The sequence below is a fragment of the Cannabis sativa genome, chromosome 4, assembly GCF_029168945.1.
Source record: "Cannabis sativa cultivar Pink pepper isolate KNU-18-1 chromosome 4, ASM2916894v1, whole genome shotgun sequence".
Taxonomy (NCBI): Eukaryota; Viridiplantae; Streptophyta; class Magnoliopsida; order Rosales; family Cannabaceae; genus Cannabis; species Cannabis sativa.
This window is the reverse complement of record NC_083604.1, coordinates 2671679-2743767: the sequence shown is the minus strand read 5'-3', so window position 1 is coordinate 2743767 and position 72089 is coordinate 2671679. Positions and strand designations below refer to the sequence as shown.

At 33.4% G+C, this 72089-nt stretch overlaps 4 protein-coding genes across 8 annotated transcripts; 3 read left to right on the top strand and 1 right to left on the bottom strand.

Annotated features, from left to right (window-relative positions):
* The first annotated feature begins 2250 nt into the window (after positions 1-2250).
* Positions 2251-3094, top strand: LOC115714191 (uncharacterized). The gene has a single exon (XM_030642770.2). It carries the CDS (start codon positions 2482-2484, stop codon positions 2869-2871), a length of 390 nt encoding a protein of 129 aa, XP_030498630.1. The 5' UTR covers positions 2251-2481; the 3' UTR covers positions 2872-3094.
* Positions 3095-23970: 20876 nt separating this feature from the next.
* On the top strand, positions 23971-28373 carry LOC115714190 (plant UBX domain-containing protein 2). Of its 2 annotated transcripts, XM_030642769.2 has the most exons (4): positions 24006-24142; positions 24262-25153; positions 27100-27378; positions 27802-28373. In XM_030642769.2, the coding sequence occupies exons 2-4, from the start codon at positions 24263-24265 to the stop codon at positions 28057-28059; spliced, it is 1428 nt and encodes a 475-aa protein (XP_030498629.2). In that variant the 5' UTR covers positions 24006-24142; position 24262; the 3' UTR covers positions 28060-28373. The 2 variants fall into 2 exon arrangements, with proteins under 2 accessions (XP_030498628.2, XP_030498629.2); XM_030642768.2 differs by having other exon boundaries at positions 23971-25153.
* A 10225-nt stretch (positions 28374-38598) lies between these two features.
* Positions 38599-41878, top strand: LOC115714189 (protein TIFY 6B). 4 transcript variants are annotated; one of them, XM_061114791.1, is made up of 8 exons: positions 38599-38736; positions 38902-38995; positions 39334-39533; positions 39910-40202; positions 40290-40383; positions 40479-40803; positions 40886-40943; positions 41105-41878. In XM_061114791.1, exons 2-8 carry the CDS (start codon positions 38902-38904, stop codon positions 41214-41216), a joined length of 1176 nt encoding a protein of 391 aa, XP_060970774.1. In that variant the 5' UTR covers positions 38599-38736; the 3' UTR covers positions 41217-41878. The 4 variants fall into 4 exon arrangements, with proteins under 4 accessions (XP_060970774.1, XP_030498625.2, XP_060970775.1 ...); XM_061114792.1 differs by having other exon boundaries at positions 38631-38814; XM_030642765.2 differs by having other exon boundaries at positions 38600-38736; positions 40479-40943.
* A 9088-nt stretch (positions 41879-50966) lies between these two features.
* On the bottom strand, positions 50967-64815 carry LOC115714188 (mediator of RNA polymerase II transcription subunit 23). Its single transcript, XM_030642764.2, has 21 exons — positions 64628-64815; positions 64503-64546; positions 64061-64160; positions 62922-63893; positions 62275-62509; positions 61676-61896; positions 61207-61414; positions 58931-59211; positions 58283-58366; positions 57779-57873; positions 57408-57570; positions 57081-57326; positions 56351-56521; positions 56045-56158; positions 55829-55954; positions 55107-55255; positions 53785-54025; positions 52934-53693; positions 52261-52442; positions 51507-51610; positions 50967-51412 (listed from the first exon to the last, which is right to left on the bottom strand). The coding sequence occupies exons 1-21, from the start codon at positions 64721-64723 to the stop codon at positions 51196-51198; spliced, it is 4809 nt and encodes a 1602-aa protein (XP_030498624.2). The 5' UTR covers positions 64724-64815; the 3' UTR covers positions 50967-51195.
* Positions 64816-72089: the final 7274 nt, after the last annotated feature.

Here is a 72089-nt window from a genome sequence, read left to right as displayed (position 1 = left end):
TGGTATCCATTTAATCTTTACTAATAACTCCAATGAGTCATAGATAGTCAATAATACCTATTTGGTTACTTTAGGCTAGTTAATACTTAATACCTTATTAAATATAGTGGGAGTGTAACTAAAGTACTACTCCATTTTTTTTTAATATGAATTTATATAGCGGTTACTCCAATGATTTTAAATGTTTTTTTTCACATACAAAAACATAGTATAATGTATTGTGTATTATAAAACAGAGAACTAGAAGAAAATAGTGAATAGATTGTATTGAATTGATCAAAAGAGATTTCAAAAGAGTGAGCCTTATATAGCTCAAGCTCTAGTCCAATATAATATCAAGAGTTTGAAGTTAGTTAGAGAAGGTAATTTAATTAGTGACGTCACATTAATAATAATACGAAAACTTACAAAATTACTAAAATTTGAGAAAACAGTAGTAGAACACAAAACAGAACAACTCAAAATAACAGTAGACTAACTAAAAAAACACGAGTAGAACACCTGTAAAAACTTAACATAGTATACTGCTGTATAAAACTTATAAAAAAAATACAGTAAAAAAGTAAAAAAATACCGCTAATAGTAAAATTAGTATATCATCTTAATTTCCCTAATAGTATTAGGGAAATTTGATTTTCTATACTTAGAAAATCTTAAATTTTTTTCCCTAAATACATACTTAATAATATTGGTCATATATGACCACATTCCTAATATCCCACAAATACCCCTTCCATTTGAAAAAAATCAAAAACTCAAATCATTCATCCATGGCTGCATCATCCCGAACCTCTCTCTCCCTCTCGCTGACCACGGCTTCAGCGCCCGACCACCACGCCCAGCCACCGACGACTACCCACCACCCTGACTACGCACGACCACCGTCCGAACCACGCACGACCCAGCCCCTTCTCTCGGACCCAGCCCCTCTCTCTCTTCCTCTCTCTCAAATTGAAAAAAAAAAAAAAAAAAAAAAACCCGAGGTCCGATGGTCGGACCACATGGTCCGATGGAGTCCGACCCAATCGGACCCCATCGGACCATGTGGTCCGACCATCGGACTAGTGTCTCTTTGTTTTCCTCAAACTGAAAAAAAAAAAAAAAAAAAAAGTGAATATATTATAAGGAGTTGTACTTACGTAAGAGATGAATGATATATATTTACTCCAAAAAAGAAAGCAATAATTTTGAAATGGACAATGGAATGTAGTAATATTCATATATATATATATATATTTATAGGGGATAACATATATATATAAGTATATATAAGCCTGATATAGCTTGCAGCAGTGCATATACAACACGCCAATTCAAACGGACCATCGGACCCCAATTGAAACGGACCATCGGACCATCGTACCAGAGCATTGGACCCATCGGGCCGATTTCAATTTGAACAAACCATGACCATCGGACCCCCTATCGGTCCGACCATCGGACCCATCGGGCCCATTTGTATTTGAAACAAACAGAGACCATCGGACCCCTATCGGTCCGAGCATCGGACCCATCGGGTCTTTCTCTTCCCCAAGCAAAATTATACCCATTTCTTAGATCCGACAAAAATTTCCTTAAATCTAACAAAATCTTAAGTTTTACAAAACACAATCACAAACAAACTCAATCTTTAACACTTTCTCACCATAAAAAATTAAAAATTAAAACATATCTTGGCCTTGGACATTGTGGGTTCGGTTGGGTGTGGGTCTCCGTCGGCGTCTCGCACGGAGTGGGCTGCTTTGGGTTCAGTTGACTCTTCGTCGGCGTCTCGGTCGGAGGTGGCGTTCGCCGTTCAGTTCGTGCAATGGTTGGTTTTGGGTGGAAGGTTGGTGGATCGGCTGTGTTTGTGTTTATTGGTGGGTTTGATTTGAGAGAGAAAGGAGGAAGAGAGAGAGATGGTTGAGAATAATGAGAGGGGTATTTTGGGATTTAGGTAAAAGTAGTCTTATTTTTTTAATAGTCATAAGTATTAGTTTAGATAATTAATTTGGGTATAAAAGATGGATAAAAACTCAAATTTCCCTAGTATTATTATTGTATATAAGATGAAAAGAAAATGTATATTATTATAAACTTCGTTTATAAATTTTGCTTGTGTTCCGGTCTAATGGGCCCAATAAAAGCCCAAATAATTCCTCAAGCCATTATTAACGTCGGCAAGGCCCAGTAAATTTTAGACATCCAATTCCAAAACGATGACAGATTTGATACTACAAATAATAGCCACGTGTTTATGACGGTTACCTAATCGACACGTGTCAGACATTCCAACAATCAAAACGACACCGTATCATCACCGCTCTCTGTTCAAGTCAAGGATCGATCCATTACAAGCGGCTTGTTCTCTTTTTTTCCTTTGTAGCTAAGCAAAGCATCTCAATTTCAGATAATAAATATAAAAAATAAAAATAAAAATAAAATTCAAAGAGAAAGAGAGAAAGAGATCTAGGGTTTTGATTTTGAATCTACAGACCAAAAATGGCGTTGGAATGGGTTGTGTTAGGCTACGCCGCGGCTGCAGAGGCAATCATGGTCCTCCTCCTCACCATCCCCGGTCTCGATGGTCTTCGCAAAGGTCTCGTCGCCGTAACACGTAATCTTCTCAAACCGTTCCTTTCGATTGTTCCCTTTTGTCTTTTCTTACTCATGGATATTTACTGGAAGTACGAGACTCGTCCGAGTTGCGAAGCTGATTCCTGTACTCCATCGGAGTTTCTCCGTCATCAGAAATCAATCATGAAGAGTCAACGTAACGCTCTGTTGATCGCCTCGGCTTTGATCTTTTACTGGCTTCTTTACTCCGTAACTCATCTTGTTGTTAGGATTGAGCAGCTTAATCAGCGCGTTGAGCGGTTGAAGAGAGATTGAGTTTCTGGTGAGAGCTTAAACCGTTGATTTTAATGAAAGGGGTTTATGATTTGATCTTGATCGTAGGGAGTGGGTAAACTTTTGTTTAGTATTTTGTGCTTTTGAATTGCCTTAATGATGATAAGTTGTTTCTTTTTTCTGCGGAGTATTAGTATTTTGTTGTACTGCATTTGCTTTCCCTAATCATTTTGAATTGAATTTGTCACAAGTTTCATTTGAAAAATTGCTTTGGATTGGTGGGATTGGGGTCTTGAATTCGATTTCGATTTATCCAATGCAAGAATTCAAGTGGGTTTGGCCCTTGTATTGTATTCTTTCGAAATGATTTGGCTTTAACTTTATCATAACTTTGATTGATTGTATTACTTGATGAGATGTGCTATATAACTAGTTTAATGCGGATTCTTGATAAAATTTCTTTGATATATATGATTTGGTTTAAGTTGTTTGCTACACTTAGATTAGACATGTTCAAGATTCAAGTTTTGACTGAATTTCATAAATTATTTGGCTTCAACAGATTATGTAAGAAGAGAGTTTAACCATAATATCAAAAACATAATTTGGAATCTGAATGACATATTATTATGGATTTATTTATCTAGTCAGAGTTGATTGGTTAGTTTCAAAGTATATGAACCTTAATTAGGTTAGTCTTGAGGTATGTTTTGTTCAAGTGATTGGTATAATGCCTAATGGTATCAGTTGTTTTGTTTTCATGTATACAATACTTTGTTCTCCTTAGTTTCTGAATTAAGAATTTCTAAGTGACAACATATAAATAATCGAACTGTTTTCATGCATACAATACTTTAAATAAATTACATTTGCATATGCTTGATTAACTAAAGCAACACTTCAAGCTGTTTGTTAGAACAGAACCTGAAATTGGTTTTTCAGGCATAAGATGTGTATATTTATTTGGAGTTTTGAATAATGAAAAATTGGTTGTTAAATAATTGTAGCAAAAAAGAGTGAGGTTGGGGCCTATTCTATTTGACATTCCTATAATGAACATGTGGACTATGAAATTAGGCAGATTAGAAAGGTGAGGCTAGCACTAGAACTAGAGGAGCCTCCTTTCTTTTTTTCAAGAGAAATGCCATTCCGTACAATGGTGCCTAGCATCTGATGATTCAAGGGTTTATAGCTAATAGCAATGAGATAATGTTATGTTGTCATCACTATCAATCTAATTTATATAAACCCTTAAAAGGGCATCTTGGTGTCAAGCACAGTACATTTTAATATTGAATATTACACATTAAGCTTGTCAAAATCTCTACCACTTACAAATAATTATTTTATTTTTTTCTTACATTATTTTTTTCTATACTTTTTGTTTTAAATTGTTTAAATAATAACCACTTCTAAAAATTATTAAAAAACTACTATATTATTTAATATATATTAATTGATTAAATTTTCCTATTATTTTTAATCTAATTTAAAATATCTATTCAAAGATGTAAAAAAAAAAGTGCAGATTAAGCATTCTTTTAAGTATTCTTATTAGTTTTTATATATATATATATAATCTCGTAATGTGTACTAAAAGCTGAAAATATAGGTTAGTAAATCAATTTTTTTTTTCAATTCCTTCAATAATATCGACAATTTTTGGATCACATGATAATTATAGGGGTAATATATTTTATCCTGCCTTAATTGAGTCATCAATATATATTTTGAAAATTTATATCCCATTAAAGATGATTATGCTACAGCAAGACAAATTGTGACTAGCTTGAAGTGGGGTTAAATAAATTACATTGAGTTCAGAACTCATACTAATCTCTTTATTTACTGATGTAGAAAAGATTGTGCAGCCTAATTTTTTTACATCTATATAATTGGTTAGGTTTACACGAAAACAAAAGTCGTGACTATCCACATTATTATGGAGGTAGTAACAAAGAGGAAAGCAATAATATTAACTCATCTCTTTACTTATTGAAGTGGATAATTGAAAATGGAGATTTTAAGACCTAATTCACAATCTATATAATTAATATATAAACTGGTTAACTTTAATGTTTAGAAACAAATTAGATTCAATTTGATGGCATGTTTTTAAAATTTAATATTAAAATCACCATAAATTTTAAAAGAAATAATTTTAACTATGTGTCAGATCACTTGGGTCATTGTTTGGCCTTCAATATAATTCGGTTTTACATGGTTTGATTCTTTGTTCTCGTTGGGTTTTAATAGTATTATTGTGGAATATTAGAGTTCGTTTGGTACGTCATATTATACCGTATTGTATTGTATAGTTTTATATTAAATTGTATTTTATGCAATATTTTTATGTAACACTATATCTGGTATTAACTTTTATGAGCGCTTAAATATATAATATTTTAGTATAAATTAAAATAAATATGATATATAATCCAATTTAATATAATACAATACGATTTAATACGGTGTTCCAAACAAACTAACTCGTGTGTGTGATTCTTTCGAATAAGATCTCTCTTTTGGTTGAGTTTGGTTTGGTTCTTATTGATATTTTAGCTTTTTGTGATAGATTTTTTCACTGTAATCGTCTATCAATTCTTTAGATCATTAGACTAATTAGTTATATCTTTAGACTCTTCTAAGATTTGGTGGACAGATCTCTCCTCTTGTATTGCCAAAGTAAAGTTTTCATTCTCTTGAGAAAAAAAAATCATTATGAGATGGTTTGAGATTATTTATATTAGAAATTTTTTATGTGATAATTATAAATATTTTAAATATAAGTAGATTTAATTATTAAATATTTTAATTTTTTAATTTAATTTTTTGAAAGTAATTGTCAAAATCTCACCTATATAAATAAAAAGCCAGTTTAGAAGAGTGCTAGTGGAATATTTTGTAAAAATAGTATTAAAAATTTTATTAACAAACTTTATATGGTTGTAGAAATAATCATAAATTATATTATGAGACCATAAATGATTATTATAGTCTCATTTTTTTTGAAAATGAAATATCAACTTCATTGAAATTTAGCATTCATCATACATAAGAGCTAGAAGCTCATCAGGAAAATCAATCCTATGAATGCTACGATCAGAGAAAAATCGGGATCGCCTAGCAACAAAGTGGGCAACGCGATTTGCTGATCGTCTTACAAAACGAATACTAACATTATTTAAAGCTGACAATAAACTCTTACAATCTCTAATAACCAAACCAAAAGTAGAGGACATAATTTGATTACTAAAGATTGCTTGCACCGTTACCATACTATCAGTTTCCATGTCAACTTTATTCCATCCTTTGTCCTTCAACCAACTTAGAGCTTCTTTGATGCCAAGAGCTTCAACCACCTCAGCTGGGTAGTTTCCTCCCTGATATGTGGCTCGGAGATCAACAATGTGGCCCGTCGAATCTCGAGCAACAATGCCGAAACCATAAGCACTTTCTCTCTCAAATAACGCTCCATCAACATTTAACTTGACTGTGTCAGAATCGGGTTTAGTCCATCGCTCAATGTTATTATCATGTTGCAAGAGTGACAATGATAATAAACTAATTTTATCTTGAGCAGTACGCCAGTGGTCAAGTGTAGTCCATGCTGAATGAATGACTTGAGTTGGAGCGGAAGTCTTCTTCTCCCAAACAAGCTTGTTTCGAGACTTCCAAAGTGCCCAGCAGATCATGATGGCACGGCAAGCTATATCATCACCATACAATGCGAATGTAGAGTCAAGCCAATAACCAATAGTTGATGAAGTATCGGATTGGATGGTGAACCCACAACGCTCCCAGCAACTGAAAGCAAATGAGCAAGTCAATAGCACATGAGAAGCAGTCTCACCCGCATTATGGCAGACAGGGCACAAGGAGGATAGATCGACATTCCTTGAAGCCAGTTCAAGACATGTGGGGAGGGTATTGGTGATAGCGCGCCACATGAAGTTCTTCACTTTTGGTGGTATTTTAAGATGCCGTAACCCGTGCCAAAATCCGTAGTTTGGTTGATTCGCCGACCATATTTACTAATCTGCGGAAATCATAGGCACTACGGACAGAGAAGGAACCAGATCTTTCACCCCTCCAGGACCAACAGTCTTCAATTGGTGTAGCACTCAACGGGATTCCAAGGATCAAGTGAGTATCTCGAGAATTAAACATATCTTGAACCAGGGGGATATCCCATGAGGTTTCATGAATATCCATAAGAGAGTTGACCATGTGGTTAGTGAGGCCGAGAGCATTGGATGTCACAAAAGGATTGACGGGATCGGGGAGCCAAGGGTGCTTCAAGATACTTGTTGACATTCCATTACCAATGGTTCGTTGACAACCCAATTTAACCAAGCTTTGTGCGCTCCAAATGCTACGCCAAACAAAACTTGGGTTGTTGCCAAGCTCTGCAGAAAGAAAATCAGAGTTGGGATAGTACTTGGCTTGGAACACACGGCTGGCAAGGGATGTGGGGGAGACAAGAAACCGCCACCCTTGTTTGGCCAGCATCGCAAGATTAAAATCATGTAAGTGGCGGAAGCCCATACCACCAGAATGTTTGGGAATTGCCATACGATCCCAAGACATCCATATGATTCCTTGACCTTTAGCACTTGAAGTTTTCCACCAAAAGTTAGCCATAAGCTTCTCAATCTCTTGACAAGTTTCCAATGGAAGAAGGAAGACACTCATAGCATAAGTTGGAAGAGATTGGATAACAGATTTAAGGAGAACTTCTTTGCCTGCACGAGAAAGGAACTTGCCATTCCAACTATTGAGCCGATTTATAATCTTGTTTTTGAGGAAGCCAAGTATCACAGTCTTCTTTCTACCTATAATGTTAGGTAGCCCCAAGTAAAGAGAGCCATCAGTAGCTTCTGTCATGCCAAGAACATTACAAATCTCATTACGGTTTGGTGTTGCATTGTTGGGGCTGAAAAAAATAGAAGACTTAGTCACATTCACCTTTTGCCCAGATGCAATTTCGAAGGAGTGAAGCATTTGCTTGATGTTGATAGCTGTGGTGGGATTTGCTTGACAAAAAAGATAACTATCATCAGCAAACAACATATGAGTTATGGGAGGAGCATTTCTAGCAACACGGCAACCTTGAATAATCTGATCTTCTTCAAACTTTCTGATCAAGGAAGAGAACCCTTCAGCACAAATGATGAACAAATAAGTAGATAAAGGATCTCCTTGGCGGATTCCACGAGAGGGAACAATCGGCCCCATGAGATGGCCATCATGGAAAACAGAATGCGAACAGAAGTAACACGTTTCATAATAAGGCTGACCCATTTACCAGCAAACCCCATACGATGCATGACAACAGACAGATAATCCCATTCAACACGATCATAAGCCTTACTCATATCAAGCTTCATGGCCATGAATCCTTTTTTACCTTTTGTTTTCCTCTTGAGATAGTGCATGATTTCAAAGGCTATCAGGATATTATCAGAGATGAGCCTGCCAGGAATAAATGCACTCTGAGTAGGAGAGATGATATGATCAATTAGCACCCTCATTCTATTGGCAAGGACCTTCGAAAGAATCTTGTAAGAGACATTACAGAGAGCAATAGGACGCAAGTCTCCCATAGAGGAAAAGTTCTTCTTCTTTGGAATCAACACTAGATGAGTGTCATTTAGCCCAGGCGGCATGCATTCATTATTGAAGAACTCTATAACAAGCTTAACAATATCAGCGCCAACTATATCCCAATGTTTCTGATAAAAACCGGGACTCATACCATCAGGACCAGGAGCTTTATCAGGATGCATTTGAAAGAGAGCTTGTTTAACTTCATCAGGTGTGATTGGGCAAAGTAAGGCATCATTTTGTTCAACAGTTACAGTACGCCGAATGCCATTAACAACAGAGCCACATATAGCATGATCAGTAGAATAGAGAGCAGAGAAATAGTCAATAATTACCTGATCAAGGCCAGATTCCCAGCCTTTCCACACGCCATTGCTATCCTGAAGCTGAACTATTTGGTTATTCCGTTTGCGAGAGCTTGCAGTAGCATGAAAATATTTACTGTTCTTGTCTCCTCCATTTAACCAGAATTGCTTAGACCTCTGCTTCCAATAGAGTTCTTGCTGAGCCAAAATCTCAAAATAGTTGCATTGCTCAATCAAGAAGTCTTCATGAGAATCTGGATTGTCACGGAACTTAAGACACGAAAGCTTCTTCTTACTAGTAGCCAACCGCTTCTTAAACTGACCAGTAAGATCACGGCCCCATTCAAGAAGAATATCAAGACAAAGTTTAGTTTTTTCAGCAAGGGGAAGAGTAACATTGAGCTCCCAACAACTTCGAACAATTTCACTACATAGAGGCTCACGGCTCCAAGCATTTTCATATCGAAAAATGACAACAGGTTTACTCATCACACAAGGAGCAGGTTCAAGAAAAATAGGCGTATGATCAGAGGAAGAGAAATCAAAATTTGACAAACGAGCCTCATTAAAAATAGTTAGCCAAGACTGAGTAGCAAAAGCTTTGTCTAACCTTATTTCGATGTGGTTTTGAGTCCCTTTTCCACGCTCCCAAGTGTACTTATGACCACGCAGCTGAAGTTCACACAATCGGCAATCGTGGAGAGCAGTGTTGAAACCGTGGATCAAAGATTGAGGATAAGGACGACCACCCTTCTTATCATCATGCGTGGTGATGTTGTTGAAATCTCCAAGGATACACCATGGTAATGGTGAAGAATCGGCAAGCTCACGAAGGAGATTCCAAGTTGTATGTCTTCTCGAACGGTTTGGCTCACCATAGAACCCAGTAAGACGCCAATGAACAAAGCCAGGAACATGAATCTCTAAATCAATATGGTGGGCCGAAAACTTAAGCAAATGAGCATCAGTTGCAACTTTCCATAAAAAAGCAATACCACCTTTTCTACCTTGGGGCCTACATTTAAAAACTATTCTCAAAGCCCAACCGAACCTCGAGTCTATCCACAAGTTGTCATTGTTGCATAAAGTTTCACAAAGGAAAATAAAGTTGGGCTTCTTTTGTACACAGAGATCAATAAGGAATTGAATAGCCCGCGGGTTCCCAAGCCCACGGCAATTCCAACTAATGGCATTCATAATGATTGGTGGGCCTGAGCATCAGGACCCACCTGTTCCACGTTTTTTGGAAGCCCATTAGCATCACTATCATGAAAACTAGTTGCTTCAGAAATACACACCACCCCTTCATCAATCATCTTGGTCGAATGTGTAGGGAGAGAATCAATTCTCTTTCTCTTCAATTCATAAAGATCCATATTATCCTCTGACATAAATGTTGATTCATTTGCATGAATATGGAAAGTTGCCTCATTTGTATTTTCCATAATTGGATGACCCAAATGCCTAGTATCGAGGAGAGGATTTTGGAAGGAAACATTAGTGACAGGGAGTTGATTACTCTGACTTGTTGGACTCGCAATCATAGGCTGCGATTGAGGCTGTGATTGAGTCTTCATGTTGAATGCAGTTGATTGTGGTGATTTGCTACCGTCGGCCATGGAAGGTTCGGGCTTGCCGGTCCTAAGCCAAGGAGAGGCCGTGAGGAAGTTCTGACGCCGTGACGGAGCTCTCATCTCTTTACTATATGGCTTCTTGATCAATTCCGGTGGTGTATCATAGAGTTGGCTACAAAAATTCTCCAAATGGCCCAAGATGCCACAGATAAAACAAAAGGTGGGAACATACTCATACTTGAAATTTGCATAGAACACATCACCATTCTTCTTCTTGAACTTCATACGCCTTTTGAGAGGTTTTTCAATATTCAGACGAACACGAACCCGTAAATATTCACGCCAAATACCTTGAAAGTTGTTAGGATCCGATTCAAGGTACAACCCAATGTAGTTCCCGGCTTGACAAATGGCCCTCTCGGTTTTGAACCCGGGTTGTAGATCATGGACTTGCACCCAAATATCAAGGTTGTTTAGAGGAATAGTTCTCGGATTTTCACCTTGTTTGAGTTGTTATATAAATTAACAATTAACCCAAGATCTATTTGTATATAACATAGAACACAATAGTAGTATATGATAATATAGTATGTGTACCTGATTGATCCATAGCAATTATCTCTGATTGATCCACAGCAGTTACTCCAATTTGATAGTGCAATACTATCAACTAAGTCTTCCTCCCTAGATCTCTAAATCAGAAGCAGTTTATTTTCTCTGATTATCAAAAGGTATACAATTGTGATGAGACAATATGTATTTATAGAGTTAGGGAGGGGACTTAGCTACAAAACCCTAGTTGGGCCGGGCTCGCTCATCAAAGGCTTCACCAACTAGAAAAGCCCACACTTCTGCTTCACCTAGACTTTACTCACAGATGCTAAGCCCATTAACAATTGATCACCAACAACATGGGCTAACACAGCAAAGAACTATCCAATCAACCCAAGTTTTAATAAAACCAATAAAACTTAATGTAAGCCCAAATAAAAGTCTAACATTCTCCCACTTGGGCTACATTGATTTTAATACATATATATTATATATCAAAATAATTTTGTTTGAAAACGACTCATGGGTTGAACAACAAGAAAACATTTGTGGCCACTTTAAAAACTGATAGTTCTCTGATAGCATCTCAACATACCGGTCCAATTTAACCTTTGATAATGAACTATGACAGTCATATTGTTTTTAGCTCAACAAAAGACATTCATAATCACAAATACCAAAGTATTAAATCGACATGGTCAATAAGTCTAGTAGTGTGGTAAGGAATTATGTTCAACATGTGATCAATTTAAAATAACATAATATCCTTATCAGTCCTCAATTTCACTGATACCGTGATGCTTAATAAATAAGCCAGTGAAATTAAACATACACCACTTAAAATAAGTAAGTGTCACTAAACTTGCTTAAAGAATTAAGCCAACAACATATCATTGTCAATAAGCAAATAAATTTAATAGACAATGATCACAACAATATGAACCACATGCTTTCAATTCAATCATTCTCGAGAATATAACAAAACATAATTGAAAACATATCCATTCAATAATAAAAAATATTGAAACATAAAATGTAGTTCATAACTTTATTCGTAAAATTATAAATAATAATTTCGAAAACAAACGAAAAACAAAACTCCCACTAACCCAAAAGATCAAAAGATTCTAAAATGCCCATATTAACAACATGTTTATTAAACAAAGACGGCACTTAACCCTTTGGTTAGAGGATCGGCCTAACATCGACTCGGTCTTGCAATTTTCAATAACAATGTCTCCTTTCTTGACCAAGTCTCTCGACGGTGAGATACTTTATTTCCATATGTTTAAGCACTACTAATCTTGTTATTCTTTGAAAAGAAAACAAGAAGATCATTATCACAATAGATTAGCATAGGTGTGGAAATAGAATCAACCACTCGTATCTCCGAAATAAAATTCTTCACCACAAAGCTTGCAAAGATGCCCCATAACATGCAACAAACTCGCATACATAGTAGATGATGTGATCAAAGTCTCGCTTGACACTCTTCCAAGAAATAGCGACTCGCCAAGGTGAAAATATAGCCAGAAGTTGACTTTAAATCATCTACACAACCACCAAAATCCGAATCTGAATAACCAACAACTCGAAGATTGTCAACATGCTTATACACAAGCATAAAACTCTTCGTTCTTTGCAAATATCTCAAAACTTTCTTGGCCGCAACCCAATGATCAAGACCAGATCGATAAATATCTCCCAAGAACATTGACTACGAAAGCTATGTCGTGTCGAGTGCAAACTCGAGCATACATCAAACTCCCTACTACACTTGCATAAGGGATGTTCTTCATTGCTCCTCTTTCCAAGTCGTTCTTAGGACATTGTCGCTTAGTGAACTTGTCCCCTTTCGTAATAGGAACGAACCAGCTTTACACAAATCCATGTTGAACCTTTTGAGCACACGATTAATGTAAGCTTCTTGAGATAAGCCAAGAACTTTTCGATTCCCCGTCACGATGGATCTCAATCCCCAAAACATAGGATGCCTCTCCAAGATCTTTCATATCAAAATTGGAAGACAGAAAATTTTTGGTCTCATTTAGTAGTGACAAATCACTGCTGGCAAGTAAAATGTCATCTACGTAAAGAACAAGAAAAATATAACGACTCCCACTGATCTTCATATAAATACACTGATCAAACTTGTTCTCTACGAAACCAAACGATGTCACAACCTTGTCAAACTTCAAGTACCACTGGCGAGATGCCTGTTTGAGACCATAAATGGATCGTTTCAACTTGCAAACTAAGTTGTTCTTTTCCATTCTCCTTGTAGCCTTCAAAGTTGAGACATATAGACTTCCTCATTCAATTCTCCATTCGAAAAGCAGCTTTTAACATCCATTTGATGCAACTCTAAATCAAAATGCGCAACTAAGGCCATAATAATTCGAATGAATCTTTAGTGGAAACAGTGAGAAAGTTTCAGGTAATCAATACCTTCTCTTTGAGTAAAGCCTTTAGCCACTAAACGCGCTTTAAACCTTTCAATCATCCCTTTTTATCCCTTTTAGCCTTTAAAATCCACTTACAACCTATTGGTTTAAAACCATCGAGTAATAAAACTAGCTCCCATACACCATTTTTCTTCATGGAGTCGATCTCATCATCCGTAGCCGCTAACCATTTTGAAGATTGTGGACTATTAAGTGCTTCACTAAAAGTGACAGGATCCACAAAATGATCAATATCATATTCTCCTTCTCCAAGATAAACAAAATTATCATGACACTTTGTTGACTTCTTTTGTCTCTGAGATCTTCTGTAGAGGAGGTACTTCGGAATAACTTCTCTTTGTTGATCATTGTTTTGAATAACATCTTCCACAACTGGAATTTCTTCAATAACAGGATTCTCATTAACAATAGGAGCTTCATCATTAATAGGCCCTTCATCAATAATAGGACCTTCATCATCTTCGATATCGGGAGCAATATATTCATCAACAATGGGAGCATTACCAACTGGAGTAGGATGGAGACTACTATTATCATCTCTTGAAAATGACATAGGAATACAAATTCCTTTAGAGGACTCCCCCATTTCAAGAGATGTTGAAGGAATTTTCTCAAAGAACATCAAATTCCGTAAATTTAGCACCGAGATTCAACAATTCGCGTACCACGAGTGGGACAGTAAAAGCGATAGCCTTTTGAGCGCATTGGATAACCAATGAAATAACAGCGATTTGTTCTCGGATCTAACTTTTTCAAATTAGGATCATAAATCTTTACTTCAGCTGGACAACCCCATACTCGAAGATGATTAAGACTAGGCTTCCGCCCAGTCCATAACTCAAAAGGGGTCTTGGGAACAGATTTACTGGGAACACGATTTAAAATATAAGTTGCGGTCATAAGTTGCTTCACCCCATAAAAACTCTGGAAGATTTGTTCTACTCATCATACTTCTAACCATATCCATGAGAGTGCGATTTCTCCTTTCAGCAACGCCATTTTGCTCAGGTGAACCAGGCATAGTGTATTGAGCAACTATACCATTTTCTTGTAAGTACTCTGCAAAAAGCCCCATGTGTTGTCCCGATTCTGTATAACGACCATAATATTCTCCTCCACGATCAGAATGAACAACTTTGATGACTCTTCCTAATTGTTTCTCAATTTCATTTCGAAAAATTTTGAGTTTATCAAGGGCGTCAGATTTTTCTTTAATTAAATAGGTGAATCCATAACGAGAAAATGTTAGGTTATTTTTAGCCTAAGTTTTGGATCACATTTTATAGTTATTTTTCTTCTTTATTATTGTTTTTGGAATAGAATTACGCTTGTTTTCTTTGGTTTCAGGTTTCAACACTTGGAATGTATAAATTGGACAAATTTCGGAAAACAGTGATCTATAAAATAGAGAAAATTTTGAAAGAGAATAAAGCTAAAACTTCAAGCCTAAATTCGACTATGTTCTGATCATATTTTGGAAAAAGTCAAAACATAAAAGTTTTAGATCTCTTTCTTATCTTTCCAACGCATCTTGAATCAGCCCATTTGGAGTTTGTATGAGAAAGTTATGCCCATTTTACTAAAAGATGTCGAAGCTGAAAATTCCATCTCGCCGCGGCGAGAATTCCATGGCCGCGGCTAGAAAGTCTGGGCAGAAACGTAGTTTTTTGATGCACTTTTGGCCGCGGCGAGACCACTTTTGGCCGCGGCGAGCGTCCGTACGGTCAGGGGTATTTTTGTCCGACGAACCCTAAAAATTAGATATAAATAGAAAACTGCGATTGGAAGTCAAAGGAGAGCGATTTGGAACCCTAAAACACAGCTGAGAGCGGCAGGAAGAGCATAGAGATTCAAGTGAAGATCCAGAATTCATCCTCAAACAGTTCTTTTCTTTATTCCTCTTTAATTTATTTATGTTGAATATTGCTATAGGAATGGTTATGGATTTATTTCTGAACTAAATTTCCCATTTAGGGAGGATGATGATTGTTGTTTAATGTTTTGCCTAGTTAATGTTTAATTGCCATTCCTTCATTCTTGTTGTGAAATTATCTTAATTTGTGTTTAATTTCATGTTTAAGATTGATCACCTTATGCATGCTTTATGATCTCAATTCAAAATCTGAAAAGTGAGAATTGAGAATGCTAAAATTAAGATAATCGATGTTCTATGTGAAACGAAAGTATTTACATGACTTATGTGACGAGTAGATTATTGCTTAATGCTGATTTCATGTTAGTTTAATTAAGGAATTAATTAGATAACATGTGATTTAGAATCTAGAAGATCTGAAAGGAGCTAGGTTATTTTATAATCTGTCATTCACCCCAAGAATAGGATAGTAATTAATCATTAACAATTTGGGTAAACAACAACAGGATTCTCCTCCCTATTGTCTCATCTTGCTCAACTTTAAACTGTGTTATTAAGTTTTCTGAATTTCTTTCAAATTTTACTGCTTTTAATTCATAATTGCTTTTGATTTACCGAATAGAATCATAAGTATAATTTAGTAGTACTTAATCCAATTCCCTGTGGGATCGACCTCACCTGTGTGAGATTTACTACTTGATTGCGTATACTTGCGTAGTGTTTAAAATTATAGCAACAAGTTTTTGGCGCCGTTGCCGGGGAATTGTATAAAGATTGATATTACATAAAATTATACTAACTTCTACTTTGGTTCTTTTTGCTTATTTCTAATCTGTTTCTTTTAGATTAATTTTTGTAATATTATTAAAAATTAAATTTTGTTCTAATTTGGTTTTACTTTTTAGTTTTAGTATTAATTTTGTTGTTTCAATTTTTATCTTTTTAGTATTAATTTAGTTTTATTTTTCTTTTAATTTTACTAATGTGTTACTTATGAGTTTGACCTGCAAGATAAATCCAGATGTTATATCTTGAGGATTTTGCCCAACAACACAATGAACCATTCTATTCTGCTTGGAGGAGATTTAAAGAGCTTGGAGAGAGATGTTATCCCACTTTCTCAAGTGGATGTTTTACATGGCTCTTTTATAACGGACTTAATGATGAAACAAGAAACTGGGTTGATTATGGAGCAGAGGTCACTGGAGCGCCTCTATTAATGAGAGGTTATGACGTAATAAATCTGTTGAATGATATGGCAGATTTTGATTACGACTGGCATTGGGATCCATCACTTCAGGGTTGGAGTCACCAATATCCACCTTATTGCCCAAATTCATCCCAACAAACTGAAAAAGAGGAGCAACTTCTATCACTTCTACAATCACTTCCAGGAGAGATTAACCGCTTAACTGACATGGTGAGATCCTTATGTGATAATTCAATGACTCATGATTCAGAATGTAATAACTCCAATGATGAAAGTTATGAGAGTTGTTGGTACAATGAAGAAGGGTCATTATTTGAATACAAGGAAGATAATGAGCCTACAATTGAAGATCAAGATCCTTGTGAAGAGGAAATCATTGAATATGAAATCACAAGTGAGGGTATGGATAGCCAAGTGGAGAGTGAGCAACAAGAAGAAGGGTTGTTAGATGAAAGTGTAGAAACTGTGACATTGGAGGATGAAGAAGAACATGGCATCATTGTTTCGACTTCATCAATGATATTGACTGATAAACCACCAATGAATCCATATATTTCATCTAAATCATATCATATCCTCTACGAGCTACGAAAGGCTTCTCCCCAAGCTCATCATCCAAAGTCTTATGTTGTTGGTGCTGATTTTGGTTCAAACTCATCACTTGCCAAGCTTGAAGGCAAGTACAACAACAATTTTCAAGTTGTCTTGCATGACGCTTATTACGGGCGTCAACCGCTTGTTGATGTGGCGCTCAGGTAAGTCTCTCTCAACCACAATTTTATAATAACACATTGGGGACAATGTGCATCTTTAGTTTGGGGGGAGAGATTTAATTTTTTTCAGTTTTTTTCAGTTTTTTTTTTCGTTTAGTTAGTTTTTTTGTTAGTGTCATGTATTGATATCTGAGCTGGAATATTGATTGAACTACTGTTATTCACTTGTGCAATGGATTAAAATCTTAATTGTGTGCTTGACTCATAACTTTTTGAATTAAATTGGATGTGTATTAGAAGGTTGCTCATGTAGATGTAAAACATTTATTTTTGACGCATATCACTTTTGTTCTACTTGGATTGTGGAATGATTGGTTTAACATGGAATAGAATTTGTTTGACATACTCTCTTGAAGCGAAATTCTTGTTGATTTTTGTTTGGAAAGTGATTTAGGCAAATTTTCTTTGGATCGATTGAGCCTTTCAAGCCTACCTGAAAAGTTTTATCCTTAGTTTACCCAAAGTTGAGCCTTAGCCTATTTCAAAAAAAAAAAAAATATATATATATATATATATTCACCACTTAACTAAGCTTAATTCGTTATCTTTAACTACTTTCATTCTCAACGTACCTTATTATGCCATAAGCTTTTAATCAAGTTTGGGGGGAATGAAGTGTGTAAGTGGGGAACAATTTTGAAAGTAAGGGATTGAAAAAAAATAGTTGTTATGTGATGTGCCTCTAGTGTAGAAAAAAGAAAAGAAGAAAGAAAAAAACAAAAGAAAAATAAAATGTGATAATTTCTTCTTGAGAATCAATTGTGACAATGAGGTAGGCACATAGGAAAAAAATATGCAATCTCTTAATATCTTCTTTGGGATGAAAAAATGGATAAGTGTGGGTGCTTGCTTGGTTAATTGTGCTTATGGTATAACGTAGCTTAAATGACTTGTCACCTACCCATGTACCTAAGCCACGTTGTGATAACCGAAAAAGACCTATTGATTCCAAAGAAAAATTTGTCAACATTAGTGGAGAGAGGTATGTCATCCAAACTTATTGATCATGTGTTAGTGGAATGTCGGGAAGTGTAGAATGGTTGTGATATGAACGTCAAATACTTCTAAATTGTACATCCAAGTTAGTTCTTAGAGTTATTGAGTTGAAATTCTGGTTATTGATTTGCTTGAAGTTGTGCAGGTGGTAGTGGTAGTTCAATCATTGGAAGGTTTAGTTATCTATTGCATTGTTTTTTTTTTCTTTAGTTTAGTTGAGTTTTAGCTTTACTCGGGGGCGAGTAAAGATTCAGTTTGGGGGAATTTGTTAGGCTATTTTTAGCCTAAGTTTTGGATCACATTTTATAGTTATTTTTCTTCTTTATTATTGTTTTTGGAATAGAATTACGCTTGTTTTCTTTGGTTTCAGGTTTCAACACTTGGAATGTATAAATTGGACAAATTTCGGAAAACAGTGATCTATAAAATAGAGAAAATTTTGAAAGAGAATAAAGCTGAAACTTCAAGCCTAAATTCGACTATGTTCTGATCATATTTTGGAAAAAGTCAAAACATAAAAGTTTTAGATCTCTTTCTTATCTTTCCAACGCATCTTGAATCAGCCCATTTGGAGTTTGTATGAGAAAGTTATGCCCATTTTACTAAAAGATGTCGAAGCTGAAAATTCCATCTCGCCGCGGCGAGAATTCCATGGCCGCGGCTAGAAAGTCTGGGCAGAAACGTAGTTTTTTGATGCACTTTTGGCCGCGGCGAGACCACTTTTGGCCGCGGCGAGCGTCCGTACGGTCAGGGGTATTTTTGTCCGACGAACCCTAAAAATTAGATATAAATAGAAAACTGCGATTGGAAGTCAAAGGAGAGCGATTTGGAACCCTAAAACACAGCTGAGAGCGGCAGGAAGAGCATAGAGATTCAAGTGAAGATCCAGAATTCATCCTCAAACAGTTCTTTTCTTTATTCCTCTTTAATTTATTTATGTTGAATATTGCTATAGGAATGGTTATGGATTTATTTCTGAACTAAATTTCCCATTTAGGGAGGATGATGATTGTTGTTTAATGTTTTGCCTAGTTAATGTTTAATTGCCATTCCTTCATTCTTGTTGTGAAATTATCTTAATTTGTGTTTAATTTCATGTTTAAGATTGATCACCTTATGCATGCTTTATGATCTCAATTCAAAATCTGAAAAGTGAGAATTGAGAATGCTAAAATTAAGATAATCGATGTTCTATGTGAAACGAAAGTATTTACATGACTTATGTGACGAGTAGATTATTGCTTAATGCTGATTTCATGTTAGTTTAATTAAGGAATTAATTAGATAACATGTGATTTAGAATCTAGAAGATCTGAAAGGAGCTAGGTTATTTTATAATCTGTCATTCACCCCAAGAATAGGATAGTAATTAATCATTAACAATTTGGGTAAACAACAACAGGATTCTCCTCCCTATTGTCTCATCTTGCTCAACTTTAAACTGTGTTATTAAGTTTTCTGAATTTCTTTCAAATTTTACTGCTTTTAATTCATAATTGCTTTTGATTTACCGAATAGAATCATAAGTATAATTTAGTAGTACTTAATCCAATTCCCTGTGGGATCGACCTCACCTGTGTGAGATTTACTACTTGATTGCGTATACTTGCGTAGTGTTTAAAATTATAGCAACAGAAAAATCATCAATAAAAGTGATAAAATACTTATTTCTGCACAACGTGGTGGAATAAGGACCACTAATGTCTGTGTGGATAATTTCCAATAAAGATTGACTGCGGTTTGCAGTCTTCTTTCTTGTTTTAGTCAATTTTCCACGAGTACAATCAACACAAGTATCCCAATCAGAAGCATCAAGAGGAGGAAGTATTTCAGATTTAATTAAACGATCAACCCTTTCTCTGGAAATATGACCCAATCTTTTGTGCCATAACAATAAGGATGTTTCCTTAATATGAGGTCTTTTACCCACAGTATTCACAACATTAAAAGAGGAATCTAAAGGAGCCAATGACAACTTGTAAAGACCATCAGAATAAAAGCAATTTCCAATAATTCGAGAGTCAAGCATAATGTCAACATTATCATTTGCAAAATGAAAAGAATATCCTTGTTTAACCAAAAGCGGAAGCGAAACTAAATTCCTTTTAAAAGTAGGAACATAAAAAGTATTGTTCAGAATAATCTTATCACGAGACTGTAATTCAAGAATAAATGTTCCAACATAGATAACGTCAACTCCAACATCATTGCCCACTTTAAGCTTGGACTCCCTCTCACTTGGCTTCCTGAGATCCCTTAGCCCCTGTAAGGAAGCAGAAACATGAACAGTAGCACCACTGTCTAACCACCAAGAATCAATAGGAACATCAACTAGATTAGATTCAAAACAAACACATGCCAATGGATTACCTGATTGTGCTTGTTTCTTTTCTAACCAAGTCTTAAATTTGTGACAGTCTGTTCTCCGATGCCCCAATTTTTCACAAAAGTAACACTTCACATTAGAGTATTTGGACTTTCCATTGTTATTCTTCTGTTTATTCTTATGCTCCTTACCATTACCATTCTGTTTAGTAGCACCATCATTTTTATTCTTGAATTTTCCTTTTCCTTTGTTGGGCTTGAGGTGAGAAACATAGTTAGCAGATTCATTCTTCTCCCTTTTAAGCTTGCTTTCTTCAGCTACACACTGAGAAATTAGATCGCTGATAGTCCATGTTTGATTGTAAGTGTTGTAGGCTGTCTTGATAAGGCTGAAAGAGGCAGGAAGAGCATGAAGAGCTCGATGAATAATGAAAGAGTCAGGAAGAGGAATATTATGATCTTTTAACTTGGACTGAACATTCACCAATTTCAGAATAAAATCTCGCACTCCTTTTAATTCATCATACTTAATGGTTGTCATTTCATCCATAAGATGTCCAGCTTCAGCGTTTTCACCAGTGTCGTATAATTTTTCTACAGCATTGAAAAACTCTTTGGCATTTGTAGTGTCTGGCAAACCACTCAATAGATGTTCAGGAATGGATCTTTTCATAGTAAGAAGACTAAGTCGACTTGACTTTTCCCATTGTGCATGATGAGTTCTCTCGGCAGCTGTACTGGAGTCAGTAAGATCAGCAGGTTTTTCTTCTCGTAGGCACAAGTCCATATCCATTATGCCTAAAGTAAATTCCACATCTCGTTTCCATGTCTTGTAGTTGGAAGCATTCAAAATATGGATGGAAGCATTATTGTTGTTCACAGAAAAGGAGACTGAAAAATTCAAAATTAAAACTTGAATAAGCAATATGAGCAATGTATTAGAAAATATTGTAGAATCAACTGGTCATTATAAACTCCCCTTTGGGGTGAGAATATAACACACACATGATTTACCTTCATGAAGTTAACAACAAAGAAAAAATACATATCATTTAAGAATTTTATTACCTTTGGGCAAATAAATTTCTTAAAAATATGTATTAATTCAAACAAAAAAATAATAATAAATTTATATATTTAAATTATTACCTTTGGGCAAATAATTAAAATATATACATTTAATATTAACTCACTTCATGGAATGTGAACTAATATATGTAAATACTACCTTTGGGCAAGTAATTACACATATAGTCAACCAAAAATATAATATTTTCTTCAACATGTGAAATTTGGTGATAAAACAATCATTGAAAATTAATAATTTTCAACCAAATTTCCAAAAGAGATATATAATTGCTTTTATTATATTGATAAGCAAAAAATAAAGTGTCCACCATAACACATTATTTTTGTATCAAACAACCAAGTTTTATAACTTTAGAACAACAAATAATTAAAAGATGTGAATATAAGAAAATTGGTGGAGACTACATAGTCAAAACAAATTAAATAAGAGAGTGACTATGTTTTATGGAACGAGAAGAAACTCAAAAAATTTTCTATGATTGACAAATTTCGAAAAATCATCAAAAATTATTTTTAATAATTTTTTAACTGCATAATTATCATTAAAATAATAATAATTATTAAACGGAGTCAAAAAATTAATTAAAAATCATAGAAAAATCAGAAATTGAATTTTAAGCACGCTGGAAAAAAGAACGTCGAAAACCGATGCCCCACGACGCCGCACGCGCCCCCACGCGCCACCTGCGCGAGTGGGCGTCGCGGCTGGCCGGGTCTTCTTCTTCCCGGGCGGTTCCACGGTCACGCGACCCGGTTCGGACTCCGGTCGGGTCTCGCTTGTTTTTCCGCCAAAACCGACGAAAAGATGGGGATTTTGGATGGGTTTCGATTGGGAATCAATTTCTAGTTGATTTACACTATTAATTTCGTGTATTAAAAAATAAATGGGTAGATTTATGGCTAAAATCAATCCCAAAATTGAAGAACACAAAAGAAAAAAAATTGTAATGCTAATCTTAGTTTAAATCCGAAATTAATTATGTAGGAACAATCTTAAACAATTGATAATGACAAATCTATCATCAATTTTAGATCAAAAACCATAAAATCAAAACACACAAATTATAATTTCATATTATAATTATATAAACCCTAAAACTTTAAATTAAAATTCTCTTAATATAGACTATGAATTCAAACATATAATATATCAATTGAAAGAGAATTTAACGATCAATAAAATCCCTAAAGTTTTAAGATTTATAAACAAAAAAATACACATAAAATAATAACGAAATTAATATGAAATTATGGATAATTAATATATACAAATTAATTATACTAATTATAGGTTCTAAATCATATACAATAGGCAATCTGATACCACATGTTATATAAATTAACAATTAACCCAAGATCTATTTGTATATAACATAGAACACAATAGTAGTATATGATAATATAGTATGTGTACCTGATTGATCCATAGCAATTATCTCTGATTGATCCACAAGAAGCTTACTCCAATTTGATAGTGCAATACTATCAACTAAGTCTTCCTCCCTATCTCTAAATCGAAGCGCTTATTTTCTCTCGATTATCAAAAGGTATACAATTGTGATGAGACAATATGTATTTATAGAGTTAGGGAGGGGACTTAGCTACAAAACCCTAGTTGGGCTGGGCCTGCTCATCAAAGGCTTCAGTCAACTAGAAAAGCCCACACTTCTGCTTCACCTAGACTTTACTCACAGATGCTAAGCCCATTAACAATTGATCACCAACAACATGGGCTAACACAGCAAAGAACTATCCAATCAACCCAAGTTTTAATAAAACCAATAAAACTTAATGTAAGCCCAAATAAAAGTCTAACATGAGTCGCTCGATGATGAGTTGTTTACGGTCGTATGTCCACGGACTGCCCGCCAAAACACGTTTGATATCTATTTCATGGTAGAACTGAAATAGAAATCGGTTTTGCTCAAGAATCTTGATATACATGCCTTTCCCGGGTTTCCATAAATCCGCTATCATATTTTGAAATATCTGAAAATCAGATATTTTCCCAGTCAATAAGCGCCCAACAAGACACCAACGATCATCAAATTCAATCTCTTCCTCTTCCTCTTCTTCGAAAGCCACCTCGTTTTCCTCTTCCTCTTCCAAACAAATATCCTTCCATTGTTGTTCCAAACCGGTGGTAGATCGGCTACTAGACGCCATGATGAGAATCAAACAAAAACACTTTGACACAAAATAACAAAACTCTATAAGAATAGAGACAAATCACATGTCAGATGACATGACTTTAGTATATATTGTTTCAAACCGAAAACCATAAGGAAAAGAATGCTAATTGCTACGTCAACATTAATTTTGACACAATTAGGTTTGTAATTGAATAATAAGTCTTACACACTCATTATTATTATAGTCTCATAGAATAAGGATATTGATCTAATTTAAATCTCACTATTTTTCTTACAATACATTGAGTTTCATATTTTAAGTCTAATTTAATTTATATATTCGCAATTTACGAATTAAATTGAATTAAATTTAATTAAATTGGATAATTCATAAACTTGTAAATTAAATTATGTAAGATTATTTTACAAATTCTAATATTTCAAATTAAGTTACATATATTCGATCCTTTTACACATACCTTCATTCTATACTCATTAAGTATTCTTCTTCTTCTTGATTTTCCTTTGCAGAATGGACGACGTTAAAGACAAGGTCAAAGGCTTCATGAAAAAAGTCAACAGCTCTATTTCTTCTTCATCTTCTGGTAAATTCAAGGGCCAAGGTAGGGTTCTTGGATCATCCTCTACTTCTTCTTCTTCAACTCCTTCCAATCCCATTCCTTCTCGCCTTTTGAACACTCCTCAATCGGGTTCTGGTTCTAATTCCAATTCCAATTCCAAGCCTTTACCTCCCAAAACTCAGATTTCCAATCCAAAACCAGACCCTTCACCTCAAAAACCCAAGACTTCCAATGGGTTCGACCCTTTCGAGTCTTTGGTCACTTCTGGGAAGAGATGTAGAAATGGGTTTTCTCCACAGGTATTCAAATGCCCGATTTGTGATCAAGTTTATGGGTCTGAGGAAGAGGTTTCCGAACACGTTGATACCTGTGTTAATGGCGGTGAGAGTGGTAATACTGCTTTGGAATCGGGATCGGTCGATATTGGGATTGATTCATCGAGAAATGAATTGGAGGCTCGCGTTGGAGGGTTTCTTTCGGCGAAGCCTTCAGCTGGGTCGATTGAAATTATTCTAAAGTTGTTGAAGAACATAGTTAAAGAACCGGAGAACGCAAAGTTCAGGAAGATTCGAATGGGTAATCCTAAGATAAGGGAAGCGATTGGGGATGTTGTTGGAGGGGTTGAATTGTTGGAGGCTGTGGGATTTTCTTTGAAGGAAGAAGATGGGGAGATGTGGGCATCAATGGAGGTTGTTCCTTTGGAGGATGGAATTGGTTTGATTAAGTATGCTGTGAATTTACTTGAACCGCCAAAAGAAGAACAGCAGAAGATGACCAGTTCTTCATCTGTTGATTCTGGTAATTTGGAGGAAAAAGTTGAGCCAAAGAAGATTGATAGACAGGTATGTTCATATTTGATAATCTCTGCATTACTGTTCTCTGTTTTTGAATTACTTTGTATTTTAGAAATTCTTTGTTTGGTAAAATTTTGATAGTGCATAGGGATGTTATGATCAGCTTACAGAAAATTTCTGCATGAATCTAATAAGTGAAATTCGACAACTAACAATGTAAAATACTAAATTTGTAAAATAATCTCACTTAATTTACTCTTTATGACCATGATGGTCAGTGTAAATCTATGGTTGTTTTGCCACTATAATGGTTGTTTATAGTTGTACAGTAATTCATAATCGTTTCTGTGATCAAGATTATTTTGTTAATAAAATTTGTTTTAAAGTTATTTTGTTAATAAAAAATTTCATAAAGCCTATTTTTACAAAACACTCATCTAATAAGGTGTTTGTCTTTTTTTTGGATGAGATTTGCTATTAGGCACCCTAGTACCACCACGAGGTTGCACCTTGCAGATTGTTAGCGGTTTTTTCATAATAATTATTTAATTAAAATATGTAAACTTTGATACTTAATTATACTAATAATGGTATGACACGATGAAATTATGTTCGAGGAGTTGTTTCTCTTGTTTGGCAAAAGCCCTGTAACTTGTTTTTTCTAACTTGACATGTAATGAATGAAATTGTTCTGCAAAAAGCCAACTAGATTTTTATCTTAATTTCTTTATTGTAAGTGTCACCGGCCCTGTTCAATTCATTGTTGTGTTTATTCAAAAACCGAAGCTTACTTCTAATCACTTGAAATTATACTTTTCGAAACCAAAAATTTGTATGGGAGTTTTGATTTTTCTTAGCAAGGAAGGCATGATGATCATAAGCTCTTAACCTCTAGTTTGTATAGGGCATGTAGATGTAGGGACAATACTGCAATTTATTTCGCGAAAACTAATTAGATGTGAAACGAGATTGTTTAGACAGGACTAATTATTTGCAATATTAGCTGTTCATATACATTAAATTACAAAGAAAATAGATATGTAATTTGAAAAACAGAAAAAGAAATGTACTGAAAGAAAGTTGGCTGCTATTATTTGGTCTAGACTAGTGTTGTATAAGAAGCTAGGCATTTGAATATTTTAGGGTACTTTTAACATATGCAAGCTTAGGTTAGTTGATTAGATTTAGAAAATTGGCTGCTATTATTTGGTGTAGATTATTGCTTTATAAGAAGCTATGTATTTGAATATTTTAGGGTACTTTTAACATATGCAAGCTTAGGTTAGTTGATTAGATTTAGAAAATTGGCTGCTATTATTTGGTGTAGATTATTGCTTTATAAGAAGCTATGTATTTGAATATTTTAGGGTACTACTTTTAACATATGAAAGCTTAGGTTAGTTGATTAATTTGCTTGGTTGGAAAATTGCAAAAGTTGTCTAAAGGTCTTTCCGTGATGGTTAGGTCAATTTGGATATAGGTTTAGTAGCCAAACATTGGCAAGTGCCACAAATAAGCAACGTCATCGTTGTGGACGTCGTAATTCTGACACTGTTGCAAAGCAGTAGGAGAGGAAAACATCAATGAATAACAGGTGTGATTACAGTAATTGTGATAATTAAAGTATTGCAAGGTTTCTGCCTGTGGTAGGGGCTTTTTAGTTTCGATATGGTGCGGACAAGCTGCACCAATGCTTATGAATGTAATGATGAGAATAGCTAATTAGTAGAAGAAGCGGTTTTGATAAAATGATGAGAATAGCTTTGTTTGTACAGTATTGGGATCGTTAACCAATGTTTCTACGGTTACTTTTATCTTGCCGGCTTATCACAGGAAAAGCTCAACTTCTTATATAGTTTTTTTTTCGTCTTAAATGTATTTGATGTTTTTCTGTAAAGGGTCTTTACTGGCTATTGTACTCTATCATGATTTTACCTCCATTAGTATCAATGAAGTATCATCTTTGACCTACAACTAATTCTTGTTTTGTGTAGACCAAGGTGTTCTTTTCTGTCTCCGAGAACTTAGCAGCTAAAATAGAGCTACCGGATTCTTTCTATAAAATGTCAATTGAAGAGGTGAGAAGAGAAGCTGAAATGAGAAGGAAAAAGCTTGCAGATTCTCAGCTTTTGATCCCTAGGTCACTCAAGGAAAAGCAAGCAAAAGCTGCTAGAAAAAGGTATACAAAAACTGTCATCCGTGTCCAATTTCCCGACGGTGTAGTGCTCCAAGCTATTTTCTCTCCATTTGAGCCAACAAGTTCCCTCTATGAGGTTAGTCATTCCCTCTCCTTTATACAATGACTATAAACATTGTCTATTTATTTATAAGTTGGGACCAAATAAACTTTTGAATCTAATGTGGTAACATTGCCGAATATGGAAGTTAGGTGTTTTTTCGTTAGAACACGGTTGGCAAGTTGAACAAAAATCCCTTATTGTCTCCACTCTTAAGTTCAACACAATAAGAAAAAGGGGAAAACATGCTTGCTTATAAAAGGGTTGCTAGGCTTGCTCATTTTAGGCAAGAGTTTTGACCCTTCGGGGAACTTGTTCGGCCTGAGAAGGAAACGAATAAATCACATTTTAGAAACAAAAATCTGTGATCTAGTGCCAGTTTGGTGTTCTTTGTGTAATGCAAATGATTTCATATAGTTTTTTAAAGTGTCTCATATTTAATTTCTCTATTATCTTCAGTTTGTCAGCTCATCTCTGAAAGAACCCAGTTTGGAATTCCATCTGTTAAATCCGGTAAATATCAAACGGCGAGTAATCCCTTGCTTTCCCACAGAAGGTGGGAAACAAACAACACTAGAGGAAGAGGATTTGGTCCCTTCAGCTCTTATCAAATTCAGACCGAGCGAAACAGACTCCATTGTTTTCACAGGACTGCGCAATGAACTCTTAGAAATTAGCGAACCACTTTTACCGGATTCAGCTGTTTCTTCAACGTGAGCTTGAATTCGGGTAACATCTTTTACTCAAACTGTCTTGAGAATCTTCATGTTTCTCTCATTGGTGTTGTAACTTAGTTAAAAATCATTTATTGAATTTTTTTTCCACAACTTATAATTGATTCAATGTACAATTATATTAGCTTTTGCCCTTTGATTGAAGCCTAAAGGCTTAATTTCTTCATTTTATCTTTGTAAAGAAATTTGGATTGAAATTGATTTTCTTTTTCTCTTTCTTCTTCATTTACAATTTTTGTAGATGTTGTAACTTTATGTATCTTATGTTTTAACTTTTATACACTTAATTTGCTAATTTTTTTCCCTGGTGGCAATACTTAACTTCAATCTGTTTATAAATTTAAGGCGTTAATTAGACCAATAAAAATATATCATGTGTCAGTGGTAGTTTCAATTGGCTTTTAATGATTGAAATATAAATAACATTTCAAATTTGTAAATGAGAGTGAAGTTATGAAAATATTATTACAAAAAGAAATTGTAACATAAAAACTTTGTTCACAAATTTGTGATGGAAAAAATATTAAAAAGTGTGGTTAGTGGTCACAATCTTAATTATATTTCATTTGAACACAATGGGCAAACACACTATTTTCTAAAGAATAAGGATTGAGACTTGAGAGCATAAACATGTGTTTCCATTTCACTTTCTTTTGTTTGGCCTTTTCTTCTCTCTCTATTTTTTTAATTTTGATTGAGATTTTTTTTTGACTCTTGTAAGTTTGAAAGGTAGCTAAGCTAAGTATTGTTAACCTCTCTTGGCAATAGTAACACAAACTAACATATCACGTGGAGAAATAATCCAAATCCTTTTTGAGATCTCTGAATCACCACAATTTGAGTATATAAAATGGTCCCCCATATATTTGGCATCTCATTTTTTCATGGGTCCAATAAATTCAACTTCATCCAATTTGTGTACAACTTTCTACTTACTACTTATTATTCAAGTGTGAGATGAAGAAAAATTCATCCAAAAAAAATCCAGGAGAGATTTGTTGATGCAATTAGGGGAAACTTTTAATTTTATTTGCTTGTATTATAAGGTTAATAATATTTGGATTTTATGTTTTGTAAAAGTTGTTAATTAGATTTTTTGTTTTGTTAAATGACAAAATGAACCTTGTGTTTTTCAAAATAATTTAAATAGGACTCTTAACTTAATTTTTGATAATTTTTTTATTCATATAACCAATTTGAAGACAATTACTAACACGAACAAATGTAATAAACGTAACTAGTTTTGTTATAATACATTTAGATTGGGTTATTGTTAGTTTTATTTTGATAGAAAATCAATTCAGAGTATTTAGTATTATTTTAAAAAATAAAAGGTCAATTTTATCATTTACTAAAACAAATAGTCTAAAATGAAATTTACATAATATTATAAAGTTAGGATTTTTAAGAGAGATAATATTAAAGAAAGAATAGGAGAAGATATTTCCTAATTTTTCATTAGAGACTTTTAGCAAAAAAAAAAATAATAATAATAATAAGTTTTAAGTTTTCTTGAAAAATAGGTCTCAATTATTTTGTTTGAATTCATATATGAGAAAAATTAAATTCTTTAGAAAATTAAAACTAGAAAATAATAATAATAATTATTATTATTATTATTATTATTATTATTATTATTATTATTATTATTATTATTATTATTATTATTAACTAGAAAATTAAAACTAAAATAAAGGTTGAAGTGAGCTAAAATGTGATGTTGTGTTGTGATTTTTAAAACTTTTTTTTTTAATGGAAAATGTGATATTATTATTAACCAACAAAATCAGTTACTAAACAAGGTAACAAGTCGGTAGGAACAGACTCCATACCGAAACGACGACCAGGAAATAATATGGAAGCTCTTGCAAAGTTATGAGCTACCACATTAGCTGATCGTTTCACAAACAACACTGAAACAAAAGGCAAATCAGTAATGAGTTGCTTACAAATAGAAATAACTTGACCAAAAGGAGAGATCATTTGAACAGAACTTCGCAGTGCTTGGATAACCACTAAGCAGACAGTTTCAATGATCACTCTTTGCCATGCATGATCTTTGATCCAACTCAAAGCTTCACGCAAACCAATTGCTTCGGCCAATTCAGGTGTAGCATGCCCCTCAAGAAGATCCATTCGGCCTTGAAGTAGAAAGCCATGGTGATCGCGAGCTACTAAGCCAATTCCGTAGCTATTAGCCTCCTCAAAAATAGCAGCGTCCACATTGATCTTGATACTACTTTCAGTTGGAACGGTCCAATGCTCAGCCCTATCACCCGTCTGTAGACCAGACCATGATGTCTCAATGAGAGAGCTTTGAGCACTTTGCCATTGATCAAGATAACCTTTTGCTAACACTACTATATTATCCACTCCCACCATCTTCCTATTCCAAACACAATCATTCCTTGCACTCCAAATCGCCCAACAGAGCATTGGTAAAAGAAGTTTACCATCCATGTCCAAATCTGCAAAAACTTGTATGCACCAAATTCCGAAGAAAGAGCGGTCGGCTTGAAAGTGCAGATGTACCAATGCCCACACGGTTCCAGACTTGTTTGACCATTGAACAAGTCACTAAAGCATGAATGATAGTCTCTTCTTCCAAACGGCAAACAGGACAAAGTGAGCTGACATTCACCCTCTTTGTTTGCAATCGGCACAAGGTTGGGAGACAATTACTACCCGCTCGCCACACAGTGTTCTTGACTTTTGGAGGTAGCTTTAGCTTCCAGAATTTAGACCAGAAATTAGAAGTTTATGATTGAGTGTTGTCCCATCTGCCATGAAGACTTTGAAGAAGATTGTATGCACTTTTAACCGAGTACAAACCTGAAGTTTCATAGCACCAAATCAAGCTATCCTTGTCGAGATCCGAGACCAAAGGTATGCTTTTTATCAGGTCAGCATCCCTTGGTTCAAACATGTCTTCAAGAAGCTCAATATCCCATCCCACACCATCGGTTTTCATCAGGTTGTGGACCGAAGCATTCAATAGATTAGGATGCGATGAAATGATGAAAGGATTGTCATTACATGGTAACCATGGGTCATGAGCTACCTGGATGTCGCGACCGTCCCCAACACACCACCTAACACCTTTAAGAACAAGTTGTTGAGCTTCCCAAATACTGCGCCACACAAAACTAGGATTGTTCCCTAGTGAAGAGTTAAGGTAGGATCCTTGTGGGAAATATCTCGCCTTGAAAACTTTTGCCACTAGCGAGTCAGGTCGCGAGATTAAACGCCATCCTTGTTTTCCCAAAAGAGCCAAGTTAAAATCCCGAAGGTTGCGAAAACCCATTCCACCTTTGTCTTTGTGGATACAAAGCTTATCCCAAGAACGCCAATGAATTCCTTTCCCAGAGTTTCCAGAGGACTGCCACCAAAACTTTGCCATCACCTTCTCCATGTCATTAGCGATGTCTACCGGAAGAAGGAAAACGCTCATAGCGTAGCTAGGTAATGACTGTGCAACTGTCTTGATAAGAACTTCCTTTCCCGCCCTTGAAAGAAACTTCGATTCCCACCCTTGAATACGCTTGCGAACTCTTTCCTTTAGGAAACCTAGCACGGCCGTTTTGTTACGAGACATGGTGCTGGGCAAGCCTAAATACAAGCTGTTCTCTCCAGCGATGGTCATTCCCAGGAAGTTACTTATGTCGTTTCGGATTGCCAAAGCAGTATTCGTACTAAAAAAGATGGATGACTTGGAGAAATTTACCTTCTGACCCGAAGCCGCTTCAAATTTCTGCAACACTTCTTGGATTCTAGTAGCCTCTGCGTTAGTTGCTTTGCAGTAGAGGTAACTGTCATCTGCAAATAACATATGGGATATTCGGGGTGCACCGTTAGCAACTTTACAACCATGAAGCAATCCTCTTGATTCAAAGCGATGAATTAAGGCAGTCAATCCTTCAGCACACAAAATGAATAAGTATGGAGAAAGGGGGTCCCCTTGTCGGATTCCTCGTGAAGGTAAAATTGGTCCCATATTTGAACAATTAAAAGTTAAAAAGAATGTAAAGTTTCTTTAATTAGTAAAATTCTTGAACAATTAAAAAGACAAGAGGTAGCCCATATCTATATGTATATATATGGCCATAACCAATATAATGTTATCTCTCTAGTTGTGATTTTTCTGGACCCATATTTGATTCTGTTTTGGTTTGAAGGATCACCTTATGGATAGATTCAAGATTTTCATTTATTTATTTGTTTATTCAGAGATTATTTAAATAATCATTTTAAAATACAATATAAACATTTATATATAGGTATAGCATAGGTTTTAAACAATTACTAAGGATTTCTTTTATATATAAATTGTTTAAGAGAAAAAAACATGAAATTGGTAAATATATATGTGCAATATAAAATTTCATTTAGTTTACTTATGATTTTTTGCCATGTATTATTGTGGTTTTGAACTTTTCCTAATTAAAAAAGTCTTTCAACTATTCATTTTTGTCAAATTTTGTACACATGGCAAATAAAATGATGGCATGACTATTTAATTAGTTGTCACGTCAGTGTCATGTCAATGTCACGTGTGTAATTAATTCAAAAATAATAATTTAATTTTAATTAATTTTCTTAATCTTTAATTGATTTTTAGTTTAATAATTTTTTAAAAATACATATTTTTTTTATTTTTTTAATGTAAAATTATACATATGGCGATGTGGCAATTGACTAAACATTTATGTCATTATTTTTTTTGTCACGTGTGATAAAATTTGACAAAAAAATTAATTTATAATACTGTAAATAGTTTTAAGACTATTTTTAAAAGACAGAAATCTTAAATAACATTTAATTATAACTAAGTTGGTAGGATGAAAAAGATAACCATAAGTAACTACATCATTGTCAAATTTGGTATTAATAGGGCTAAAATGGTCATTTTCTTTTAAAATTATATAAAGTATATAATATGAAAAGAAAAGAAAAAAAGAGGGGGAAACATAATTTTCATCAACTGATGAAATATAATCTTAAATTTATATAAGTAAAGGCTTTGACAATAAAGTAGAAGAACTACTTGCATTAAATTTTTAATAAATTAAAATTTTATATTAAAAATTTAAATATTTTTATAATTGTCCTTATTAGAATTTTTTTTTAAATTTTAATCTTCACATATTTTATTTTTCTCTCTACCAATTTTTTTCTCTGTAATAAAATTAATATTTTTTAATTAATACTCATCTTTAAGCAATATTTTTAAACAACTTTTAGTTTTTACTCTTTGATATATTTTATATAGTAGATTCAAAGATTATATTTCTCAATAGTATTACTATTAGACACAATTTTTTGTGAATAATTAACGAAATTTTATAATAATATTTTAATTAAAACATATAATTTGATACTTAATTTAGTTATATCATTACTAATTTTTTATTTTTATGATATAATAATAAAAAAAAAACTATATATTTTAAAAAACTAATATTATAATAATATAGATGAAAAAAAAAATATCATATTAAATAGTAAATAAAATTAAAGACAGACGTGTCATCACTATATGAACATGATGTAGCACATTGTGTCAAACAAATATCTAAATATTTTGGCTAATCATATTTAATACATATATAGACTAACATAAAATTCAAAATTCATATTAAGCAAGTACATTGTATTATACTTATAAAAAAAAAAAGTACATTGTATTATTAATATTTTTTTTTGAGAGAGAAAATATTGTATTTATTATTCAGCGGACTATATATAAAAAAAGTACATTATATTTATTTATTTTGATTTTTTTTTTAAGAAAAAAAGGTTTATTAATTATTAAATTTGTGGTTTTAATATTTGTCCAAATGTTTGGTAGATAGATGATAGATGTGGCTGAATGCATGGAGTGGAGGCATAAACGACAAACACGTGAAATATATTTGCACCAACTCACATACTCAAATCTTCTCTTTTCTATCTCTTTTCTTTATTTATCCTCCAAACCAATACAATATTACTAAAAAAAAAAAATAAGAGTTAAAAATACCTCAAAACCATGTTTAGTTGATATTTTAAAAAGTAAGAACAAAAAATAATTTTTGAAGTTCTCAAAATACAAATCGTATTTAGTTGATATTTTCTAAAAATAATTTTTATCTAAGAAAATACTTAAATTTTTTGAGATCTCAATATGAACACTTGACACGGACCTGGATCCTAGTCCCGGACCCATACCCAGACTCAGACCAGCACCCGACCCAAACTCAGGCCCTAGCCTTAAACCTGAGAAACTCGACCCCATACCCGGACCTTGACACTTGGCTCGAACCCGAGACCATGGCCCCAAACTTTGACCCAACATGGACCCTGGCACTCGACCCGTACCCCGGCCTCAGACCCGACCCCTGGACCCGGACCCATACCTCGGTCCTAGACCCAGCCTAGACCCCAAGATCAAAACCTAAACCCCAACCTCGGCCTTAGACTCGACCCCTGGACCCGGACCCATAACCCGGCCGACCCCATACCCTGAATTTAAACCCAAACCCGACCTCCAGACCACGACACTCGACTTGGACCCCAAACCTTGAAGTCAGACTCCAGTCCCCAAACCTTGACCTTTTAGAGAGAGAAAATAAAGAGAGAAAAAGTGATTAAAGAGAAAATAATGTGAGAAAATAATGAAAAAAATGATATAAGATAAAGTAGTGGAAATAAATTAATTGTTTCTTAAGATAGAAAATAATATTTTGTTGTTATCAAAATTTTTATTTTTTGAAAAATGTTTTAAGAATGAATGTACACACTATAGTTATAACTAAATTATTTTTCCCTAATTTTAAAGATTTTAAAAATAATTTGCTGTGTTTAAAATATAGTTTAATTAAAGAACATTTTGCACATATGCATGTTTCGCTTGTTTAGCTACTTGAACTATTTTACGTTAAACTATAGAAAAAAAAAAAGGAAAGATTTATTATAACTAAATATACATTATTACAAAAGAGAGACATAATATTAATATAAATATAAATTTTTACAAAAAATAGTTTCTACTATTTAGATTTTATATTTTAACATATATTGTATATCAGTTTAAATCAAACATGTTCGAAAAATGGTCTTGATTCGAGTTTGGGTCTAGATCCAGGCCAGGATTTGGGTTTGGGTTGGGGTCTGGGGCTGGTTTCTGAGTGCGGCTTGGGGTCGGGGTTGGGGTCCAGGTCAGGGTTTGAGGTCCGAGGTATGGGGTCGGGGTCGAGGTCCGAGTCTAAGGTTCAGGGTCTGAGGCCTGGGTTCGGGGTCGGGTTTGGGTTTGGGTTTGTGGTTGGTCCAGGTCCAGTTCAGATTGTGGTCCAAGGTCTGGATCTAGATAGAGGTTTGGGGTCGGGGGTCCGATGTCTGGTTCTGAGTCTAGGTACAGTCGGGGTCGGGGTCCAAGTCAGAGGTTCGGGTCCTGGTCTAGAGTTTGAGTCCTAGTCCGATGTTTGGATCTGGGTCTGAGTCCGGTTTCGGGTCATGGTTCGGGTCCGTGTCAAAGTTCTAGTCTGGGTCGGGGTCTAGGGTCTAGGATCTGAGTTCAAGTCTGGGCTTTGGGTTTGGATCCGGGCTAGGGTCCAAGGTTTGGGGTCCGAGGTCTGAGTCCGAATCTGGGTAAAGGGTCTACTCTAAGATAGAATGGGTTTATGTCATGGTATGGTATAGAATATTAATTTTTTTAAGTAAAAATAGTTTTAAAAATTTTGAGTCAAATAATATTAAATTTTTAAAATAACAAAAAATTATTTTATATTCTCAGTTTTAAAAATACAATTCTAAAAACTGAAAACATAAATAACTTTTTATATTCTAGGCAACTCTTTTTCTTACCACATGTGACTTTGGTTGATAATAACAAAGTAACAATTATTTGTAATGTTATTTGATAGTAGCAAGACTATTGAATTGAATATTGTACATAATTGTTTATATACACGTGCTTTAATCTATAATAGCCCTACTCCTCTACGAATTTTGTGACCAAAAATAAATGTAGTAATTAATTATTGGAAGCTGTTTTCTCACAAATTTATTGTTCTTGGATAACTAACCATATCTAAAGTTAAATAATTATTAACAACTAAAAGTAATTTTATTATTATTATTATTATTATTATTATTAATTAAGGCACGTGGTTCACAACTCTATTTCATAGCCTAAAAAATTATTGGTATAGCAGTTTAGCTTCATTAATCTTTTTCATTAAGCATAGTTTAATTATAAAAAGGTTGTTAATTAGTTCTTCCATTCCATAAATCAAAATTAATGAAACTTTTTTTTTTACCATAATTTCTTTAAGTTTCTTATCAAAAATAAAAAAATATATATATAATTAGGTATATTCTTTATTTCTATTTTGTTTAATATAATTTAATTAATTTTTAATAGTGTGCTAGTTTGGTAATGAAAAAAAAATGCTATAATAACACTAAATGGTAATTAATATTAGGCATTGGGTAATTAATGTTTAAAAGATAAAAAGTAATTAATTAGTATTAAAATGATAAGATTAACATGCTGTAGTTAGGTATTTGGGTTATTTAAGGTACGTAATTATTATTTTTTTTTAATCAAGGTACGTAATTATTAATATATTATTATTATTATTATTATTAGTATTTTTAATAAACTGTACCTAAATTTGTACGAACGTTGCGATCAAGAACAACTCATATTGTGATTAAAAGAAAAACGTTAGGTTTAGGAGTTGAGTTGTATAGATAAACATTATTAGGTAATTCTCTATAGTACACCTTGAGAAAATTTTAGCATAAAAAAATAATTAAATTTTCTTTTTATGATTATATATATTGTAAATATTTAATTTGAATAATTTACAGTGTTTAAAATAAATTTTAAATATTTTGTTGTTTGAATTTTATTTTAATTACTCTAAATTATTCAAAAAATTTAAAAAATTTAAAAATATTGTTATTAAATATAACGTACACTATTATAAAAAAAAAAAAAATAATAGAATATAAACTCTATTAGATGCTAAAATAAATAAGAAGCATACTAGATTGGCCCTGAAATTGGGCAGGTCTTAAAAAAAATAAAAATTATTGATCCTTTATTAAAAATATATATAGTTTATTTGAAAAAATATTAAAAAAAAACATGTATATTTTAGAAAGAAAAAATATTGTTGTTGGGATATTAACTGAATGGGTCCTAAGCGCAAATGTGACTTGAAAGTATACGAAAACTGCTATTTTGGAAGGTATAGTATAGATTTTTTTCCAAAAAATTTACACAAAGTACTATTAAAAAAATTATACTTTTACGTTCATATATATATACATTACATTTTTACGGTATTTCATAAAAATAACATGAAAATAACAAAAAAAAACAACATGATCGTTGGCTGGCCCCCCTTGAGGGTGTTTTTTGTGTACATTGTGATGCTACTATCTATCCTGGTAAGGAGGGTGTGGGTCTGGGATATATTTGGAGAGATTGGTCTGGAAATATTATTTCAGCTGGTATGCATTTCCTCCCTATTTGTTGTGCGGTGGTTATTGCTGAAGCAGGGGCTGTTCTTACAGCTTTGAAGTCTTGCCCGTTAACTAAGCAGAGTCCCTTTGAGATTCAATCAGATTGCAAGGTGTTGGTGGACGATTTTTTGGCGAAAGGCAATTATCTTAGTGCTGCTAACTCGGTTATAAACCAGATAAAGAGACACCCGGTTTTCTCCTCCTGTACAAAGTTCCTTAATGTAAAAAGAGCTAATAATGAATGTGCTCATAGCTTAGCTAGGAGAATTCTTGAAAACAAGTTAACCCATTCATTTTACAATTCTTTTCTGAGTGGTTGGCTAATATTTGTAAAGCTGATCTCTCCTATTCTTTGTAGTTTGCTAGTGTTTTGATAATAAAGTTTTCTTTAAAAAAAAAAAAAATTGGGTGTAAATAAAATTTCTCAAATAATATATACAAATACTAAAAATAAAACAATAATAAAATAATAAGAGTACAACATAAAAATAACATGAAATGATGAAATCATCAAAAGACGGTATTATGTAAATAAAATCTTAAAAATATTTAAAATTCTGTATAACTGTATTTTGTAATTTTTTTTTTATTTTGTTGTTAAAATCTCACATTGTTAACGTGTAGAAATATAACATCATATATAAGATAAATGAACTATCATTCTCATTGTCAATTAATTTTGAGATAAAAGTTGTACGTACCTTATCCACTTTCATTCTAAATTCTAACCGTGTTGCTATGCGGATTTCTATATAAAAAATTTGTTTTAAAGTGTAAAAATATAAAAATCTCTATTATTTATATATTTTTTTTTTAAAAAAAAAAAGCCAATCATTTTCACGTGTGAAATACACGTGTCGATTTCTGAGTAGATGGCAGTCCAAAGCCATTATTTCACCGACAGCTGGACAGTGGGCACACAATCTATAGTTTTATTAAACACGTGCTTAATTACCGGACCAACCAGTCATTCTTACCGGACCTATCGGTAGCTTTACGCACCTGCTCATAATAACCATTTTTTTTATTATTTTTTATTATCAAATGTGGAGAAAAACAAAATAAATAAATAACGGTCAATATCTTATAAATAACTACTCTCTCTTCTCTACAGAGAAAAAATCTCTCTCTGCTTTTTTGTGTTGTTGTAAGCTTTTTCCTTCAATCAAAAGTTTTTGTGGGTTTTGTGGCCAAGAGGGTTTGATTTAGTTTAGTAGGCAGTGAAGTAATTAAAATTTTTCTTTTTAATTTTTTGGCTTAATTTGAGCTGAGTTTCACTTGGGATTTTGCTTAATTTTTTTTTTCTGGGTAGATGGAGATGGAGAGAGATTTCATGGGATTGAGCTCAAAAGATTCAATTTTTATGGCGAAGGAGGAAGTTGCCAATGATGGGTCCAAAGACTCAGGTTTTTTTTTCTTCTTTAAATTATATTTTTTTTAAATAATTATTAATGTTATCTCATAGCTCTGTCATTTCAATACTATCTATTCCATGCTTTGAATTATGGTAAAATTTTGCTTCTTTTTTGTGTTCTAAGTATTGGGTTTGAAAGAGAGAAAAGAAAAGGGGGAAATGGATTTGTAATTAAAAAAGAAAACTTTGTTCTGTTAAAAGCTTTTAGCATATAGATATAGTTATTAATTCATATTATCTATAACATGATTGGGTTTTGTTTATTTATGGTTACTTAAGTGTACATCCAACTGAGAGTACTTGTTGGTTTTGTTTTAATGTTATTTTAAGGTTATTTCAAGGGTTTAGGTGCTCAATGGCCTTTTTCAAACAAGGTTTCTGCTCTGCCTCATTTGATGTCTTTTAAGGTTGGTCAAGATGATAAGGTTAGAAAAACTATGGCAGACTCCATGTCTTCTGGATTTGGTACTCTCCCAACAACAATAGATGCATTTGACCAAAACCAGAGAAGAACTATGCTTGAATTTCAGGTTTCTATTTGTCCTTTTGGTTATTATAATAGTAGAATCGAAACTTGTATTAGATGCTAAGTTCATTAACTATAGGTCACTAATTATTCGAGCTAAAACAGTTAAGAATTTTTTATTAACTCATATTTTAATGGGATATTTTAATATGGATCTACAAATTTTTTTTAATATTTTTATGAAATTTAGATTTTTTCCTTTTACAAATATAGACATAGTTATTTTTAGGTTGCAACATGTAAAAAGTAGAAGAAAATTTGTAAAAATGTTAACAAAAATGCGATTTTAAGTACTTTGAGTAAAAATTTCTATGACATAGGTTTGTTGATCCCATTGTTGTTGCCTTTTCTCTTATCGATTTTCGGGTTTTACTATGCAGAAATCTTTCAATCAAGATAGGCAAGGAGGCTCTCCTCAATTTCCCTTCACAACATACCCTTTGCAACATGATATGTATTCTATGCACCGTTCTCATGATGTGAAGATGTTTTCGGTTCCAAACCAAGCAACTTCAGTTTCTTTAGGAAATCCTTACTTAAAGGATCATTTCGCTGTTGCTGCTACTGCTGCTAATGTCAAGCAACCGTTGCTGGGAGGAATCCCCGTGGCGACGGCTCAGCATTACATTCTCCCAACTACATGTTCAATAGCTGGTATCACTGAACAACCATGGTAATTTGACTTGATTGATTCTTTCTTTTATTTCAAGCAAAAAGAATTTACAGTTATGTAATCTGTTAAAGATTCATACTTTTGTAGGAATAATGTTAAGGCTGCTGTTGGGTCTTCTGCTCAATTGACAATATTTTATGGGGGTTCAGTTAATGTCTATGAAGATATCTCCCCTGAGAAGGTTTCTCACATACACCAAACATAGCTTTTATTCAATTACCAAAACTCTGTATGTTCATTTGAGTCATGTAATGAAAAATTGTGTTGGTTAAACAGGCACAGGCAATTATGTTCTTAGCTGGGAGTAGTTCGTGTTTGTCTTCTAATGCTTCGAATCTGAAAGCTCAAATTGTGTCACCAAGCTCAAAGTTGGGAGCTTTTGATGGTCTCCCTCTCCCAATGAATCAACCGAATATGAATACACCGAACGCTGCGCTTTCAAGGTCGTTGTCGGTCTCTTCTCATACAGGTATCCCATCAGGGAGTGGTTCATCAAGTAATGATGAATTGATGTCTGTTAAAGCAGTTGTGAGCAAAGTAGACCCTCCTAAGATAATGAATGCAACTAGATCAGTTGGTGCAACTGCTATTATGCCTTCTGGTATGCTTTTTATGTTCAAATTGGGATTTTCTATGTTTGATCTATACAAGTATTACACTAAGAAAATATCATTCTTATGCAGCCATTCCACAAGCTCGCAAAGCATCTTTGGCTCGGTTTTTGGAAAAGCGCAAGGAAAGGTCAGTATTCAAAGAAGATATCTTTTTGTTCTCTTTATTCATAGCAAAGAGAGATTAAAAGGGATTAGAGAGAGTCAGGGTCGGTTCTAGACAGAGGCAGAAGGCCCATCCAATCTCAGGGCCGAGTCAATTAACTTTTAAGACTTGTTTGCTCATTGCAGGATGATGAATGCAATTCCATACAACTTCTGCAAGAACTCTTCTGAATGCACTGCAACCGAATCCAATGGTGCGAATTTTTCGACGAGTACGGCTATAGAGTCTTTTCATTAGCAAGGGAAATTAGCTGTGACCTATGATGCAATATTATTAGAAAAGAAACCATAAGTTGATGCAAATTTTATGTAGCATGTGAAAATATGTAAACAAGTGGTTTTTATTATTATTATTTTTGGTCAAAAAAACTGTTTTATCTTTGACAATTTTAGATGTTAAAGTACTTTAACATTCATATATGTAACTGGTTTGTAATTTTCCCACCTATGTTTTTAGTAGGGATTATTGCTTTCCTTCTCTATAACATTATTGGTTACTCCCTATGTATAACCAATATTTGTATCCTTTTTTGTTTTGTAATATGGAAATAATTACCATAAAAAAATATTGTTATGTGCTATATTAAGAAACCCTTTTTGCATTTTTCTCTTGTTCAAAGGAAACTTTTGATAAGTCAAATGAATCCCCTTTTAGATTCCAATAAGTGAAGAAGAGAATGTATAAGTACACTATATTTTCTTTCTTATTGAGATCTAAATTTGGTTACTTTCCCAAGTTAATGAAACAAAAGTTTGTTATTTTCATTTTTCATATCTAATTTGGGATGTTGGGGTCAAACTTTAAAGAGTTTATTACTAAACAAAGACACCCAAAATTAGAATTAACTAGTGTGTTGTGTTTTGTTTAATAAATGAAATTGATTATTTTAAGTGGTTTTACATCTTATTGGTTACTAGTTATGAGTGTGGTCCTATATATATATATTTATATATATATATATATTATATATTAAAAGAAAGATATCCACTTGGTGTTGGTGGTGTGATGAGGAAAATTTTTGGTTGAAGATATAATTGAGATGAGAACCAAAATGAGTTCTTACATCACTATCTGCATTTATATCTCAATGCAAACTTTCTTTTACAAGCCATCTATTGATTTAGCAATAAAAGCCTCTTATAAGAAACTTGATAGTCTTCATCACAAATTTTAAAATATTTCACTTCATATTATAAATAAAGACTAGAGTTAAAATAATATATAATTTTTAACACAATACGATTAAATAATGTGTCACAAAATGTATATTTGTTTGTAAATATATAATTTTGTGATACAACACATTTAACACGATATATATAAGAAGAGTCTACAATGTGATACACTCTTTCCGCAATAGTGTGGCACAGTACAAAATAATAATCGCACGCTATGTTCGCAGAAAATACTAACATAAACTGAGCTTCCAACTACCATATAGATATTTCTAAATTAAATTATATATTTTTTAAAATCATGATTAAATTAAAATTGTCGCTTCAATATGTCAGTTAGCAGTATATTAGACAAGTTGGATTTATTCCATCATCTTTTCACTTTTCACCCTCTTTTCACATCATCTTTGCTTCACTTTCTTGCTGTTCTTCTATTCCTTCTTTTTCATCGTCCCTTCTTCGCTGATTTCAGACGCAATATTTTTTTTTGTTTATTGATAGGAGTTTTGGTTTAAATCTAAAACTAAAAAATTAAAATGTGATTGTTTTTTTAAATTACACAGCCTATTCGATTCGATATAAATACTTAGACTTCTATGAATATTGAATAGAATCAAAATTTGATTGGTTTTAAATTACCTAGTTTCTCGGATTTGGCATTAATGTTTGAATTTCTATGAATATTGAATAAAATCAAAATCAAATTAGTTTTTGAATTTTAAGTTCATAAAATCACATCAAACATAATATTTATCTAATTAACAAAACTCTATCATAAATGGTTTGGTAACTACTAATTTTAACCCGATATTTAAATAAATCATATTGGATTGTACTAACCATATATAACATATATTTTTTTTTTTTTTTTTGTGAATAAACCATATATAACATGTTAATACTTTGAACATGCATAACATATTTTAACCTTTGTAAATTTTGGAAATTAGACATTTAAAAAAAAATAGGTTTAAACAGGTCATTTTAACACTTACACTGATCAATTTTAACATATGTACAACACTATAAATAAATGATAAATTTAATAATTAGAAAATAATTAATCAAACACCAAAAATAAACATTTGTAATGTTGTAGATATGTTATAAATTATTTAGTTAACCACTTTATGTCATGTTTGATCATTTATATTTAATCGCATTGAATGTTAATTCTCCCATTTCACTATTAATTTAATTTTAATTTAAAATTTACTTGTGTCTAATTAAATTTAAATTACTAAGATCTGTATTTATTTCTTTGTACTAAACCTAACTCCATTAATTTTGTATCATTTTCAAAACGTGTTATAATAGCTACAAGGTAGAAAAGAAGTACAAGTGAGCTAAAAAAGAATTAATCAACTTTAAATATATAATATTAATTAAATGATTAAAAAAAAGTGAAAATATGATGTATAATATAATATAACATCAATGAAATAACATATCGCATATATGTTGTTAATTTTATTCTAATAGAACTGCATTTTTTTGTTAGTGCTACAATACATTGTATGCTAAATATGTGTTGTATTAGTTTGGCTCATATTTTTTAAGATTTTTAAATTACAAGCTGAGTCATAAAAAAGGGAAATTTAACAATTTAGGCTTAAAAATTGTCCATGGTCTTTTTTTTTTTTTTGTTTGAAAAATGTATATTCAATCGAAGAAATTACAAAGTTTTAGGCAAATCCGCCATTATATAGGTAGATGCACAATCGGGGTAACTCCCCAACCACAACTTATTACAATTAGAATTACAAGCCAACTTGGCCAAAGAGTGAGCCACCAAATTGTTCTGTCTGCTGGTGTGTGTTACTGCAGTGCAGTGATTGAATTCCATGGTCTTTTTAGTATGCCACATTAAAATGTATAAGAATTTAACTCTAAAATTAATTAAATCCCAAAATGCCCTCCTCATAAGTTATACCTTTCCTCTTTCTCTTGGCCTTCTCTCCCTCTCCCTCTAACTCTCACCAAACCCAACCAATATCCACGACCACAGAACCATATCGAACCAGACCCAGACCAAACTCACGACCACCACACCACCTCCGGCGAAACCCACTCCGAAAACAAAACGTAGGACAAAGCTGATGAGGATATCGCGAAATTACAAAGAGAAATCGTGAAACCCAAAGCTCCAAAATCTATGAGTTCTCAACTCGCTTGTTTTCCTGGTTTTTGACGATGTCGCGAAACATCGCGAAATCATAAAACATGCTAAATGTCTCCAATCCACAACATCGTGAAACACCGCTAAATATCGCAAATCATCGCTAAATATCGCAAATCATCGCTAAACTTCATCCATAACCTTAGATTTATTTTATCATTGCAAATATATTGCAAAATATTGCAAAAAAAACTTGTAAACCAGAAGAAAGAAATGCAAAAAACGAGAGAGGCCGCGGGAGAAGATGACGTCGAGGCCTTGCGACTGGGGTTCTGGGTCTGTGTGTTCAACGGTAGGGGCTCTGGGTCGGGGTTAACGCCAAAGAGTGAGAGAGAGAAGTTTTTTTTTTTCTGAAATGTAAGGGTATTTTTGGGAGGAAAAAAATATTAAAAGTATATATATACTATTTCTAATTTGGTGGTATATTAAAACAATATATTTTACGTTTAAGCATACTAAACAAAATTTCTCTAAAAAAATATAGGTCGTGTCCTATCGTACCATAGAAAAATATGGGTCTTATCGAGCTGTGCAATAATTTTGTAGGGTAGGCCCGACACGACCCGCAAGTCCACTAGTTTCGTGTTGTGCATGAATTTGTATTGTGTTTTATTCGAGTCGACCTGTTTATCTTAGATAGATCAGTCAGTTTTCTTATACAAGCTCAAATTAATGCTTCATATTTTTACATTTTTATTACAATTGATGAGCTTATTACTAAAATTTATGTGTATTTTATAATTTTAATTATTTTGATATCTTTTTTCAACAATAGTTACACACAATCATATAAGAGATAATTATAATTATTAGAATTTGAATATTACTATTATTTTAATTGATAAATAAACATTTATTATTGTTATTATTATTAAATTATTGAGCTTTTTAATGTGTCGTGTTCTTGAGCTAATATATCCATGCTTATGTGTTGTGTTTTCAGGCTTGTCGTGTCTAAGCTCATATTTTTCGTATCGTGTCGTATAGTGCCAATTTGTAATATCGTACAGTTTCGTGCCTAAGCCCATATTTTTTGTGCCATGTTTGTAACATGCTCGCTTCAAGCTTCCATTGGGCACTTATACCCACGGAATGATGGCTCTTATACACGAGTACAACACTCTGGCTGCTTCATGGAATGATGACTGACCCTACAGACCAACACGAGTGTTTCCAGCATGCTTTGTCCTCACTTGCACACTTCTTGGGACAGCTTCCCAGCAGGTCACGCATCCTTAAATTATCTCAGGTCAAGCACGCTTAACTGTGGAGTTCTTTCATGATGGGCTACCAGAAAATAAGATGCACCTTGTTGATATAGGTAATATCAGTCAATCCATTTAAGCTCTCTTCAACTGTGTAGTCCCATACCTACACAGTCTCAAAATCATCACACTTGACCTTCCTCAGGTGATGTGGGATTGTACAACTTACCCAATATTTCTCCTTACGGATCAAAAAAGTGATGTGGGATTGTACAGCTTAGCCATTAGATTTATTCAATCACCAATATTGAGGTTAAAAACGAGAAATTATATTTCAAAAAATAAAATTGAGAAAATATTCTGCGTGCTCATATAGCAATAAAGAAATGCTTAAAGGCATCAGTGATTCTTAACATTCTCTACTGTATCATATTATTATTAGTACAATTAAATATATCGAATGTCATATAATTTAATATAATGAATTTTATAAAAGATTGCTAATTAATCGCAAGGCACCACCTAAAAATGGTGTCGAGTATAATAATCAGCAATAATAGATAAATAATAAAAAGTATCAGTGGTACTTAGCACCTTCCTAAGTGTCATATTATTATTAGTGTAATTAAATATCGAGTCTCATATAATTTAATGTAGAGCATTTCTATTGGGCACTAGTGGTGTCTAACATCTTCTATAGGTGGCGTCCCACGATTAGTTAGTGATATTCTCTAAAAGTTATTTTCTTAAGTTATACAGGACCCGATACTTAATTACACCACTAGTAGTATGACACTGTGGAAGGTGCAGCGGTACCTTTTAGTCAAGGTTGGTCTTGAATAAATATGAGCCTAAGGTGAATTAAATTTTAAGACTCTTAGAAATATATATATATATATATATATATATATAAAATATTGAAAAAGAGTGTTATGAGATTCAAACTCATGATATTATATATTATATCATACACCTCAACCAACTAAGTTATGAATATTTGTTTACAATAAACTTAATTTTACTTAAATAAAAGCCTGATGAAATTTTTTATTTTTTATTTTAGGCCTTCAAAAAGTGTGAATCTAGACACAAACTTAACGCACTTATACTTAGAGCCGACCTTACTTTTAATAATTCTCAATTTAATGTAATAATTTTTTTAAAAAAATATCAATAATTCCGAAAGTATAACACAAAAATCACGTGGGCGCACAAGGACACTTATGTAGGGTTGGGTAATGAGAAGAACAAGTGGGTGGACTCTCTTGGTTTTTGTATGGATGAGAATGAAATGTTTTCTTTTTGAGAAATTATTATTTTTTGGGTAAATTTTAATAAATACATATAATGAGGTCATTGAGGCTTTGAGGTGTGACAATAGACAACTCACAAAGTTGAAAAAGGTTTTGCCGGTTGTAAGTTTTAAGGCATGTGTTTTTAATTTTGTTGAATAGAGAACTGAATACAAGAATTTAGAGACTCAGAGAGAGAGAGAGAGAGGGGTCCAACTGTCAAAAAATTATTGTATGTATTAATTTTCATTACGTACAGTTTACTTTTTGTCAAACTCTCCAACCAATAAATGGATTCTTATTATGTATATATTTTAGGGTGATTCTACAATGCACTCCCTTAAAAGAAATATATTGATGCACTTTTAACTTGTTTCGGTATTTAAAAGAATTTTTTAATTTAATTTTTTTTTCATATTCATGTACGTTATAGCTATTTAAGATATCTTACAAAATTTTGAAAAGATCGGAATAATTTACAATGTAGAAAACAATGTTCAAACAGTCTATTTTACACGCGTATAAAATAAAATAGTCACGCGTGTAACACACTGTTTGAACATAGTTTTCGGCGTGTTAAACTTTTCCAAATTTCTTAAAATTTTGCAGGATTTCTTAAATAACTATAACGTACATGACCATGAGAAAAAAATTGACTAAAAAATTATTTCGAATGCTAAAACAGATAGGGGTGCATCAATATATCCATTTTAAGGGAGTGTATTGTAAAATTTTTCTATATTTTATATATTTGATTCGAGTTTTGTTGGTTGGTTTGCTGTTTATGTCTTCCTCCACCACTCATTATTAACCTATCTAATATCTATCAACTCATTATCGAATATTAATTGTTTGTATTTTATCAAAAAAAAAATATTGATTATTTGTGTGCATCACATGTTATCCCAATAATTAATTAAATTAAATTAAAATATCTATTCATGAGTGATATTTGATGCTAATCATTTATCTGTTTTTATTTTTTAAAAAATACTCGAGCTTACCAAATCTATAAGAACAAAACTAATGAAGAAACTTTTAACAAAAAAAATAAACGAAGAAAAAAAGTGTCATAAACATTATTGAATAATGGCAATTGCCAACACAAGAATTTCAGCACAAAAAATTATACTTGATCCCTAGACAAGATTATCATCTTCCAATCCTAATAATATAAATAATGAATAACACCTCATTAGTTATTATAGGAGAATGATGCATGGTAATGTCAAAAAAATTATTAGATGATAATAATATTTCTCTAAGAAGTATTGTAGCGTTTTATTTTTAACAGCATGAATAATATTAAGACAATTGGATTCCACAATCAAGCTCTTATTCTCCTATTAAAAAAAACACATTAATATACATGTAAATGATTATTAGTTTTACAATAATAAATTATTAATAAACTCACAATTTCATAAAATTATAAAGTAGTAATTTCAATTAATTTTTAAAAATAATTTATAATTTTTCCAAAGTATTGGTTATAATTATTATTTCCAATTTTATAAAAAATAAATATAATTTTTTTTAAAAAAATAATTATTAGAAACTTTCCATAAAAGGTTAAAAGATTTTTACCTTATTAATTTTTTTTAGTGCCATCAATGGGTATTAATACCCATTTAGAAGTGTTCCATATATATATATATAAAGTATTTTAACTAAAACATTTCACATTATAATTTGTGAAAAAGAGATTTTTTATCTACAACTTTTATATAGATGTTATCTTTAATTATCAATAATTTAGAGATTGATTTTTAATTTTTTTTTTTTATTTCACACACATTTAAGTTGTGTTTTCTTTAATATTTGAACATGAATTTTTAGTTTATTTTTGGATTATCTTAAGAACATATTACACTTAAATTATCAAATTTTCTTAAACACTATAATATATTACATCCAGTATTTACTTTTAATTGTCAAAATTATAAATTACATTATTTAGATATACATAATAATAATAATAATCTCACCTAATAAGTAATAATATTTTTTTCTTTAATTGTTAATTATATCTTTTAAATAAAGTAAAAAATACCTAACATAAAATTAGTATACGTGCCTCGCACGTAATTTTTTACTAGTATATATATAAGTCAATTCAATTCCATTCTACAACATTCATATCCAAAAACTACTTTGTTACTAATTAGTAATTACCACAAATTTGGTGATTTTATTTTGAACATTGCGTTATTGGGTACGCATAAATAGTGCCTAGCATCTTTTAAATATATTATTTTACATTATTAGTTATACTCTTTAAACATTATTGCATTAAATAATATAAAATCTAATATTTAATTAAACAAATGCAACGATCGTGCAAACGGAGCTTCCGAAGTCCGAGTTTCAGCAATCACCATTATCTCATTTCCGCGGCCTGTAACACATGGTTATCAAGCTTCTTACTACCGCCCTATGGGGAAGTAAGCAATAGCGCGAAGAGAGGGAAATGCGCTAAAGCAGTGAGCTAGTAAGAGAGAGCGCACCTAAGAATCGGTTTTTTCGTAATAGTTGGAAGTTCCCGTGCAATTTTAAATCCAGAAAAGAGACGGGATTCTAGGATTGGGCGGTGTCCGTCCACTAATGTAAAGATTGGGCGTGGGAGAGGTGAATTTGACGAAAGAAACTTTCCGGGCTCTTCTGAGCTCTGATCTACGACCACCCTCACACTGCTATCGATCCGGCGGACAGATGCCGCCCGCCGATCCAAGCTTCTTCTTCCGGACCAGAACAAGACAGAATGAATCTTTATCTGGGAAGGCATGATTGGGAGCTAGCTCGAAATCCGATAAATCGAATACCTCCTGGCCTCAGTTAGAAGGTTATCCGCCCCGCCTTGAGTTTCGGTCTTGCGCATTCAAGCGTTGAATAAGGCCTAAGAAGGGCTTTCCCGAGGCTGGGCGTAGATGTATCTATTCGGGGTCGAATCAATAAAAATATTTAACACGTAAAACATTACTAGACATCAATACTATCTTTTTAACACTTTTTTTTATTTTTGGTAGATGGAGAAATTCATCCCTTTCTTTTTCTCTCACTCAAGTAATTGAGTGGACCCAAAATAGCTAATTATTAGTATTGATGTGTCTTGATTGGGTAAATAGATCTTTTTTTTTCTTCTAGAATTATAGATCTTGTAAGTATTTTTCTGATTTTTTTTTTGTAGCCAAAATTCCTCATATTTTTTTTTTCAAAATCTCCCTCAACTATTTAAGTCATTGCAAAAATGTCCTATCAAACATTTGGTTTATATTTTTAAATAGTTTGTTAATATAAAAATAATATGATGCTAATATAGTATATATGATTTGTGAGTTTAGAAAAGAGAATACATGGATAAATTATGGTCTAATGATAAATTCTTCAAATATTTATATACATTCTTTGAATTAATGTTTGTACTTAAAGTGTCAATAAACTAAATTTCAACTAATTTTATTTAAATAATTTCAATTAATAACTACATCATAAGTGAATGAAATGTAACAAAATAAGCATGTTCACAATAATTGTTATAGTTCAAGATGAATCCTATGCCAAATAAATTAAAGAGAATTTTCGTCACGCTAAAACCGAAAAATTATATAAGGCTAAGAATTTTTGCCTCAAATTTAGACCAAGTTTTACTAGTAGAACAAGATTTGTGTATTTTAGATAATCCTAACTATATCCTCGTCCAATTCCAAATTACCCAATAATATATACATAAAAACAAGGTATCTTTCAAATACCACTTTTCTCCAAGAAAATTGACTAGCCTCTAAAAGTGTTTGCTGAAAATAAATTCAAGAGAGCTCATTCAACTTTTAAACAGGGGTTTTTATCTAATTCAATCCGCACTATTTTATCTATAGTGCATCCGATCCGCACTAAGTGCGAATTTTATATTCTGAATCCAATACAGCTCAAATCCAATCTAATCTAAGGATCTCACGAGTGTAAACAGTAAACTAGTGCAGCAAATACTTTTGCGGTAAATTTAAGGATCCAAATGGTATTTACGAAAGAGAAAAGTGTAATGTCATTGTTGTTTCTGGGAGTGAATTTGATTGCAGATTGTTCTAATAGGCATAATCACTTGAATGGATTCATTTGATCATCTAACTCAAATCAACTTCACAAATCAATCTTGGTCACTTTTTTTTCTTTTTATAAATAAAAGAAAAATAAAAATTATGCAAGGATGAGTTCTTCTATTCATGTTTCCAAAGCAGAAGCTTACCGATATAATGAAAATTAATCTTGGGCAAGGAGAGTGATATGAAGTGAAGAACTCTGGTGAGACAAACTAACCTGATATTTGACATTGCTACCGGTTCTAAGTAAACTACAACGTCGTCTATATTAGGTAAGAGAGTTTTGTGATGGATTCTGGGCCAGCTTAGGATGAGTAGCAGCATAAATCGAACAGTTTATATCCGGTCTCAAGTGGGAAAGAAGATGTTGTACATCGGGATGTAGAGTTTCCAATACTCTTCCAAAAATGGCCAAAACTTCGGGTCGAGGCTTGCTACTAGATTGCACAGGCCCTCCCTGCCCTTCATAATGAACAACATGATGACTGCGAAAAATACACGAGTAAAGCATATGTAAGTATCTTAAGGCAGAGATATGACAAGCTTAGTAGATAAAAATATAAAGGACAGAGAACTGACAGAAAGTCAATTAGATCTATTATTTCTGATGCTTCAGCCGGGTTTGATGGTTGTGCATTGTTTCCGAAGACATCCACCATTGTACTCAGCAGCAATGAAAGGGTCTGAAAGAATTTACCAAAACATTTTAGTAAAGAAGTAAATTAAGAAGGTGAAACATTTGGTTGTGGTGTTGGGTTTGACTGGAAATGTATAATGTTCTAGAGACGATCACATTACAGATAAGTTAATCAGGAAAAAGAAAGGCATGATCTGTTATCCATGAAATCTGCGCACCAACCGAGTGATTTAAATGTCACAAAAACAATTTCAAAAGCCATATATTGAAATAGAAAAACATAGTCTGCTTTTTCTATACTAAAAGGTATATCTCAAATACATTTAAATAGTCTAGCCGCTCAAAAATATCAATAAAGAAATTTTTAAGTTGAAATCGAAGAAATTGCATAGATACAAGAATCAGTTAAGAATACCATGTATGTCAGAGATGGCATTTAAAGCCATAGCCTTTGACAATGAAGACTTTGGTTGTTATAACCCAAAACAGTGTCAGGTCCAAGAAAAAGGGAAATGAGGTTGAGAACATTATAGAAACAACATTAACTCTGATGATTAAGAAAATCATGTAATACAAAGGCAGTTTTCAGTATTTAGTTGAATATATTCTACTCAGAACATGTGTTTAATGAAGACCAATTCATTTAATAAATTAATATTGCACCTTACTGTGTTAAAAATATACACAATATTGTACCTTACTAAAAAGCGAGTGAGCATTGGCAAGTCTCGGGAGCAATGGACCCATTATGCGGAACACTATTCTCAGCATTGCAACAGATGTCACTGGCCTGAGATGTTTGATGATGATGTGGGTCCCTTCCAGCCATTCCTGTGGAAGGTTACTGAAAACCGAATGAAGCAAAGCAACTATGTTACCTGAAACAAAAACAATAGAGTTACAGTCACTATTCAGAAATACATATACACAATGCCAAAGATTGAGTTGAATACTTGCTGAGAAAGAACAAAGTAGGTACTCATAAATAACCCAAATACAGTTACAGATTTTCTCAAACTTCTTTTTTTTTTTTGGCAAAAATGATTTCATTAATCCTATAAACCAAATGAAAGAGCAGATACAGAAAGGTGAAAACAAACAAGAAGGCTTTCAAGTAGATCTTCCGTCCATCCTAAAAATGGAAAATCTACCAGGATAAGAACATTCTGAGGCATAGCCAGGCGCTTTCAAGAAAAGAAATAACCCAGCTAACTTTAGCACTATTTCTGTGAGCTCAAAATGCACTTATATACCCGTCACAGGGATAAATGTTAGTTGTGGATCGTAGGAGGCTCAGCTTGCTTTGGAAAATTACAATTTTAGACATCATCAGACAAAAAGTAATTTCATGATTATTTAAACATCATACCTATTGCTGTTGAGGTATTATCTTGAGCAGCCCATGTTGGATCTAATAAGGCGTAGCCAACAGCGGAGTCTAGTTCTCCAAGTGATCTCTTCCCATCAGTAAGCCACCAAGTTTCTTTTATAATTCTTGATGTCTCTATATAAAGTTGTATGTGAAAATCAGGAGGAAGTTGGGCCAACAACAGACCACAAGCTTGAATCATTAAGCAAGACAGTTGTTGACTGCTATAACCACTTCTGGAGACCATGTTTGAGGTATTTATTCCTGAAACTGAAGGAGTAGATCTGCTTGCTCCCAATGAATCTGTGCTTCCCCCGGAAGGTGAGGTTGGTAAGACTGAGCCTTGTCCAACACTATTTGGTGTTCCATGCAGTCCGTTGGATTGAACAAGTGTTGCTTGAATATTAACAATAACTTGTACAAGTGACGATACAATTTGGGATGCAGATACTGGGAGAGAGAGAATCTCAATCACTGCTGTTTCAAGGACCAATTGAGTATATGTGCCAGGATCTTGGATTTGATAAAAAGCTCTTTGGCTATCAGAAGCATTTGATTGCCCAGACTGAGATGTTGCCTGGTTCTTGCGCAACAAAGTACTAGAATTCTCACCCAGTGATCCTGATTTTGAGCTGCTATGTAATGGGGGTATAACATTATTTACTAGTCCCAGCAAAAGAGTTGCAAAATAATCAAGAGGTGGGCACATAACAGGATTTGCTGAGCTGATATGTTGTGGAAATGATTCCGTAAATGGGATCTGAAACAAATTTAAGTCAATAGAGAAATTGAAAGAAGAAAAAGTAATTTCCGTATTTATGAAAAGGATGAACAGAAACAGTGGTCTTCACCTTGTTTAGATCAAGTACATTCAGGATTCGAACTATGAGCTTTCCAGGAAGATGGCCATAGAAATATGCAAGAATGTCACGAACAAATGAAAATCTTAGGGGGTGATAAGCAAGAAATGGTGAATACATGGCCAGAATTCGATCCGCTGAGTCAATGGCATCATTTTCAATAAGTCTATAAACTATTAACGGAATGACTGGAAGTAAACGTGCGGCAATATCATCGAAGAATGTGGGATACCTGTGGGTGTTAGCAACTGATTAGATGCAGCGGACATAACAAGAATTTTATATGATATGACATGAAATGGAATCTAATAGGGTTTATCACTATATATTATTTTATATTAAAGACAAGCTAAAATGAAGAAACATATTATATGAACTGCAAAGCTTAATAACAGTGCACAAGACACAAGGGTCACACATATCACTTTGAAATTATCGATTTGATGGAAGCATAAAGCAGGTAGTATGGTCATACGATGTCCTCCCTTAAGGATCAAGTTCATAGTTATTTTATGGTATCAAACTTTCTAAAGAGTTTGGAAGGTATATGAGGTTGAACTTAATCATGTATCTAAATAATTATAATTCTACCTTGAGGACTGGATGCTCATGACTTAAGACTTCATCTCACCGTACATAGTACATACAATGTTCTACATTTTCAACAAGCAGGCAGGGGATGATTAATTAATTTGTGTAATGGTTATGCATGCTTTTTACATCAACATAAAACCCTTTGATTGTCTGTGACTAAAAGTTTCTACCTTTTAGTTCCTGTATCATTATATATTTTCTTTGATGAATTTATTCATTACTTCAAACAAAAGCAAAAAAGAATGATTTATCTCCATTTTTGAAATATAATTTAAAATTTTATGATTTGAAAAAGTTGCTTGAAAACTAAAAATAATTGATTTTAAACGTTAAATGATTGGTTTCAATTGTCTGTTTTGATTTTCTTTTGAGCACCCATTGTATTTTTTATTAAAAAAAATTTAGGATCCCCACCTAACCCTACAATATTCGGAGACCACGAATTTATAGCAATTCCCATGTAGGCACCCAAGCTAGACTCAAACCTCAAACCTTTTGGGAACAAACCACATACCTGACCTGAGCTACCCCTCCTGATATTTATAGCAATTGCTATGTATTTCACGTACTAATTTTATATTATTTTCAGTTTGCTGGTTTCATTCTATACATTTTCTAATAGACTAGGTTTGTCTACATATACTCCTGGTTTTCAATGATTAATGAAGGTTTTGTGACCTTCTCCACATATTTTATTCATAATTTTTGAGATGCATCACCTGTCCTTCCAAGAAAGATGAGTCCCCAAGGCCTTTTGCAAATCATTTCTCTTGTAAATTCCCGAATAAAGCCAATGCTCAGAAGGTCCGCGATTCATACAGTATAATTTCACTCTTTGTTGAAGTTCTTGCCTATCAAGCAGAGCAATCTGTAAAACAAATTAATTTCACCATAAATGCCTCATCAGACACACATATGCCACCTTAGTCGTGATTTAATTATTAAACCAAAAAGTTCTTCTATTAAAAAATAAATACATTAAGATTGTTTCAAGACTGATTTTCAAGAAATGAGCCATCTGAAACAAAACAGACCTTAAGAAAAACACACAACCATAAACCAAAAGTAACAATTAATAACTTCCAACATAGTATTGAAAGTATCAAATACACATTTAACTGGGTTGCTCTCCTGAACATTGTACTGCTGTTCAAAGGCCCTAACTGAATATAATTCGCCTAAAATAGTATTTAATATCAATAATAATAAGAAGTTTAAATGCTTCTATTCCTCCAACCGATTTTGAATTCCTTTAACACATCGAAGAAGAGGAAAAATAAAGATACATACAACATTGTACAGTTCTGGACAACATGACAAATTTTATATATCATAAAATTAAAATCATCAGATCATACAGAATGCTACAAAAGCATTAAAGTGATATGAAGGTCACATTAATTGATAATTCTTACAAACATAACTAAAGATGCAAACTTACCACGATACGCAAAGCGTGAGGATCATCATCACGGTCAATAAGTGCCAAAAGCAAAATATCCAAAGGAAGTAATTCGTGGATCCAAACAAAAAATGCCAGGTTTGAACAAGCTTTCAGTAAAAGATCCTACAAAAGAAAAAACTTCATGAAAAGTCTGATATTATTTCGCACTAATTACAAATGTTAATGAAATTTATAAAGAGGCAGCTTTTTAACCTGTAAGGAGTGTCCATGCTGAAGTTCCAACTGAATGTGGTGAAGTAGCACATCTATCATTGTGTAGATGTTTGCTGTCACCTCTTCAGGGGAAAACTCTCTCAAGACGCGTGCCTGACATCCACATTATGAAAAGTTAAAACAGTCTTTTTCAGAACTAATACTACAAACATACATCCCTTAAGATAGAGAAGAAGAAAAATCTCCTTGAAACAATAAGATCTAATATCAATACAAAATGTGGCCAAGCAATGTGTCAAAGTGCCAACTAACATTCATACATTATATTCAGTTTAAGCAACATACCAAGTTACCACTGTTAATATTTTCAGGATGCCCTTGCATCAGTATCCACGCACCAGCACATAGGTAGTGTCGATGTTGAGGAAAACTATGATTGATATAGGTCATTACATATGTAGGATCAGCTGATGGAGAAAGAAGTTGAGTGCATTGATTAAGCACAGTGGTTTCTTCCTGCAAAAGAAAATGACATAACTGTTGTTATGACATGCCCAAGGTAGCCCAATTTAAATATGCAGAAAAGGAATGGATCAACTTAATTGGGAAAAATTTCAAGTGCCTATAATTTAATAATAACAATCACAGGGGAGCACAAAACAAAACTAAAATAGACATCATTGCACTAGCTTGAAAGGAGAGTGGAAACAAAATTTGGCTATTTTTAAATTAAATAAAGATTAGATAATGTGAGGAGTTAATCCTAGCAAAAAGCCCGATATGAATTGATTGGATTAGGTAGGTTCCTTAGGTGAGAACCTTTGTTGCACTCTTTTGAATTTACTAAAAGTCTTCGACCATTTTTTTTTACCAAATTACAGCAATCTTTTGGCTTCAAATAGACTTGGAAACAAAACACAACATTTTTGAGCAACAAGGGATAAATAGAAACTAGTTGTAGCCAGAGGAAAAGGAAATTACAGCTTCAAATAAACTTGGAAACAAAACACAATATTTTTCAAGCATCAAAGGATAATTTTTACAGGTGGGTAAAGGTTTTAGGAAAGGAAAAAACCTGTTGCCATGCTTGAATTGCAAGGCTCCTCTTATCCAATCGGCCAATCACAGCATCACGAAGGACAGATGGGAAATGGCGCAGTGTTTTTTCAGACCATGTATGCTGACTAGCTCCCATTATTTGTTCAACCATGGTTTGAAGATAAAGCAGGTGATCAGCATCAGCAATTCCACGCGTTTTAATCATAATAGCATAAGTAATGACAGTTATTCGGTTCAATGTTTCTGTAAATTCAGTTGGACCCTGCCAAAAAGTAATGAAACGCTACTGTCAGTGTATCTAATTGGACAAAAATAAAAAAGAGTTCCAGTTCAAAGAGAGCACCTTCCCTTCTCTTTTCACCAAGAAAAAGTCCCTCAAGGACAAAATAAGGTTCATGCACAAGTTTTCAGCCAACCTAAATGTACGATGTTCTCCACGTTTCCCTTTGAGTGCAGAAATTATTTTCGTAATATCGTACATTAAGGCTTTGCATTTGGTTTGGTACCTACACGGAAGACCATTTTGCAACTTAATTTACCATATCAACATACCAAATAAAAGAGAAAATTAAAATTAAAGTACAAACATAGTATATAAAGAAAGTAATAGGTCATGTAGTCAGAAGACAACTCAGGAATCCAGATCATGTAGTCCATGTACACATAACTGCAGTTTAAGTGTTATTTCTCTATCTGGATCAATTAAATAATTACCTGTAAAGTGGAAGCAAACGGTAGTTCATCAATTCAAGCAACAAAAGAGTAACCCCAGGCTTGCTCAATACTGATGGGTTCCTTTGCGCTAAATTCTGAAGTAGGTATTTTTCATGAGTTTAATAATTAACAATATTAAGAAATGAAAAATGAAATACTTAAACGGATAAGCCAAGAAATTTGCTTGGAAAGAAAGTACATAAGGGAAAAGAAGAAAGCTAATGATTGATGCAAATTGCTAAGCATGCTACAATACCAAAAAATGAAGAAGGAAAAAGAAAAGTTATAAGAAGTTTTAGTAGAAACTACAAACAATTAGGAAAATTAGATTTGAGTAGATGTAAGGATTAGGAGATAATATAACAAAACAGATAAACCATGTACGAATAATGCTATCGTCACTGGAACAAAATTAATTAAAAAACAAAAACAGGTGTAGGCAAGAAAATGAGAAGTTCAGAAAAATACTAAAGAGCAGTAGTAGTCTTAAAGCAATAAAATTACACTGAAATGAGAGCGAAATAAGGAATGTGGTGCAAGAAGCAGTAGTCGTGTATAAGTTTCAGCCAGTGCAATGCTTGGTACAACCTGTGACATTTATCAAAGGAAAAACGTAGTCAAATAATAGTAAGTAAAATCTAACAAAAATTGGAAATAATTCAGTCTCAAGATCATGCAAGCCTTGGAGAGTACAGAGACTGAAGTATATTCCATTATCGTACAAGTTAATTAATTTATCTGCACTAATTTGTATATTCTCTATTCGTTTAATGTAAAAGTTTTAGGCATATACTTCATATTAAAGCTAAAACGCCACATTTATGCAATTAGATATCATATCAAGCAAAGTTTTAAAAAGCTTAATTGGGAACTGAAGCGTTTGGCTTTAGTTTAGCGTCAACATTAAGAACAAAAACTTCATAAAACATCATAAAATGCATATAATTGATAGAAATACACATGCCATTTTTCCTCGTAAAACATGAGGAAGTAAAGCATTTATCCTTTAATGGTCCTGCACTTAATTAAAAATTAAACCATAGACTTTGGTAAGACATATAGCAAAGAATAAAGAAATAAAGTGCCCCAAGTCTCACATAAATCTAGATAATTTAACCCCAAGACAGGATAGAAAGCAAAAAGGACGAATACCTGTCCAGAAAACAATGATTCTTCCATTTGATATGCCAGCTTCAAACACATGTTCATGGAGAAGCCCGATAACAGTGACATTGGCAGTGGACTTACTTCCCGCATAACCATTAACCTGTCATTTGCCTGTAGGCTTGATCCTGGTAATAGTTCTGTAACTCCAGCCGAAGACAGCCAATTCATTACTGTTTCACAAGCTGGTTGCGCCATGGTGTAAGTCACAACCCAGAACATTCCAATAGACCTATCATCCATATTCATATAATCCATCATACGGTCTCCTGAATTGAAAAAGAAACATAAAAGAGGAGAAGAGGCCATGAATAAATATTCTAACGCAAAATTCCTTTAAGACAAACACTGCAGTTCAAAATGAATGTTACAATTGATCTCATTCATAACAACAAGGTTAAAAAATTAAATCAAGTGATAACAAAGGGTCAGCCTCCAAATAAATAGCCTCGAAAATTAATAAATACATATATACAAGGCATTGATTCTGTGCGGGCATTGCTTTGTCCCCATAGGTATGGGTAATTTTGTGACCATTGATAATAAATCAAATGGTTAAGAAATGTGCTGTACATGGTATATTAGGTGTAGTTGCCCGTATTATTTGTTTGTATAATATTGCATTGAAAAGAGAAGAACCAAATTCAGTCAACAAATGACATCAAACTCTCAAGAAATTTGTCAGCTTCAACATCAAAACCTTGTCTTTCTCACATCCATAATCCGTTTTCATAAACCACCGATTTACCAATCTTTCGAATTCCAAGCCAATGAATTCAAGACTATTTATGGGATTCATTTTCGCCTCCGCACCCCCTTTTGGGAATCCATGGTTGGGAATGATCTTTCAAGATCCTCCCTTAGATTTGATTGCAGTGGCACTCTGTTAAGATTGTAGGAACTGGCTTTTTTTATTAATTGTGAGCTCTAGTCTAGTTTTGTGATACACCTCAGTAAAGTAAACACAGAAAATAGATGAAAAAAAGAGTGAATATTATTGATAATTTAGGAAATTCTGACAGTCCAAGTTTCTCTCCTAGGTCCAAGCTCAATACAAATCAGAATAAGCCTGTCCCAACCCTCCACTCTCATGCAATTTATTTCCTAAATATACCAAATAAAGCAGATAACAAAAGATAATTCAAACAATCACATTAACTCCCCACCAAATAATACTGCCATACATATCCCCTCCTAGTTCTTGCGCCTACCATATGTATACCGGATTGGGGGTCTATCATTTTGCTGGCTGGTTGTTTCAAACAAAATTATTATTTTCTACTTTATTCTTATAATAACTGTTGTGTTTACAAGTACATGTACATTTTGTTTTTCAAAAACAATTCTGCCTTATTTAAGTCTCATTTTTTTATGGTTTACCAGATTTTTTAAAAAAAAAATAATTGTAATTACCATGTTAAAAATATTTAAATAGAATTATTTGATGCTTCTGGGTTTTCTAATTAAATGAGCAGATTACCTATTCTTTTATTCTTTAAGCTTACACTTTTCTAGTTTGGATGCTCTTCAATTGCATCAGACACAAGCAATTTTATTTTCAACTGGTACGACCTGCATAATTAACCATGGACTTGCTTTAAACATGCTCCTACTGGTGGGGGCAAAATCCATGCTCCTATCAAAAAAAAATTCTACATATATATTCTTAGAATCTCATGCTCCTATCAAAGAATTTTATTATCAACTGGTACGACCTACATAATTAACCATGGACTTGCTTTAAACGTGCTCCTACCGGTGGGGGTGAAACCCATGCTCCTATCAAAGAATTCTTCCACATATATATTCTTAGAATCTCTTCTCTGCTCAACAAAGGAAACTAGCTAAAACTGATGCCAAAATCTAACTATTGACCAACTCTTTCCATTATCCAATTCTTTTATTAAGAAAAAGTTCCCGTGTTTGAGAAGAAACTTTGTATCAACCATAACTTATAACCTTTACACCTTATTACACAGACGAAGTTTGATTTCTCCACAAAAATAAACAATTTTATTGAGGAAATAGAAATTATTCAACTTAACATTCTTGAAATCTTTATCAAGCACATCACTGTGCACGGAAGTAAAACTGCCAGAGCTACTAAGGGTAGAAATATCCTACTTTGAAATCACAAAAGCCACATTAAATATAAAAAGACATATAAACCATAAGCGGATCACGGATGTGCAATGTAAATGTTACATTCAAGTATTCAGCAGCAATGTTGCCTTCATGGCAAAAAGATATAGAAATAGAAGTACCTTTGCTTGACTGCCTCCACCATTCATCTATTTGTTTTCCTTTCTGAAGCTGCTCGCTGTTTAAATATTCTCTGGTAGATGTGTTTAATGACCAAATGCGCAAATTCTGGCAACTGCTTATAAAGTCAAGCAAGATCCCATGAGGAGTATTAGGGTCAGAACTCCTATCTTCTCTATGAAAAGACATAATCTTTCTTGTCGTCTCCACCTACCAGATATGTGATGCAATGTTAAGTTTATCTATCTGAACAATGCACCCAACAATAAAATATTCGCTGGTCACTGCTGAGAAATCATAATGCATAACGTCATAGGAACATTCTCTATGAACATATGAGCTATATGCCCTATCCACTAGTGTAGTACATATGATTCACAATATCCTACAACTAGGGAAAATATTGTCAATAATATAGTAACAGAGAAGAAGGCATGATGACAATGTTTATTTTCACATTTCAAAGACAACCTTTCTAGCATCATTATTCAAAGCATTGATCACAAGCTCAACTCGGATAATTTCTGCTATTAGCAACGTCACGTGATTTGTTCTAAGAATATGGTGGTCACCTCCCTCTGTGAGACGTAAAACTAATTTGTCCACAAAATCAACAAAGTCAATGCACCCACTTTTAATAAGAAAGTAGAATATATCCGAAAAAACACGCCACTCTTGCCAGCAATTGATATCTGCAAGAATCAAGGTATGAGATATCAGCATAGTCAAACACTACGATAAATATTTCTTATATTCCTAAGCATTGACCACAAGCAACCACTATGATAAAAAATTAGGACTAAAGTGACAAGTAAACTGTTCTGCGGAGTATCTGCTCCTGTCAATGTAACTAGACCAAAGGAAGTGGCATTTTCAAGCAGCCTAGGTATGAATTTCAGATTGATTTTTTTTCCTCCTCTCTTTTACACATTTATAACATTTTAAATTGAAAAATAAACAACCATAGATATTGTAGAGGAGAAATCTCCAAAAAAAAAAAATAATAACAGAAGTAGCACAATCCTTTAGTAGTAAGCATCATAAAAATATTCAATTAGTGAAAGTCTTGCCTGAATTAGTAAGCTTCAAGAGCTCAACAAATCTTTCAACTGTTCCCTCACAAATCATTTCAGAACTGAAAACAGCACCCGGAGTAGGTGCTTGAGCTTGAGGCTTATGGCAAGGAGCGACAACCAACACACGCTTCCACCAATCGGGAGATGGAGTGGTGCGAAATGCATGTCTTATACAACGCAAAGCTCTCTCCCAGTCCAAACTTCCTTTCTGAATGGAAGTTGCAATATCCTAAACCAACAAAAACAAATTCAACAAACCTTCTAATTTCCACAAATACTAACTAAATACAAATACTTAAAAGATAAAGTTACTGCTTAGTCTTGTAAAGCAAATATGTGAACCTAATAAAAAGACAAATGTTGTACCCCCACAAAAAAAAAAAAGACCTTCATTTCTAAACAGTTACATCTGCAAATACATAAATTAATTATATGTGATTAGTTTGTAATAGTTTCTATTAACATATAAAGCAAGCTTTCAGATTTTCAGATTTACGGAGTTATGGTACTTGGATTCAAACTATCAAGAAACGAGAATATCTATGCTACTAGGTTATGCTAAACTGATTCATGAGAGTTGAAACTTTAACCATATTAAGCATATCCCATGTTCAGATAATGATTTTTAGTAACTTCCTTACCTCTCCATGCAATGGTTCTCCAAGTACACTTGGATATGTAATTGGTGAATATCTCAAGCCTGCTACTGGTTCACCTGGACTATTGGGAATAATCTGTGAAAAAATCCGTTGAGTTCCAAATGTAGGGCAATGAAGGTGTTGATCTAACATTTGCATGTGCATAGCCATCATATCTCGCCTCCTATGGATCTCCAAAATAAGCGTAAACAAGGCTTCATCGTCAGGTATATTTTCTATAAACTGCAAGCCACTGCGCAGTAACTCGTAAAAGGGAACTCGACATTTATCCTCCTCAACCAAAAGCCAAATTACATCCAAGCAGCTATGCAGCCACTCTATTAAAGCCTTGTCAAGTTTCCACGATTTGAAACCATCAGATCCATTAATCCCCTGTTGTCTCTGATCCCAATTCACCAGCCAATTCAGCATATGAGTAAAAATGTCAGCAAGAGTCACTGGTTTAAGGTTAAATTCAAGACCAGCTAAGATAATCTTGCAACAGAGTTGCCGTAGACTGCTAATAGCATTATCCCTTATAGATGAATTCACCCTTGATGAAGACTGTTGTATCACACAGGAAATATCAGATGATTTGATTGGTGATAAATTTGCACCAGGAGCTGGTTCTAAAGATGATTGAACAGGAGACCCGATACCATGCACAGAAGGTAATGGAGAGGCAGGATTTGAAGACTGAAAATTAGATGAATTGGAGATTGCATTCGACGATGGAAGCACCGCAGGCTGTGATGAAACTGAAGCAACTGTTTGACTCCCCTGACCCAAAGTCGTTTCTGCAGTAGAAACTGAAGAAAGAAGTGATGGCAAAAAAGTGTCCCAGTTAATATAACCAATACTGCACAAGCTACGTAAAGCAAAGAGAAGAAATTCTGCTCGCGGTACATGTCCACTACAATGCACAACCAAAGATATAAGAACAGATTCTGTCACAGCTCGCAGCTGTTCTTGATCCTGAAAATTAAGGGGCAGCATAGACATACAATACAAAGATTACTAGGAATTCAAATCAATGTAGAAGATGACATCGATCAAAAAAATAAGCAGCTATTAATTAGACTACGGAAAGTAAATAAATAAACTGGAAAAGGCTAAATTGATAATCAAAGTATGTAGCTTACAGAAAACTGGCTCTGAATTTGTTCAAAATCCGAAAGGAACTGCTCATTTCTAGGAGCTAGCTCTCGATTAAGCGCGACTACACGCTTTTGTGTCTTGTTACTGTACAAGATCATAGATTCATTCAAATGCCACTAAACAAAGACTTGATAAAGCAAAGTAAAAACAAAACATGAAAGCAAAAATAAACCCCAAATTCAAAGTAAGCAAAATAAACCCCAAAATTCAGAGTAAGAATTTCGTATCCAACTCAAAATCACAACTTATATCATTCTAGCAGTAAGGTTCAAACTTCAAACACTTCTTTTTTATCACTGAGTAAAGTTTATAACTTTTCTTATATAAGCTAAACTAAAGCTAACAAAGGAACACTGATCATACAATATGATTTGGACCAAAAATCAAAACTAAAAAGAAAGAAATTAACAGCATGAATGAACTTACGGAGGTTCTCGAAATTGATCATCAGGTTTTTGGCGACTACTTTTCTGCAACAAATACATTAAACAAAGCATAATTACACCAAATTCTGAGAGAAAAAAGGACAAAGCAATAGAAAGGGAAATTACTCCTAAATATAGGTCAAAGAGAGTGATAATGGTGGCTCGGCCTGGGTGGAACTGGTAAGCCCTTGAAGCTGAGGAAGGTCTCTGATTTTGATCCATTTTTTTGTTCGGAGCATAACTATGGTGTTACACTGCCCTGGGTTTAGGCGAATTTCGCCGACCGAGTCGAGCCACAATATATTTGATTTATTAGTTTTTTCTTAGTTGAAATTAGTTATTATTATTTATTTACATCACTAATAATTTTTTTTTATTGCTAATTAAGATTTTTGTCCAATCAATTTTAATATATATTCAATTATACCTCGTAAATTTTTAAGGTCGTTAAAAATATCCCTGAACGATTGAAATTGTTAGATTTAAGGACTTTTGTCTAATTTCATTCAATTTTATTATTTCAGTGATTATTTATCTACTAAACCATGTTCCCCAAACTTTAATATCTACCAAATTATATCCTTTGAATTTTGACATGTACTAGATCATGGCTCCTGAACTTTCATCCATATTAGACTTTTTTAATAAAATTAGAAAAAAAATCCTTGAATCCAACAATCTCAATAGTTCATGGGGCATTTTTAACGACTGAGTTCAGGGGGCATGATTTGGTATATGTCAAAGTTCAAGGGACAAAAACCATAATTAGCCTTTTTTTTAAATAATGAAATTTTATTGAATGTAAATTTCATTCAACTAGATCAACTCGGCTTCAACAATATTATCAACATCAAAAGGGAGATTAAACGCTGAAAAAATACGATTAGCGTATAAACAAGCTGCTCTAGTCGTAAGATGAGCAGCCCGATTAGCAGATTGTTTGACAAAGCGTAAAGAAACATATTTAAAAGAAGATAAAAGTTGTTTACAATCCTCAATGACACCACTAAAAATGAATGACAAAATATTCAAATTTCTAACAGATTGTACCAATACACGAAAATTGGATTCGATAATATTAACACACGAAAAAGCGCTTCAACCATGATAACACTTCCTTGAGAGCTACGATTTCAACAATCTCTGAAAGAACTTGCCCAATCCGCAGTCGTAATCCCAGTCACCACCTGACCCTTGTGATCCCGAACAACCTCACTAAAACTATGCTTTCCCTCCTCGTCAAACAATGCAGCATCAATATTCACCTTGAGTTTTTCATAACATTATTCAGACCATAGCTCAGCCCCCTCCAAAAGATACCAAGTATCAAATGCACGAAACAAACTTTTTTCTTAAACTTCTCTTCACTGATCAAGAGTGATACGAGCCAAATTGACAACGAACTCCACCCGACTTTTCTTACCCTTCCATAAGAGTTGATTTCGTGTGAACCAAATTGCTCAAACCAACATTACCGCATGAAAACTTTTTTCCTCACCCAATCGTGAGAACAAATGAAAAAACGGATCTCCAAATACTTGCATCAATTAGAATCATAGCCAAATCCTCTACCCGCCAACAATTCTACGCAAAATCACAGGGAACTAAATAGTGCAAAATTGATTCACATGTCCCATAACAAATCGAACACAACAAAGAGACATACACATGTTTAGTCTTCAACTGAACTCTCGTAGGAAGACACCCACTAACTGCCCTCCATACACAATTTTTTTGTATTTGGAAGAAGTTCTAATTGTCAAACCTTCTTCCAAAATGTCACAACCTCCCTGTCCACACTACTCTTGCAGTTTTGTCTATAATAATTTAAACGCACTCTTAACCGTATACTCCTCGTAAGAGTCAAACTACTAATACCAGTAATCCTTAGCAACTGAATTAAAAAGGGGAATACCAAGAATATTGACCGCCACTTCCTCGTTAAACAAATCTTTGACAACATCAACATCCCAAGCTTTCTCACCCACCACAAATGATAGTATTGTGGATTTCTATCTTTTATGTTACTTTTTATTTATTTTGTGTTAAATGATATATAGGTTTAGTCATGTTTTTCCTATGTATTTAGAAATAAATAAAAATAATATTAATGTTCATTTCCTTCACTACCATAACCATCTCTATCTCTTTACCATTATTTTTACTAAAAATATATAAGACTAGTCATGTTCTTTCTATGTGTTACTAAAAATATTTAGTTTTGTGTTTAATCTTTTATTGCATTATTGTTTGATGTATGTTAATTCCATTTTTGGCATATTTAATTGATAAAAATATTTTATTATTTAATGTATTTTTCGGCTGGAGTGTTTAATATGGTTTTCCTATTTGTGTATATCTAAACTTGGAAGGAAAGTTGTCTAGCTTTCCTATTTATGGAAATTAAGGTAAATATGGTAAGTTTTGATTACACATTTATTCTTTTCTAATCAGCTGTTAATCTGATCTTGTGTTGAGTTTCCCATTTTCTTAGATCAGGTTTCTTGAAGAGAAAACCGGAGCTAAACTTTCCTTTTCTATAAAAGGAAAGTTATAGTTACTGTCCACGATTCTGTAGGTACAGAAACAGAAACTCCTGGACTGATTGAAGAATTATTTTAGGGAAGTTTCTAGTGGGCTGAAGTCTTGTTCAGACCGAATGTAAGCTGTCTATGAGATGTATATTCATTATAAATACATCCTATAGCTGCTAGGTTTTGTGATCTCTTTTATTCACTTTCATATCTTTAGGAAAGAGTGTCTTTGTTATGTAGAGAAGAGATGTTCGACTCTTACTCTGTTTATTTGTTGTTTGTATTGTCTTGAGTCTGTATTCAAGTCTACAACGAAGAAGAACATCAGTGCACCTTCGGGAGAAGGTATTTACAAGCTTTCGGGAGATTGCTTTTGAATTCTTGCAACGGGAGGATACAAGCACACCTTCGAGAAAAGGGTTTTTACAAGCTTTCGGGAGATTGCTTTTGAAGTCTTGCATCGGGATGATACAAGCACACAACCTTCGGGAGATGGTTGTATAGGCTTTCAGGAGATAGCCTTTAAGTCTTGAATCGGGAGGATTCAAGCACTCTTCAAGGTGATCAAAGGGAGTTCGAGCTCTTGGAGTTTTATTAAGATTCGGTTAGTAGGTGGAATACATCAAGCTTGCGGCATACAATAAGAGGGAGTCTATTTATGCATAAGTCAATTACTTTGTATTTTTGATACCGATCTAATGAATCTTATCTCTTTGCGTGGCCCCGTGGACTAGTAACAATCTGAAAGGATTGTTGAAACCACGTACAAAAATCTTGTGTGTTTTTACTTTTATGCACTGATTGTTTTTCTGGGTTTCTCTGGAGTTACAGAGTTGTATTCTGTAACTACGGAAAAACTGTTTTTCAGTACAAGTTTCATTATTTCGCATTTAATTAATCACTTAATCAAATAATTAAACTGGGAATATTAAAATACGTAATTTCAATTGGTATCAGAGCAAGTCACTAAATTCTTAGTGTGATCTTGAGGTTATTTCGTTTAATTTGTTTTGTGTGAGATGTCTTTGTTTGCAGAAGGAAGCTCTATCTCTCGATCACCTCTGTTGAATGAATCGAACTATCCATATTGGAAGGTCAGGATGAGAGAATTTATCAAATCTCAAGATGAGAAGGCTTGGAGAGCTATACTTACAGGTTGGACAAAACCTACTGAAAGTGATGATAAAGGTAATACTAAGGTAAAACCTGAGCTCAATTGGACTATTGAAGATGAAAAACTGTCTGGTTATAATAATAAGGCTTTACATGCTATTTTTAATGGTGTTGGTGAAGGCTTTATTAAATTAATTTCATCTTGTAAATCTGCAAAGGAGGCGTGAGAAATCCTTCAAATTCAGTTTGAAGGTACCGCTGATGTAAAAAGATCACGTTTTATCATGTTGCAAACTAGATTTGATGAATTGAGAATGTTAGAAACTGAAACTTTGTCTGATTTTTATGAAAGATTATCTGATATTTCTAATGAGTTTTTTGCCTTGGGAGAAAAATTAGATGAATCTGTCTTGGTTCGGAAAATTGTTTGTGTGCTTTCTGACAGATTTGACACAAAATTGCTAGCAATGGAAGAAGCAAAAGACTTTGGCAAAATGAAGGTTGAAGAACTCATGGGTTCTTTAAGAACTTTTGAGTTAAATCAACAAATCAAGAAAAAGAGTAAGCAAAGTTCCTTAAATGAGAAAAGCAAAGGTATTGTTTTTAATGTTTCTAAACATATTATTTCTGATGATGCTAATGATGATGAAATGGCCTTGTTGATGAAAAATTTCCAAGATTACATGAAATTTGTTGGAAATAAAAAGAATTTTTCAAAAACTCCAAAAGATAACATTTCAAGTAACGATCCCTCTAAACATTTTTCATTTAACAAAGGTATTCGTTGCAGAGAGTGTGAAGGGTATGGTCATATTCAATCTGAATGTGCTAATACCCTAAAGAAAAATAAAAAGGGATTGAATGTTACTTGGAGTGATGATTCTGAAAGTAGTGAAGATGAAAAAAAAAAAAGTTGCTCTAACAAGTATTTTGTCAAGAAATTTGCAGGAAAAAGGAAAATTCATGTCCATGAATAATACCTTGATTGATGACAACAAGGAAGAAGCTGGATCCGAATCAGATGAGTCAGAAATTGATGAGAACTCTATGACTGAATCTCACAAGATAATGTTTGGTAAGTGGTTGGAAATATGTGCTGAAAATCGTTCCCTGGTTAAAGATAATAAAGACTTGTGTAACAACATTAATGATCTGGATGAAAAAATTAAATGTTACGAATCTGAACTGTCTTTAAAAGAGTCTGAAATTATTTCTTTGACTAAGGAACTTGAAAACATTAAAAAGAATGTCAAAATGTTAAATCCAAGTTCCAACATTTTTGAAAAGATTCAAAAATCTAGCCAAACTAATCATACTGGTCTAGGTTATGGTTCTACTCAATCTGATTTCAATACCACTTTTGTTAAATCTGATATTTTTGTTTCTAGAAGAACTGTTTCTACCTCGCAGGAGTCTGTCACTTCAGCGAAACACTTCGCTGTTACATAAAAGAAGCAGCACGGTAAGTTTGACAATTCCAAAGGGAATGGAAGACGTTTCATCCCTATTTGCCATTTTTGTGGGAGAAAAGGTCATATTCGACCTAAGTGCATCACTATGCAAAATATGTTTAAATCTAATTACTTGGAAATAAACATGTTTTACAAAAACAAAAATGGGTTGTCAAAAATAAATGCTTGGTAGGTTCTTCTGGTTTTAAAACTATTGCTACTAACATGTGGTACTTTGATAGTGGGTGTTCTAGACACATGACAGGTGAAAAAGAATATCTTGAGAACATTAGACCAATGCAGTGTGAAGAAGTTACTTTTGGTAACGGTCTTGTTGGAAAAGTCATAGGGATAGGAACTCTCAATTTTGAAGGGCTTCCTAGACTGAAGAATGTCATGTTGGTTAATGGACTAAAAGCTAATCTTCTTAGCATTAGTCAAATTTGTGATCAGGATTATACTGTGAGCTTTGATAGTAATCATTGTTATGTGTATAATATTCTTGATGAAATTGTCTTTCAAGGGTTCAGATCTAATGATAACTGTTACACCATCACTACCTATGTTACTTGTCACTCTGTTATTAATAACACCACTGATTTATGGCATGAAAAACTTGGTCATATTCATTTTAAAAATCTGAGGAGATTGTCTAATGTAGGAATTGTTCGAGGATTACCTAAATTAGGTAAGGAGTCTTTGGGAAAATGTGGACCATGTCAGCTTGCTAAGCAACTGAAAATTTCTCATAAGAGTGTTTCTGATGTGAATACTTCCAGAGTTCTTGAACTCCTACATATGGACTTAATGGGTCCAATCCAGGTTGAAAGCTTGAATGGTAAGAGGTATATTTTTGTGTGTGTTGATGATTTTTCTCGTTTTTCATGGGTGGATTTTTTGAGAGAAAAATCTGATACTTTTGAGGCTTTTCAATCCCTGTGTTTAAAATTGAGAGTTGAAAAAGATTGTAACATTGGTAAAATTGTTCGGATTAGGAGTGATCATGGAAAAGAATTTGAAAATACTATATATGATGAGTTTTGTAAATCTAATGGTATTTCTCATGAATTTTCTGCTCCTAAAACTCCTGAACAAAATGGAGTGGTTGAAAGAAAGAATCGTACTCTAACAGAAATGGCTAGGGTAATGTTAAATAGCAAGAAGCTTACAAGGCGTCTTTGGGCCGAAGCAATTAACACTGCTTGCTATACCATCAACAGAGTGTTCTTACGTCCAGGTACTCACAAAACACCATATGAAATCTAGAAAGGTAAGAAACCAAATGTAAGTCACTTTCATGTGTTTGGATGTGTTTGTTATATTTTAAGAGATCGCGATGCTAAAAGTGATGAAGGTGTTTTCTTAGGATATTCCACTAATAGTAGGGCATATCGTGTGTATAACATGAGAACCCACACTGTTATGGAATCTGCTAATGTTGTTGTTGATGATCTAAAAGATTTGTCTAAGTTTTCAACAGAAGAAGATATTGAAGACTTGCTGAAAAAGCCTGCTGTCGAGGAAAAGGAACCTGACGAAGTTACAGAAGCTACTGTCGAGGCTACAGTGCAGGACTCTATTGCTACAGAAACCTCAACAACAAAATAATTCAAGCATTCTTCAAATTCAATCACTGATCCAATTAAGAGGGAACCATCCTCCAGGGTTAAAAAGAATCATCATTCAGATCTCATCCTTGGAAACTTGGATGAGAGCATGGTTACAAGAAGAAAATATGCTAATACAATTCAATTTTTATGTTTTATTTCTTCGTTAGAACCAAAACTTGTAAAAGAAGCACTAATGGATGAAGATTGGTTTCTTACTATGCAGGATGAGCTACATCAATTTGTTCGAAACAAAGTATGGAAAATGATTCCAAGACCACCATTTGTAAACATCATTGGAACCATGTGGATCTTCAAAAATAATAGTGATGCTGATTGGGCAGGTAATGCAGATGATAGAAAAAGCACTAGTGGTGGATGTTTCTATCTTGGAAACAATCTTGTTTCATGGCACAGTAAGAAGCAAAACTCAATCTCTCTGTCCACAGCTGAGGTTGAGTACATTGCTGCGGGTAGTTGTTGTACCCAATTGTTATGGATGAAACGAATGATGGCAGATTATGGGTTTGATTTGAAAACTTTAACTATTTTCTGTGATAATACTAGTGCTATAAACATTTCTAAAAATCCTGTTCAACACTCACACACAAAGCACATAGACATCCGTCATCACTTTATTAGAGAGCTTGTGGAAAATAAAACTTTTGTCTTAGAATATGTTGAAACTAGCAAGCAAATAGCAGATATTTTTACTAAAGCTCTTGACTCGGTCCGTTTTATTTCTCTAAGGAAATCCTTAGGGGTTTTTATTGTTTAATGTTTTTGTTCTTCTTAATCCTTGATATTTGAGTTGTCTTAGAGTTCATAATGTCTTGTCCTTGTCCTAGAAGAAAATATCAACCTTATAAGAATTACAGTCATT

Coding starts and splice junctions, on each gene's coding strand:
- LOC115714191 (XM_030642770.2), top strand. CDS start 2,482: ATGGCGTTGGAATGGGTTGTGTTAGGCTACGCCGCGGCTGCAGAGGCA.
- LOC115714190 (XM_030642768.2), top strand. CDS start 24,263: ATGGACGACGTTAAAGACAAGGTCAAAGGCTTCATGAAAAAAGTCAAC. Junction 25,154..27,099: donor CAAAGAAGATTGATAGACAG/GTATGTTCATAT, acceptor TGTTTTGTGTAG/ACCAAGGTGTTCTTTTCTGT. Junction 27,379..27,801: donor CAACAAGTTCCCTCTATGAG/GTTAGTCATTCC, acceptor TATTATCTTCAG/TTTGTCAGCTCATCTCTGAA.
- LOC115714189 (XM_030642765.2), top strand. CDS start 38,902: ATGGAGATGGAGAGAGATTTCATGGGATTGAGCTCAAAAGATTCAATT. Junction 40,384..40,478: donor AAGATATCTCCCCTGAGAAG/GTTTCTCACATA, acceptor TTGGTTAAACAG/GCACAGGCAATTATGTTCTT. Junction 40,944..41,104: donor TTGGAAAAGCGCAAGGAAAG/GTCAGTATTCAA, acceptor TGCTCATTGCAG/GATGATGAATGCAATTCCAT.
- LOC115714188 (XM_030642764.2), bottom strand. CDS start 64,723: ATGGATCAAAATCAGAGACCTTCCTCAGCTTCAAGGGCTTACCAGTTC. Junction 59,212..61,206: donor GTGGAGGCAGTCAAGCAAAG/GTACTTCTATTT, acceptor TTTTCAATTCAG/GAGACCGTATGATGGATTAT. Junction 56,522..57,080: donor CAATTCAAGCATGGCAACAG/GTTTTTTCCTTT, acceptor TTTCTTTTGCAG/GAAGAAACCACTGTGCTTAA.